The sequence below is a fragment of the Semicossyphus pulcher genome, unplaced genomic scaffold (assembly GCF_022749685.1).
Source record: "Semicossyphus pulcher isolate SPU_LCO1_2020_fin unplaced genomic scaffold, fSemPul1.0.p SCAF_17, whole genome shotgun sequence".
NCBI classification, from domain to species: Eukaryota; Metazoa; Chordata; class Actinopteri; order Labriformes; family Labridae; genus Semicossyphus; species Semicossyphus pulcher.
Window position 1 is genome coordinate 14,572,451 of NW_027211681.1, and position 67,275 is coordinate 14,639,725.

At 40.0% G+C, this 67,275-nt stretch overlaps 9 protein-coding genes across 11 annotated transcripts; 5 read left to right on the plus strand and 4 right to left on the minus strand.

Moving 5' to 3' along the window:
• The first annotated feature begins 225 nt into the window (after positions 1-225).
• Positions 226-6,663, plus strand: LOC138594427 (leucine-rich repeat LGI family member 2-like). The gene is made up of 8 exons (XM_069665501.1): positions 226-401; positions 602-673; positions 852-923; positions 1,265-1,336; positions 1,487-1,558; positions 2,102-2,271; positions 2,911-3,075; positions 5,048-6,663. Exons 1-8 carry the CDS (start codon positions 226-228, stop codon positions 5,881-5,883), a joined length of 1,635 nt encoding a protein of 544 aa, XP_069521602.1. The 3' UTR covers positions 5,884-6,663.
• An 809-nt stretch (positions 6,664-7,472) lies between these two features.
• Positions 7,473-13,701, plus strand: LOC138595000 (coiled-coil domain-containing protein 149-like). Of its 2 annotated transcripts, XM_069666313.1 has the most exons (13): positions 7,473-7,647; positions 8,456-8,617; positions 8,734-8,772; positions 9,268-9,375; positions 9,511-9,627; positions 10,081-10,253; positions 10,483-10,555; positions 10,669-10,753; positions 10,884-11,031; positions 11,132-11,208; positions 11,308-11,343; positions 11,532-11,597; positions 11,685-13,701. In XM_069666313.1, exons 1-13 carry the CDS (start codon positions 7,597-7,599, stop codon positions 12,248-12,250), a joined length of 1,701 nt encoding a protein of 566 aa, XP_069522414.1. In that variant the 5' UTR covers positions 7,473-7,596; the 3' UTR covers positions 12,251-13,701. The 2 variants fall into 2 exon arrangements, with proteins under 2 accessions (XP_069522414.1, XP_069522415.1); XM_069666314.1 differs by lacking the exon at positions 11,308-11,343.
• LOC138595001 (extracellular superoxide dismutase [Cu-Zn]-like) lies at positions 13,527-15,632 on the minus strand. Its single transcript, XM_069666315.1, has 2 exons — positions 15,528-15,632; positions 13,527-14,918 (listed from the first exon to the last, which is right to left on the minus strand). Exons 1-2 carry the CDS (start codon positions 15,539-15,541, stop codon positions 14,300-14,302), a joined length of 633 nt encoding a protein of 210 aa, XP_069522416.1. The 5' UTR covers positions 15,542-15,632; the 3' UTR covers positions 13,527-14,299.
• Positions 15,633-16,513: 881 nt separating this feature from the next.
• On the plus strand, positions 16,514-23,810 carry LOC138594999 (ATP-dependent RNA helicase DHX15). Its single transcript, XM_069666312.1, has 14 exons — positions 16,514-16,653; positions 18,289-18,631; positions 18,792-18,985; positions 19,101-19,260; positions 19,482-19,700; positions 19,790-19,957; positions 20,093-20,179; positions 20,269-20,418; positions 20,577-20,685; positions 20,773-20,964; positions 22,274-22,396; positions 22,795-22,985; positions 23,083-23,252; positions 23,366-23,810. Exons 1-14 carry the CDS (start codon positions 16,589-16,591, stop codon positions 23,481-23,483), a joined length of 2,289 nt encoding a protein of 762 aa, XP_069522413.1. The 5' UTR covers positions 16,514-16,588; the 3' UTR covers positions 23,484-23,810.
• A 943-nt stretch (positions 23,811-24,753) lies between these two features.
• Positions 24,754-27,822, minus strand: LOC138595209 (solute carrier family 22 member 7-like). The gene is made up of 9 exons (XM_069666563.1): positions 27,442-27,822; positions 27,248-27,351; positions 27,012-27,166; positions 26,764-26,932; positions 25,948-26,071; positions 25,677-25,786; positions 25,316-25,530; positions 25,078-25,186; positions 24,754-24,964 (listed from the first exon to the last, which is right to left on the minus strand). Exons 1-9 carry the CDS (start codon positions 27,820-27,822, stop codon positions 24,754-24,756), a joined length of 1,578 nt encoding a protein of 525 aa, XP_069522664.1.
• Positions 27,823-30,350: 2,528 nt separating this feature from the next.
• On the minus strand, positions 30,351-35,303 carry LOC138595156 (solute carrier family 22 member 7-like). The gene is made up of 10 exons (XM_069666500.1): positions 34,923-35,303; positions 34,724-34,827; positions 34,227-34,381; positions 33,953-34,121; positions 33,743-33,866; positions 32,787-32,896; positions 31,109-31,323; positions 30,829-30,937; positions 30,476-30,682; positions 30,351-30,393 (listed from the first exon to the last, which is right to left on the minus strand). The coding sequence occupies exons 1-10, from the start codon at positions 35,301-35,303 to the stop codon at positions 30,351-30,353; spliced, it is 1,617 nt and encodes a 538-aa protein (XP_069522601.1).
• Positions 35,304-38,041: 2,738 nt separating this feature from the next.
• On the minus strand, positions 38,042-43,543 carry LOC138595162 (solute carrier family 22 member 7-like). Its single transcript, XM_069666507.1, has 9 exons — positions 43,163-43,543; positions 42,972-43,075; positions 40,891-41,045; positions 40,637-40,805; positions 40,418-40,541; positions 40,184-40,293; positions 38,540-38,754; positions 38,355-38,463; positions 38,042-38,252 (listed from the first exon to the last, which is right to left on the minus strand). The coding sequence occupies exons 1-9, from the start codon at positions 43,541-43,543 to the stop codon at positions 38,042-38,044; spliced, it is 1,578 nt and encodes a 525-aa protein (XP_069522608.1).
• Positions 43,544-48,680: 5,137 nt separating this feature from the next.
• Positions 48,681-56,170, plus strand: synpo2b (synaptopodin 2b). The gene is made up of 3 exons (XM_069666101.1): positions 48,681-49,356; positions 50,191-52,211; positions 55,688-56,170. Exons 1-3 carry the CDS (start codon positions 48,681-48,683, stop codon positions 56,168-56,170), a joined length of 3,180 nt encoding a protein of 1,059 aa, XP_069522202.1.
• A 2,070-nt stretch (positions 56,171-58,240) lies between these two features.
• Positions 58,241-62,778, plus strand: myoz2b (myozenin 2b). Of its 2 annotated transcripts, XM_069666169.1 has the most exons (6): positions 58,241-58,360; positions 59,344-59,453; positions 60,571-60,737; positions 61,134-61,227; positions 61,898-62,060; positions 62,137-62,778. In XM_069666169.1, the coding sequence occupies exons 2-6, from the start codon at positions 59,372-59,374 to the stop codon at positions 62,360-62,362; spliced, it is 732 nt and encodes a 243-aa protein (XP_069522270.1). In that variant the 5' UTR covers positions 58,241-58,360; positions 59,344-59,371; the 3' UTR covers positions 62,363-62,778. The 2 variants fall into 2 exon arrangements, with proteins under 2 accessions (XP_069522270.1, XP_069522271.1); XM_069666170.1 differs by lacking the exon at positions 59,344-59,453.
• Positions 62,779-67,275: the final 4,497 nt, after the last annotated feature.

Below are 67,275 nucleotides of genomic sequence, written 5' to 3' on the forward strand. Positions count from 1 at the left end.
TAACATGTTAGGAGTTTTTATTCTCTACAAGTTCCCATTGTGGCGAGTAAGCGTTTTTGTTTTTTTTCCTCCGCTGTCCGAAAGCGAAGCAGCCTTCCGGGACGCAGCTGCAGCCGTATCAGCCTGTGTCAGGGCTTTCCACTGTACTGCTGCATTTTGATGTCGCCCAGGCGGGTAAACGTCAACACCGGTGTCGTTTACTGTTATTAATGTGCGAGAAGCAACATGACGCCTACTAGACAGTGGCTCCTGACCGGTTTGGTTCTTCTGTTTATTTACGGAGCAGCTGAATGTAGAAGGAATTTCAAATGTCCTTCAGGATGCTCGTGCTCCAAGGAGACGATCATCTGCGTCGGAACCGCTCAGATCCCGCGGACTATACCGAGCGAGATCAACTCACTGTGAGTAATTAATCGCATGTTTTCAACCAAAGTGGATTTCCTCTTTAATAACGAACAGAGCAGTAAATGTTGCCTTCAAGGAGACACTGTCTGTCCCGAGTTTCCTTCCCTGCAGAGTTGGCACTTGGTGTGTCTGGCACAGAGTGTAAATATGTCCCAGCCTGAGTCTGACTTTGATTTGATTGTGTTTCTTCACACAGGAGCATGGTGAATGGATCTATTTCTGAAGTCACAGAGGGGATGTTTTCACTCATGCCCTCTCTGCAGCTGCTGTAAGAGCAGTTTGTTTAACTGGTCATCAACAATTGACATGCAGGGCTTAGATGCACAGACAGTAAAACACAAACAAGCCACAAAGTACATGGATTATCAGTAATGCAGACGTTTTCTATCTGTTATGATGATTGTAACTGACATGATCATTCTGTATTTACTCCGTCATCTTTTCAGACTTCTGAATGCAAATTCTTTGACTACAATCAAAGACGATGCCTTCTCTGGACTCCCACATCTGGAATATTTGTGAGTAGTATTTGACAAAGTTACATCTTTCTTAATGTAACATGTGAATGATGTAAGTTTGAGTTTTTTTGTAATTTTCTTAATTATTGTTCCTAAGTATATTCACATGTAGATCCATAACGACTTGAATACACTGCATAATATTTTTGATGGACCGTACTACGCCGTAAATTACAACTACAAATTCTCCTTCGCCATCGATGGGCAAGCAGTAATGTTGATGAATACAATATACTGACATATGTGTGAACAAGTTATCTACATAAAAAAAAAATTCCGACATGATTTAATACGTAACAATATATATATCACATTAATCCTTTTACTCGTATTTTGTGCAGATTCATTGAAGGGAACAAGATTGAAACCATCACCAAAAATTCCTTTCGTGGTCTGCGAGATCTGACTCATCTGTAAGTCTGTTATTATTCTCTCTTTCCATTAACGCAGCCTCTGTAGCTACTTATCAGCTCTATTACAGAGACAGACTGATGAAATAAATTAAAAGACTAAATAATTACAGTAATATAAATCTCTCCGTCCTCCCTGTGTCTGTTGTTTAGATCACTTGCCAATAACAAGATGAGGTTTCTGCCGAGAGATCTGTTCTTTCACTTGGATTCGTTACTGGAACTGTGAGTAAGCAGTTGTTGTGTCAGCAGTGTGTGTGTGTGTGTGTGTGCGTGTGTGTGTGTGTGTGTGTGTGTGTGTGTGTGTGTGTGCAGTCCTCTTCCTTACTGCCTTCTAAAGTGAAGCTGACTCAGGCTGTGTTTTGCGTTTGGCTGCATTAAACCTCATACGAATTAAATAGAGAGCATGGAATTGAAGTTTATGTCCCTCTGCTCTTTTGTAGTGCTTCTCATTCCAAGGTTGACTTTTATTTGTAGCATAATTTGTTCTTTTTATAATAATTTTAGATGCTCTGTATTAAGAAAATGTCCTTATAATAACGCAAATGTTCTGGTCTATGAACTTTCATGTTGTTGGGCCATCCAAAAAACATCCTCTTTGTATTCAAACTTGTTGGTTTCACCCATGACAGGTGCAAATGTTGTTATCCTGCAGCACTCACCCTCTTCCTCTTATCAATACCCCAAAATAATCCATACTTGTTTTCTGTAGTAATTGTCTCCAAGTAGATTTTGCAGGTATTGATGATTCCCTCTGTCTTACATCAGGGATCTGCGAGGAAACTCTTTCCAGTGCAACTGTGAGAACAAGTGGCTGATGATGTGGCTGAAAAACACAAACGCCACAGTATCCGATGTCTTCTGTGCGGGCCCCAGTGACATGAAGGGCAAGCGGCTCAACGACCTTCCTATTCCCCCGGGCGAGTGTATCTCCACAGGTATAATGACAAGTACACTATCACAGGCAAAAATGAACAGGCACAGACACAGCGACATACTGTGAAGAAAGACAAGAAAGAAAGAGGCAGGGAAGACAGAAAATAGTGAATCAATAAAACAGTTAAATTATTCAGCAGGACACAACAATGATCTATTCTGCACTCAAAAACAAACAAGAGGACTCCGGGCCTGCTAACATGTACGCCTCTGACTCACACACACATGCAGACACTTTTACAATCAGCAAAACCAGGACTGATAGAAGACATTTGTAGGCAAACCCGGCAACTCCCTTGACAAAAAGTTGACATTTTCACAACAGTTTGTCAAATCACTTTAATACATGTGCTTATTAAATTACTATTGGCACATTATCTTTAAAAACAAGGACACAGAAGGTTGACATAAAACAATCGTGGCATTACACTAACATACTATGAGCAAGAATACTGTAAAACTAAAACAAATAAAGAAAAAGAAAAACATCATTAATATCAAACATTTCTAAACCAGGAATATGTCACCCTGCACTGTGTCATCCAGAAGCTCCTCACTGCATGACAAATGTAATTTAAGCAGCCAGGTTCTTTGACTTTGTCAGCAGAGCAGCAGTTTCTGTGTTTGTCTGCATTTCACAGACTTTGTGCGTCATCAGTCGATTCCCATTCAGTCCATGTCAGCGGACATCTTCTCCTTCAAAGAGGACATCTACGTGGCGATGGCCGCCCCCAACTCCAACAGCTGTGTGGTCATGGAGTGGGACCACATCGAGATGAACTTCAGGAAATTTGACAATATAACAGGTTTGACTACACTAACTACACTACAAGAGTCTGTTTTAAAAGGGATACGTCTGGTGATATACTGTATACTATAATGGTTTACTACTCTTTAAAGACAAAACAAAACCAACATTTGCATCAAAAGCAAAGCCTGATACAGATTATTCCTCTTTGTCACAGACATAAAAAACACGTTACTTCAATAATGAACATGGTGACTGTAGTTTTTTTCATAACATTACCCCACAGACATGGTCCTAGTGCTGAAAACTCTCTTAAAAATGATAATCTTCAATATTTTCATTTAAATAATGTTAATGTTAAGTGTTAGGTCACTCCCTATCACCGATAGAGGTAACACAATGGTGATTGAGCCTGTGGCCCACTGATGACAGCCTTTGCATTTGCAGTATATAGTATTATTACAGACTGGGTGTCTCTGGCGACATTTGCGGAAAAAATCACAAGTGGCGCTCAGTTAGTGACGCGTTTTCCATCACCCAGCAGTGGTTGGTCTGCCAGAGAGGGTAGACGGAGCTAAGCAGCTGCTTTTCCGCTCTCTGCAAGTGTTGCGAGTAAACACTAATCTACTATGGCTGAACAAACAAAGAAAAGATCGATGACTACAGATACAACTTGAAATCCTGAAATCCAAAGAAAAAGAAACAAATTGGACGCTCAGATGAAGCAAACAGTCTAAAAAGGAAAGCGAACGTCAGCGAGGAAAATCAAGAGTTACAACCTGAGCCAACCAAACATGCGACACTGGCTGGATATGTGCTCCCACAATGACCATTTATTGCCATAGTCGGTGCCAAAGAGAATGAAACTGAGATCTTTGAGATTATAATAATAATAATAATAATAATAATACGTATTATTATTGATTATTTTCTATAGCGCTATAAAAAGTACTCAAAGACACTGTTACATGTTAAAACAAAATAGCAAAGACAGTAAAAGCAATGTACAGTATAAGAACGATCAAGGTGCAGAAAATACAGTTAAAATGTGGACATAAAAGAAAAACAGTTACAACAGTAAGATGATGATCGGTCACAGGTTAAAAGCAGATTTGAAGAGGTGGGTTTTGAGTCGAGTTTTGAAAGAGGGGAGTGAGGGAGAGTGTCTGAGGTGATGGGGGAGAGAGTTCCAGAGGCAGGATGCAACAATAGAGAAGGCTCTGTCCCACCAAAGTCTGTTGCTTGGATCGGGTGAGAGGGGTGAGAGGGGTGAGAGGGGTGAGGAGGTTGGCGTTGGGGGATCTGAGGCTGCAGGTGGAAGTGTATTGGTGAAGGAGGTCAGTGAGTTGGGGGGGGGCTGGGTTGTGGAGGGCCTTGTAAGTGATGAGGAGGATTTTAAATTGGATTCTTTGTTGGATGGGGAGCCACTGGAGGTTCTGAAGGACTGGGGTGATATGATCTCTGGTGCGGGAGTGGGTGAGAAGACGGGCGGCAGAGTTTTGAATTGTAGTTTGTTGAGGATTTTGGTGCCGTAGTCCAGTCGTGAGGTGATGAATGCGTGACTGAGTGTTTCGGCTGCTGAGAACGACAGGGAGGGGCAAAGACAGGCAATGTTTTTGAGATGGAGATTTTACATTTAAAGCACCAAATATTTATTATTTCATAACAGAAAATAGTTCCCAAAAAATTCACTTTTGTCTCCTGCTTGAGACATGTTTAAAAACTACAGTGCCCAGCTCTAATTGAAACTTATTGGCATTTAATGAGAAGAATATTTGTTGATGGGCTTTTTATTATCATTTAGATCTTCAGTAGTATCATGTGCCCGGGACTGAGAGCCACATACAGTAACATTGAGTACTGACAGACAGATTGCTGGTTTTTGTCTTTTTGAATTTGGATTTGTTGTTTTGGATAACTGTTGACCTCATCTTTTAAAGTTAATTTAAGAGAGCGGCTGTTTTGGAGCCATGGTCAGTCTAAATGTAATTTGTGTTGTGTTACCTCTGTCATCCTCTCTTTCCTCACAGGGAAGTCTGTTGTTGGCTGCAGGTCGGTTCTGATCGACAACTACGTCTTGATAATTGTCACCCAGCTCTTCGGCGGCTCCCATATTTACAAGTTTGACGATCAGCAAAACAAGTTCACAAAGTTTCAAACCATTGAGGTGTTTAACATCTCAAAGCCGAATGACATTGAGGTCTTCCAGATGGACGGTGACTGGTACTTTGTGATCGTGGACAGCTCAAAGGCAGGCCTGTCGACGCTGTACAAGTGGACCGACCAACCAGACCGCAATGAAACCGGTTTCTACTCATACCAGTTCCTCCACGAGTGGTTTCGTGACACAGACGCAGAGTTTGTCGAGGTGGACGGGAAGTCTTACCTCATCTTAGCCAGTCGCTCTCAGGCACCTGTCATCTACCTGTGGAACAAGAGCACCCTGAAGTTCATTCTTCACGGTGAAATCCCAAACGTTGACGACGTAGTGGCAGTCAAAGCGTTCCGGTTGGAGGGCGACTTGTTTCTGGCCATGACTTGTTACATCGGTGACTCCAAAGTCCTCAAGTGGACCACTAAGCAGTTCACTGAGGTGCAGGCTCTGCCGTCTCGAGGAGCCATGATCCTCCAGCCTTTCACCTTCACAGACAGGCACTACCTGGCTCTCGGCAGCGATTACTCTTTCACACAGATCTACCTCTGGGACGTGGAGACCAAAACGTTTCATAAGTTCAAGGACATTTACGTGCAGTCGCCCCGGTCGTTCATAGCATTGACCAATGACAGGAGGAATTTCATTTTCTCCTCCAGCTTCAAGGGCAAATCCATGGTTTTTGAGCATATTATTGTAGATTTAAGCTTATAATGCTCAGCCCCTCTGATCAGTAATGTGTATATGCTACAATGGAATTCTAATGCTGCCTGTCTTCTTAATGCAACCAGATTTATCTTTCTTGGTTTGAGGCAAACATCTTTGGCAAGTTTCTGCAACTCATATGCATTTCTAGCAGTAAAGGTACGATTCATGAAAGACCCCCAAGAAGTTGCTGCAGAAATATGACACATTTGAAGTGTTTGGATGTTATGTTAAAATACATTTTCCTACAGAGGCTGTCTTCAAAAAGCAGAATGTATTGCTAAATCTAACGAGCTTAAGCCTAACTGCATTTATTACTAACTACTGTTTGACAGTGTGCCTGATTAGTGTCTAATAAGATTGTGATTCACTTCCAATTCCTATGCAAAATCAATAACACTGAATGTTGCTCTGAATTACAATCACGAGGTTAATTGTGTGCTGCTATATGACTTGAATGACATCTAAATGGTCTTAAGACACAAAAGTGTCCTTTTCTTTACTGATCTTTTGATATGTTTCATCTATTGTACAGATTTAATCACAGTCTGATTGGCTTTGAAGATAAATCATTGTAACAGACATAACCATGGAATGATGTGTAAATTATCTCATTGTTTAGATGGTCATAAAATGCTTACTAAATCCTGCACTAGCAATTTCTTTTTGTTGGCATTTCAGATTTCATGAAAACATGAAGCATTTCCCTTCTTCTCTTCTATCTATCCTCCTTCTTACACAACCTTCAGGCTTATTTAACAACGAGTTTGTGTCAATGCATTAAAAACATTTAACCACATGTAACGTTGTCTTCTGTGTTTCTCTCCGTCCTCTATTGTGGAAGATGCCCAGGCGGTGAAATGTGGCCGTAAAGAAAAGACAAAGTGCCTCAGACAGCATGTTTAAATGTATAGTGCTGTCAGCAGCTGGTCAGCATTTCCTTTCAACTACAACAGAAGACAAAATTATCTGGTTTATTTTAGATTCTGCTTTTATATTTTAGAGAATAAGAAGAATTTAAAGAATGTTTTTATGTTCTGTTACAGGTTTGTAATGTATTTTTAAGTCCATCCCAGAGAAGTTATTTTTCAAAAGCACATGGATAGTTTTAAGACATATATTTATTATCCATTCTGTGCTATAGAACAGCAGAACAATCACACTCAAAAAATAATGAAATCAAATTCACATCAAATTGTGAACAGTTTATTGTTCTCTTTAGCCCAATGACTGTTTTTTATGGTAAAATAGCTGCATTACAATTACTGATCTGGTTGTGTATTTTAGGTGTTTAAATTGCAGTTTAATTAATTCATTATTCGCTTGGTATAAGCATGACGGTTAGTCCAATAACCTTAAATGATAAAATGATAAAAATCCCAAAACTCTTCCTAAACCTTTAAAATCAAAATTCTTTTTATTTTTAACATCTTTTAAGAAAAAGATTATTTCTTGACATTTAGGCTTATTTATTTTTTAACAATTGATGTCTACGCACTAAGTGTCAGATTAACGAGGGTTTCCAAATGCGTCGTGACGACTCTCTGACGTCAGGCTGACGGACGGAAGTGATGCAGGTCGTGTTCCTCGATCACCTAATCCGTTTTGATGATGCAAAATGTCTGTAAATCTGACCACTGGAGCCAACTTGGTGTGTTTTTATTTGAAACTCACCTTGCGTCATTATTAGTCGTGTTTTTTCTTCCTGTCGCGTGAAGTGAGATGGATCCGTCCAGGAGGAGCGAGAGTGACTGGCAGGGGCTGCTCAACGAGGTGAGACTGAGGAGAGGGAGCAGGAAAATAAGGAGTCCCTAACCTCCACCGAGGCTGTGCACCAAACCGTCAGTTTAGCAGAAAATGTGCGTCGTTTCTAACTGTTTTAATTCTGTGTTTCGCCTCCGGTTTGTTGCCTCAGACAGATAAAGAACAAACAGGGTTAACCCGGATTAAATCTCAGATGCTTTAGTTTCTCTCAGTTTATAGGTAATGAAAATAAGGAAGTAGCTTTTTGTTGTTGTTTTCCTTGTACCTGCAGAGCCCGGAGCCATACAAAGATCATAACTTGTAAACTGCTCCACAATTTAGCTGTATTGTCTTTGCATACATTTTTACTGATGATCTGTCAAAATCAGGACATTTAGATGACAGCTCACGAGGGGTCAACGATCACCCCAACGTAGATCCTTTAGAAAAAAACAGTTCCATTCCTGTTTTCATAAGGGAAGTATTAAAAATAAATATATGGTGAAGCATGATACCAATTTTTTCTTCTACACTGTAAGCCATTTACCTACTTTAATGAGTCTCCGTGAATCAAAAGTATTTATATCATTTAAACTAGTGTAATGAAAGTGCTTTACAAGCAACTGAAAACATTTTAACACCATGTTTCGAACCTTAACAGGATAACAATAAATACCCACTTCAGAAGAGGGTCTTATTGTGGTTTTTAATTGTTTTTATCTGCTGGACTGCTTCATTATTTTCTTTGAACAGTTTGAATAATGTGAAGTTACTGGATTTCAGAGATAACAATGCCTGTTTTTGTCTCTTCTTCAAACACTTGTGTCCTTACATGCAGTTCCTGATTTGTAAGCGGAAGTTGGAGAGTAAGAAGGAGGCGCTCCTGATTCTGTCCAAAGAGCTGGACACCTGTCAGCAGGAGAGAGATCAGTTCAGACTGATGGCCAACCAGCTCCGAGAGCGGCACCAAGGACTCAAGAAGAAGTATAGAGAGCTCATTGTAAGACATTACTGGTCCTAAAGATGCATCATTGGTGTTATCACAGGCAGTCCATCGTCCATGATTAAAGTTTGCAGATGTTGCATTTAATGAAAATCTGTTTTTCTTACCGATAGGATGGAGATCCCTCTCTGCCTCCTGAGAAGAGAAATCAAGTGAGTGATTTTAACCCGCAGATGTTCTTTATTCATCACTTTCAAACAAAAATGCAAAGTATTTCAGATAATAAACACATGTGACAGTTTTACACATTGACTCAAAATGGCCTTAGTAATGCCTTTGTTTCTGGACCGGGCTGGTTTTTGTTAAGATGAGCTAAAATATTCAAGGGGAAAAAAAGTCCAGCTGTGTCTCCGTGGAGCTATTTGCGCTATGCTTTGTACACAGTGTAGTAATTCAAACCATGAGTTTGATTGATCTCCGCCTGAGAGATGAGAACAGTTGCTGCCAGTGTTCATAACCACAGAAAACATTTCACATTCACTCGGCATTACAGAGTTGTTTTCATCGTGTCAAGTTAAAAGATTGGGGAATATTTATATGAAACCCTTGTTATGTGAAACTGTGAATGTCCATCCTGCATTTAATCATTTAACAGCTGCAAGAAGCCTTTGTGATCTCGTGTGACCTCACGTTTGTGTCTCTTTTAGGTGAATTTGGCTCAGCTGCTGAGAGACTCCAGAGACAAAAACAGTCAACTCTCTGAGGAGGTGAAGGAGCTGAAGCAGCGACTGATGGAAGCTCAGGGTGACAACAAGGTACCATGTTGTGTGCACAACACCGAACAATTAGGTTATATATGCAGATAAAATAAAATACAATTTGTCCAACTGTTCTGTACTGAATTGAACAGAAAATATTGTGCAGTCAACTTTTTCTGTCTGTCCCTTCAGCTTCTACGGATGACCATCACTAAACAGCGGCTGGGAGACGAGGAGGTTGGTGCTCGACACTTTCCCGCACACGAACGAGAAGATCTGGTCAAACAGTTAGAGAGAGCTCGAGAGCAGGTGAGAACAGGAGCTTCACTGCCTGCTGCTTCATTTCTGTCATCTTCTTTTTAATGCAATTCTGGCCATTATAGTCATTTATAGTAGTTGACTGTAGTTTCCAATTTCATGTTTTAGGCAGATTTCTCTATTTTATATTAAAGTGAAAAATACTGAACCAACTTCCATATGGCCAGTATTTCTCCTGAAGTACAGGAGGCTCACTGAGGGGCTCAAGGGCACATCTTTCTATATTTGTAAGACATTTATGGCAAAATAAAACATGATAATAAGGTGCCAAACATTTAGTTACAAGATCGAAATGAAAGGCATTTAGTGTGATTGATTTTAAAAAAGTAACACAGAGCAATATCAGTGTATGGTAAATTAAACATATAAGGAAGACGAACCTGTAGCATTAGTAGGTAAAATCACAGTTTATGTCCTCACACGTTGCGCTTCATGTTGCTGCAGAACGAGGTCCTGGAGCACAGCGTGAAGTCGCTCACAGACGAGCTGCAGGACGTACGAGCCGAGCGCGACGTGTTCCAGCAGAAGGCTCATCGACTCAACGTGGAAATGAACCACATCGTGGGCAACGATGACATACGGATCGTAGACATAGATGCACTCTGCATGGAGAACAGGTTTGTTACATACGTATTTTATTAAAGCCACTGAGTGAAACTGTTGTCTGCAGAAATGTTCACAGTTAAAGGAACAATAACTTCATGTTTCTGAAACACTGTTGTCCCTCTACTTCAATAAAATATTGTGTATTTTTCACAAGATAACATATGCTTCTATATGTAAACAGATGAAAAGATGCATTAATGATGACTGAACCTTGAAATTTGATCAAAAATAACCTTTCAGGTATCTGCATGAACGCTTCGGACAACTTCAAGAAGAAATCAACTTGCTCAAAAAAAATCTGATGAAGTACAAGGTAGATACATTTCTCATCACTTTCATTATTCATCACCTTTAACATTTTACTCATAACGTTCTATTTAAATACTTTCTATAATTTTTAAATTCCATGCCCTTCACTGGTTTCAGAGCGCCCTGGAGTGTCGGAAAAACTCTAAAATCAGTGGGAAAGCGAACAGTAGTGCACTGACCGGGGTGCTGTCGGCTAAACAAGGTAAAAAAAACCCTGTTTTTACAAAGTCACAAAGTCACATGTAAATATTTACACGTTTGGCAGAGAAGAAGAAGTGGAAATAAGCACCTGGTGTCCGTACTTTAACCTGTGACTCATCATGTGTGTGCAGTGAAGGAATTGTTGCTGTCAGAAGAAAACGGCTGCAGCCTGCCGGTGACTCCTCAGTCCATCTCAGACCTCAAGTCTCTGGCCACAGCTCTGCTGGAAACCATCCACGAGAAGAACATGGTGATTCAGCACCAACGCCAAATCAACAAGTATGGCTCCATCTCACACTTCACGCTCATAACACATTTCAGTAATCTGCATGACAGACAGAGCGTGTGAAATTCACTGCCTTTGTGTATTTGACGTTAGGATTCTTGGGAATCGAGTTGCCGAGCTGGAGAGCAAACTGAAAACATTAGAAATGTCTGGATTGTGGAGCCTGCCAGGTGAACGTCTTAATAAACATGTTTCAGTGAAGCTTTGATTCTTCAGACAATAATTTACCATCTTTTCCTCTGTCCTTTTCTTCTTCTTGCCACCTGGAGGCCTGACTTATAATGTGTCTCTGGGAATATATGGAAGTATGTTCTTCTCTTAACAATTCCATCCACTTTTTTTGAACATTTTGAACTTTATCCTCTTCCATCACTTCTCCAATCTCCTCAAATTACATGTACTCATGTCTATCCAATAGAACAGCTTTATTTTATGACTTACAAATGTCTGAAATTCCACTGAAGGTTACAATTATAATGTTTTGTCCTAATAGAAGGAAAAGACAGCATCATCCTGAACACTCAGCAGGCGGAGTCAACAGAGTCTCCTGGACAGGAAGGTGAATGAGACTTTACTTTGTTTAGTGCACACCATCTACAGTTCGTTGTTTATGATTATATATGACTTAGAACCTCTATTCTTACAGGTGACGAAAAAATAGTTGTCGATGGGCAGAGCTCGACAGAAGTCCCAAACCTAGAGAGTGGACCACCAGCTGTGTCAGGAGATCCAGAGGGACTTCACGTGGAGGCACCATCAGCACCCAGCGAGGAGACATGCCAGCAGAACCCCTCAGACCAGTCAGCTGAGGAAGAGCCAGTCAGCTTTCGGATAGAAACGCCAGAGAGGGAAGAGTGTCATGAAAGTGGTCAGTCACTGATTACAACTGATTTACCAGCTTTGACGAGTCCCCAGTCAGAAGAAGAAGAAGAAGAAGAAGAAGAGGATTGTCAAAGTTCCCTTCCCGAATTGGCAGCTGTGAACTCACACCATCAGTCGGACCTCTCCCACCAAACTTTAGAGACCTTAGAGGAAGGAGAGGATAAGTCAGATGAAGGCAGTGAGAAGGTGGAAACTGTTGAAACTGGGTGTATTCTAACGGAGGGAAACAACAGCTGTGATGTTTTCATTGCTGCTGCCAGCTCTGCAGAAGAACAGGAAGACGTCCAGTCAAACCAGGAGACGGATGTTTGTCTTAGTCAGGAAATCTAAGAATAGTAGGGATAATAATGTGTGATGCATTTATATTATGATGCTAATTTATTATTATTTTATCAATAATGAGAAAAAAATCAAGAGAAAGGGACACTAGTGATGTAGCCACTACACTACAGCGTCAGAATGCTTGTTTTTGGTAACGGATCAGACATCTGTTACTCTGTAAATCCAAGAAATATAAAACAAATTGTTGTTGTGGATTTTCTAATCAATATGCAACTGAAAGACTCAAAACACACCATCAGTAACTGTTTACTGATGTTTGCTTCCACATTTAAGTCTCATGAAGCCCCACACTACACTGTACGCAGGCATCAGAGCAGAACACCCATATGTTATTGCTCAACATAAATCAAACAACCGCAACTCTTCTAGGATGTTTTTTCTGCTGAGTTTGGCATCAGCTCTAAAGCCAGAAGATTATAAGTGAGGTTGTGCAATATGGTCTGGCTCACAGTTGGTGTTAAATTGTTTGATGGGTTTGAGGTCAGAGTTTTGAGCATGTTTGTCCACTTTTCTCTCTCCAATCTAGAAAGAGCACTCCTGTGTGGGCCTGGCTTTGTTTATGGGCATGGGAAGTGGTTATTCCCAAACTGTTGCCATGGCAGCTGCACATTGTGTTATAAAAGTGGAGAAACTGTGGTTTAGGTAAGAAAAAGTAGCAAAAGAGGGCAAGGGAATGTGGCTGTGATGAGTTGGATTGTTCTACTCTAAGTAATTTCATTCATTTATTTATTTTTTGGAATTCTTGCACTAATTGACAGTGAAGGAGAGTTAATCTGCATTATGTTGCTGCCGTTACCTCTGGAGAAGGATGCTGGTTCAGGTTAAGCTCTGAGTAAGAGGCACAAAGTGTTGCTGCTGAACATTTAGATGTGATGTTGCTTTCTCACGATTTGTTTCATTGTTTGTCAGAAATTTTCTTTATCTTTCTACCTCTGTCCACACCTGTTGTTAAAGAAAACATATCATAATAATGACTACGTAAAAAAACAGATACCCAACAATGTTTAGGGTTAAGAAGCAGCTATATTACTCTGGAACATTAACTCTACTACACGCCCTTACACAAGTTTCTAATCATGACAACACAATATTAATCCAAGCTTTACAAAATGCTGCATGATAATATACTATTTATTTATTACAGATAATTACACTTTTGATCTGTACTTGAATCTATTTCCATCTTCAAAAACAACTATTTGTAGGTTAACAAGAATTAATCCGTTGACGTTGAACTCAAAGATTTAAGAATACTTTTACATATTTTTTTGTAACACAATGAAACAACAAGAAGCAGATTACCAGCACAGATGTTTTTATTTTGTTTTTGTGGTGACAAATATTATGAACTTACAAGATAGAACTTCCATAGAGCCATATGTATTGAATGTGAAAAAAAAATGTGTACAAATGTATTTATTTCTTTAAAATAAAGAATTTTCAGCTACTGGTTTGTTGTCGGTGGTAAAACTGTTTTATAAGTAAAAGGCAAACGGAGATTGACCATCTTAACCCGGATTTTACATATTGTGAAACTCTTACCTGTAAAGGAAGGAATGATGCAGATTCTTTCAGCTAAATGCTAACTTCAACATGCTGCTAGCACTAAATGCAAAGTATAGCTGACATTTTGCTAGTATTTGGTAGTAAAACAATGTATAATTTGACCCAGTGGTGGTAAAAAAAAAAATTTAAAAATCAGAAGATCACCAAATTTTGTACGATTCTTCCTCTGGGAACCCTGAATGGCTGTACCAAATTTCATTCCAATACAACCAATAGTTGTTTGGATATTTACGAGCAAAGTGATGGAACGTGTAGCCAACAACACTGCTATAGTGGTTAAAAATGTCATATCTATGTTATTATATGTTATTCTTAGTATTAAAAATCTTAGTTGGAAAAGACTAATGATAAGGCAAGTTTCTGCTACTTTAGATATGCCTCTGTTAAATGTTTGAATAATGTGGATTTGTTTATTTCTTTGTATCAAACAATGAATACAATGAATGAATATCAGTAAGTATATGCCACTGATTAATTTTTCCTCAGCCTCCTGGTGTACTGCTTATGATGCATATTCCACAGCTTGGCGGAGGAAATCCCAATAACGCAGCAGCCAAGCCTGCGGCCTGCGTTTCCATGCAGCAGGCTCCCGGCGTCTCCACCACGACCCAGGTCATCGACCTTTTCATGGATCACCACTGCTCTTCCAATCACAGACTGCTCTCTAAACAGTGTAGCCTGGGATTCTATCATTGCACTGATTTTTCCTTGCTGGGGCACAAAGTTACCAAAGTCTCCAGGGTGATTGGGGTGATGCACGTCTTTTGGGTTGTAGTGGCCACCGGTGGAGTCACAGCCCTGGCTCAGGTCTCCGTACTGATGGATGTGCACCGCTCTGGGCACTGAATCACCCTCTTTGGGGAAGCCATTGAACCGAAGAAGGACATTAAGTGGTTCCTGAGAGTATTCCTGCATGAACAGAACCTGGCCGGACACCTTGGGGAGATCGTCAGGGAGTGAGCTGCTGGGTCTCATTTTACAGGCTGCATACATGGTGCCATTGTTATCATGGACCTCTGGTACGTTTTCAGTTAGGGCTTGACGGCCTACCAGCAGAACCAACAGGGCTGCTCCCAATATGCTGGATGGTCTGAAAGAGATTAAAACCATGAGGACAGTGCTTCATATATCACGGCTCATCATGTGTTTTGCATCAAAATAGCAATTAGACAGTAAAAGACAGTATTTAGATCGTTTACTAAAATTTAAAGAGCAACCACAGTTAAATACTTGTATGTTCCCACATTCCCCATACAGAAAATAAAGTTAGGAAACACAAAAAGGCTTATTTTGCTATTTTACTTCAGGTTTAATATATTTCTATATACTAAATTATGACAATATCATAAGTAATGGATGGACAAGTATACAGATTTAGCTTCTTTGGATGCATTTAAGTAGTTTAATTTATTAATATTCTCATATTTTATGTCATCATGTGTTTGGGTTGAACTTTAAAGTGTGAAACTGCCAAAAAAGTAACTTAAGAAAAGTACATACAGTTCCTGAAAAGTTATAAGGTCATGAAATGTAATATAGCTTTAAATCGAACTCCTTATCGAAGTGAATGCACACAACACTACGGCTAAAGCACGCACTGTGTTCTTATAACACTAATCAAAGATGGTGTCGCAGTACCTTTTTTACTGCAAACAAGTTAAACCAGAGACTTCAAATTAGCTATAATAAGTCCACTTACCCGTGCAGACGCATGTCAGCAAAAATAAACTGCTGCAAGAACTATAAACACTTTGTTTTCACTCTGGGTGATGCGTTCAGTGTCGATCCTCTGAGCAGTCTGGATTGTTTCATAAAGTCTCGGAAAAGAGAGCCGGGCGGCGTAGTTCTCTGAGGGAGGAGCAGAAGGCTACCAAACCAGTGTTTATGCAGAGACGATGCCACACATCATCTGAAGCGCTTGCAGGCTTATGTTTGCCTTTTTATTTTCTCACTTTCTGCCCTGCTTATTATTAACTTAATAAGTATTAAACGTTTAAACCTGCAGTTATCGTGCTGTTGTTGTAGGCCTTACCAAGGACCATAATTTCAAACAGCTGCATCATCTAAAAAGTATGGAGAACTGATTTTGACAAGAACCTCTATCAGTCTGACATTTTGCATGTTGCTTTTGTAACGACTGAGGAAAGATGAAAGACTGCAAATGTTGCATAATGCACTACAAACACTGAAGAGGTTACAATATACTGACAATGATGGAATACATTATTTAAGTGCCATATATGCAAACAATACTTCATTAAAGTAAACGTGTGTTTTTCAATAATTGTAAGTATAATTATGCAGGATATTTTAAAATCACTATTACTGATGCATTAATTTGTAAGGACAATATATATGTCTATCCAACTATATATATACACATACAAACATACATACATAAATACACACACACACACACACACACACACACGCACGCACGCACGCACACACACACACACACACACACACACACACACACACACACACACACACATATGTATATATATATATGTATACCGGTTGGTACAATGAATATAGGCTACATGGTTAGCCTGTGGTTGTCCCCAATACTTTGCCACTCGGTAAATACCAGTCTACCCTCCACACCAGCAGGCGGCGCTGTTGTAATCTGCGCAGTCGCTGTGACACAATTTTGAAAGGAGGAAAACACAAGCACAGGAAACCCAGTGAGTCCCATATTGCCCGGTAGAATTGTGTTCGCGTTAATAGATTTAATATAAGCTACATTTTTACCTAAAGATGTCGAAAAGACATCGTCTGGACTTGGGTGATGACTACTCCTCAAGCAAGAAGAGATCTGAAGGGTAGGTGACGCTTCAAAGTTAAGTGTCCGCTATAACCAGCTATGAACAAGCTAACGGTTAGCTGATGCTAGTTATTTCTGGCTAATAGCCACCATGGATGTACAAAAAGAAACGAGAAAATATAACCTCAGCTGTTGTTGGTGTAGTCCCGCTCTAAGACACTGAACCTTAAACACACCGTAATTGTCCTCCAATAAAGGGTTACAAATGTTCTGCCTTTGACTACAGTCTCTTAGTAACCTCACATAGGACGAGTTTATGTTAGCTAACAAACGGAGCATCAACGTTAGCTGCGTTACTGTTGAGGCACGTGTGTGTGTGGCTAACGTGAACGAGTTACCAGCTAACTTTAGTTGATTTACAGGGGAATAGCCGTTGCTACTACTTAAAAGACTGCTGTTTTTATTAAAATAATATTATTCTATCAGAATTTGTCATGTAAATACCTCCACAAAGCCATTTTGTTACTATTGCGCTAACATGCGTGTCAGCCGGAACTTAAAGGGCACTGATGGCCCAGAAAATGTGCTTTATAATAGCCATGTCCCTTCACGTACCTGTTAGTTTTGTTTTGAAAGAAAGTTAACGTTATACCTTATTTCTCTTATCAAACTATCCTGGTATAATTCCTATTGTCATTTAGGTTGTGTTTTAAGTTTTCATTGATTCATAACAATATTTTTCTCTGCTTCATTGCACTATTGCCTCCTGTCTCCTTAAATAATGTATATTTATATTTATATTTATATATATATACTTTATACAATTAGTTGTAATATATATTTGTATTCATAGGCCTGTATATAGTAGTTTTAGTGTCTGTTTCCTTGTCTAACCTGTCCTTGTTTTTAAGTTTAGTTTGTCAATTTGTGTGTTTGTACATTGAGAGATAAGAAAAGCCATTCTTGGCCAATAAAATTGATTCTGATTCTTTGTAGGCTTTGATGCTGTTGAATTATATCAGAATCAAAATTTTTGCCAAATATTATGCCAAATAGGTTTACTTATACAAGGAGTTTGTTTTGTGTGCATATTAACAGTAAACATAAAACTAGAATCAAATTAAGATGCAAGAGCAAGTAATTGGCAGTACTTTTTATGTGTTTTTTTTTCTCTTGAGAATAAATAGCCTTTATAATCAATTATTGTTTGTATTTTTTTTAGACTGTTAAATGTCAATGTCCACATCTTCCTGAGTGCCTCCAAAAGCCATCCTCACTTAAGAGAACACAAGGGCTGGTTAATGCCGTGTCTGTGTAACAGGATTCACCATAATTGCCAGAATTAGACTTGTAAATAGTGTTCCCATCAGCATCCAAGTCTTAATTATATTATTGCCAAACTTATTTTCACCTAGCTGCTTAATTTCATGGAACAAACAAACATTGACGCATTCATAATATAAGAAAAATAAACCCAGATTTAGCGAATAATTTACATGTTTTAAATGTGCAGTGTTTTCTAACACTCGCACAACAAACTCTGCTATCATAAAACTGCCTTGGGATTGTCTGACGTGAAGGTTTGCAAGAAGTAAACACGGAAGTCAACACAACTCAAGTTATATTTACCCTTTGCAAATTTGACAGAAGTGTATGCTTTGTGTTCCAATGCTGCCTTTTCTCATGTTGACAGGAGAGAAAGGGACCGTGACAGAGACCGTGAGGACCGCTCCAGGGACAGGGACCGAGATAGGGACCGGGACAGGGACCGAGACCGGGAAAGAGACACAAAGCCATCTATTGCTCCGTCTAACAGCACTGCTCCCGTGCCATGCATGACGCCCATCAAGCAGATGGCCCTGCACCAGCAGATCAACCCGTTCACCAACTTGCCGCATACGCCTCGGTACTATGAGATCCTGAAGAAGAGGTTACAGCTTCCAGTGTGGGAGTACAAGGAAAGCTTCAGCGATATCATTACTCGTCATCAGAGCTTTGTCCTTGTCGGAGAGACGGGCTCTGGAAAAACAACACAGGTCTGAAATACAGCTCATCACACTCATTTAAACTGGGCAGTAAAAGCTTGTTAAAAGCTTTTTACGATATGCTGTTTCCTTAAAAATTCAGTAATTTGATGCTACATAATCGTTGAATCGTTTTATCTGAATTAATTGCCACATTTGCTTGAATCTTCAGATCCCACAGTGGTGTGTGGATATGGTGAGGGGCCAGCCTGGTCCTAAGCGGGCGGTAGCCTGCACCCAGCCCAGGAGAGTGGCGGCTATGAGTGTTGCTCAAAGAGTGGCAGACGAAATGGACGTCATGCTTGGACAGGAAGTGGGTTACTCCATCCGATTTGAAGATTGTAGCTCTGCCAAGACTATACTCAAGTAAGTGATTGAGGTCTGCTGATGCACAATTACTGCTTTTTATTGGCACTGAGCAATCAGGCTTCTTGCAATAAGAACATCTCAGTTTAATTAAGTGTATCTGTACTTCCTTTAGGTACATGACAGACGGTATGTTGCTGAGAGAGGCAATGAATGACCCGCTGCTGGAGCGATATGGTGTGATCATTCTCGATGAGGCCCACGAGAGAACTCTTGCCACAGATATCCTGATGGGGGTCCTAAAGGAGGTGGTGCGTCAAAGGCCGGATCTGAAGGTATTTTTTCATGCTTTTAATATATGTTTGGTTTTGCCAAGGACAATGGCAAGAACAGTTACTTTGCAAAAAACACACAAGTCAAAAAATGTGAGAACTTGAATGTTTAACACTCCCTATTAGATAACTTATTAATCAAGCCTCTTTCCTTGATGAACAGCACGTTCAGGCTCGAATGGTTTCCAATGTAATAAAAATCAACATTGTTCCGTTGTGTGCAGGTGATCGTCATGAGTGCCACGCTCGATGCAGGAAAGTTCCAGGTGTACTTCGACAACTGTCCCCTCCTGACTATTCCTGGACGTACACACCCTGTAGAGATTTTTTACACCCCGGAACCAGAGCGAGACTACCTTGAGGCAGCCATCCGCACTGTCATCCAGATTCACATGTGTGAGGAAGAGGAAGGAGACTGCCTTCTCTTTCTCACTGGTCAGGAGGTAAGAACTCACATTACTGGTTTAATAGAAATTGTCGTTATAGCTGCGTTCTTCTGCGCAGAAAAGTTAAAATTAAATTTGTCTTTAAGGAAATTGATGAGGCCTGCAAACGGATCAAGCGCGAAGTAGATGACCTTGGACCTGAAGTTGGAGACATCAAAATCATTCCACTGTACTCCACACTGCCGCCACAGCAGCAGCAAAGGATCTTTGAGCCGCCTCCTCCAAGAAAACCCAACGGTGCAATAGGAAGAAAGGTAAATTTAACTGGTAGATTTTAGCTGAACTCTAAAAGAAGTATCAACCAACCTTTGAAAGGTGTAACAATATATATCCATTTGCTTCTATGTATCCGGTTTTGGTAGTTATATGACGTGTTGCTTCATCCCCAGGTTGTGGTTTCGACAAACATTGCTGAGACGTCTCTGACAATTGATGGTGTGGTGTTTGTCATTGATCCTGGATTTGCCAAACAAAAGGTGGGCAGACTCGCATCACTGGATTTTTATTGGGGGGGATATTTTAGGTCAACTGTTTCACTTAAATCTGCTCTCAAATCTGTGTCCAGGTTTACAATCCCCGCATCAGAGTGGAGTCTCTGCTCGTCACAGCCATCAGTAAAGCTTCTGCCCAGCAGAGGGCGGGACGAGCCGGCAGAACACGACCAGGGAAATGTTTCCGCCTCTACACGGAGAAAGCCTACAAGACAGAGATGCAGGCAAGTGACAACAGACTGCTTGTCTTCTGAAGTCTTTGAAGTTAGAAAATAGATGAACTCAAAGCCTCAGTCAGTTGAGCATGTTCTTAGAATAAAAAATGGTTTTGTTTTCAGATACATGAGTTGCTGTTTTAACACTGTTAACACTCCCACTGCAGGACAACACGTACCCTGAGATTCTTCGGTCCAACTTGGGATCTGTTGTGCTGCAGCTGAAAAAGCTGGGTATCGACGACCTTGTGCACTTCGACTTCATGGATCCACCAGGTGAGTTGGTCTGCATCAGTTCAATTAATAAAATAAGACATTTATTGATCACTATTCTCTGACATTTACATCTCCTCTCCTTTGCAGCTCCTGAGACACTGATGAGGGCCCTCGAGCTGCTGAATTACCTGGCGGCTCTAAACGATGACGGAGACCTGACGGAGCTGGGCTCCATGATGGCGGAGTTTCCTCTGGACCCCCAGCTGGCTAAGATGGTCATTGCCAGCTGCGAGTTTAACTGCTCAAACGAGATCCTTTCCATTACTGCCATGCTGTCAGGTAATGCCCAGGACTGGGCTGACATCTCCCTTCCCTTCTGTAGGCCGAGTCTCTTGCGGTTAAACGCACCACTACTTAATGGTAGTGTTGAAAAGCTAGAATTCGGTCTAGTTAAAGTTTTTTCTTAAACTCCCATGAAATCTACATGAACAAAGTATTGGTTCAGTGTCATAGAAAAATGTTAAAGAATTTTATTCTGAGTATTTTAGTTTGAACCTGTTTATATCCAACAATTATATTTGTTCAGTTTATCATGAAACCTTAGAATTGTCCTTATACCCGGATGTACGAAAAATGCCCATTTTAAATTGTTTTTTCTGGAGAAAACGTTAAGGTGTGTACTTATGTGAGCTACAGTTGAAGTTTATCACACAGTTGTGAAACCTTTAATCATACTCTGGTTTGATTCCCAAAATATTTACTTTCCTATTCACGTGGTGTCTGAGGTTGCACTCGTAACAAAGCTTTAGTGTGGTGGAGAGGAGCTGTGAAACCGATTTATTGTTTATAACTAATATTTCAGTAACGGAGACATGATTAAAAACTGACTCCCGAAGGGAAAACAGTGTAATTAATTTATTGAAAATAATTTAATCACAGTGGTAATAACACAATCTGCAGCTCATCTTTGTCATAGCCATGCAGCCACAACGAGAACTGATGCGTCATCGACAAAAACCTTTTCCATCCACAAATTCCGTTTTGGTTTGGTTTCCTTTCGCTCTGGAAAGATTCACTACAACGTTAGAGCTCTTTCTGGTTTTAATTTAAATCCAGAATATGCACAGTATTTCTATTAATACGTGATTATTTAATCACCCGAGCAAGTGGATAGGGCAGGCACCACTTAAATGTTTTCATATTCATCAGAATGTCATCAGATTTTTCTTTTCATTGAACGCATAATGGATTTTAACAACTATCGTCATGTTTAGTTTTTATGTGTAGCCAAGAGGTATTTGATTTACGTGCTCTCTTAAAGGCCTGATCGACATGTCTCAGTATAAAAAAAGTTTCTGAATCTTGAAGAGTAAACATGCTGGTGTCCCTAACGCTCTGTAGTTGTGTGAAAACTCTTGTTTTACAGATGTGGTTAAATGACCCCCTTCTCTACGAGCTAATAACCATTACAGTTGGGAATGACCATGAGAAAAGACTGCAGCCCCCCTTTGATAGAGCTTGTGGTCCTGCCCTGTCCCTGCGCAGTGTCCAGTGCCCTAGCATCATAGGCTTTGCTCCGTTTTTTTCTGTGAATGTTTGACTCATCCCTATGGGCGGCTTTGTTGGGGCCCATACCAACCTTGTTTAGTCCCACAGTGTTTTGTCCGCCCCACGGAGGCTAAGAAGGCAGCAGACGAGTCCAAGATGCGGTTCGCTCACATCGACGGGGACCACTTGACGCTGCTCAACGTCTACCACGCCTTCAAACAAAGTAAGACTTGGAACAATTCCCTTGTTAACATGTCTTGAAATTATTTTCTATTTATATGAATATGCAAAAAGATTTTCACTGAAAAGTCCAAATTCATACATGCAGACACTGATAAGAGTATTGTAAACAACTGATTTGAAACACACTTTGCTAAACAAACTCGGTGATGTCACCTTTTTTTAATCACCCCCAAAATAGTTTTTTGCATTACATGTTCTGTGAAAAAGATGAAAGAAAACCTTATCGCAGTGCTGCTGTATCTTTGGCGGTCTGGCTGTAATTGTTAATATAAGAATTCATGATAAGTGCAACAAGATTTTTTTTTTTCTCCATTTCAAAAGTTAAAAAAAAGGAAAAACTCTAAACCAAATGTCTAAATCTTGTTTCGCTTCGTGCAGACCACGAGTCTAACCAGTGGTGCTACGACAACTTTGTTAACTACCGTTCACTGATGTCTGCTGACAACGTGCGGCAGCAGCTGTCCAGGATCATGGACCGCTTCAACCTGCCGCGCCGGAGCACAGAGTTCACCAGCAGAGATTACTACATCAACATCCGCCGAGCGCTCTGCACCGGCTTCTTCATGCAGGTGAAGTCACGCCATAGTTAATGTGTCAAAGTTTCTAATGAAAGAGATTTCTCCATGCCTTATTAAGGTCTACATTATTCATTTCTTTATCCTCCAGGTGGCTCATTTGGAGCGCACAGGTCATTACCTCACAGTCAAAGACAACCAAGTTGTCCAACTGCACCCGTCTACAGTCCTGGACCACAAGCCCGAGTGGGTGCTCTACAATGAATTTGTCCTCACCACCAAAAACTACATCCGCACTTGCACAGACATCAAACCAGAGTGGTACGTGTGCAGAGATTTAAAATAATCGTAGTGCAGATTCATAAATATATATGATTATAACAAGCTCTGATTGTACATGACCCCCTGACAGACTTCTCTTTTTCTTTGCACAGGCTGGTGAAGATTGCGCCCCAGTACTATGAAATGAGTAACTTCCCACAATGTGAAGCTAAGAGACAGCTGGAGCGAATCATTGCCAAACTAGAGAGCAAGGAGTATTCCCAGTACTGAACAACAGCCAACAAGTGTCCTGGAAAACAATTGCGTACTATAGTTTTAGATCTTTCTGTATCATTGTATGTTCATGTTTAAAATTTGGCTTTGATTTTTATATTTTGTTTCTTTTTTTTCCTTCTTTTTTTCCCATCAATGTTAATTCTGTAACTAAGTGTAATGTCAGATGAAATATCAGCGTTGAATATTAGACCTGGCTATGAAGATTTTCAAAAGGAATATCAGAAACATGTCATTTAGATGTGATTGACTTCCTTTAGGGGATTGCTGAGTAATTAAAAAATGTGCTTGCTCTGTTTCTTTAATAAAGGAGCTTTGACTTAATTTCTGTGTACATTATAATAAGTAAAATTACTTTGCTTAATATCATAATACATATAGGTTTATATTTGTTTTGTTTTTTTTAATTCTCAGCACACACTTTCGAACAGTTCAACGTAACTTTTATTTATTTCGTAACATGGAGCTCAGCTTACACTGTACAGATAAAATACTTTATTCAGGAAACAAAATACGCACCAAAGCAAGACTTTATCACAAATGTACACATTGTATAGAATTAAACTTATTACAGTTGATCCAAGCCCGGTGGGCTGAGATGAAAAGATGAACATGAAGATACTAAAGTGGAAGATATTTTACTGCCACACAAACTTTTCTAAAATCTTGCATTTTAGAAACACTGTAGAATTTTACTTAAAAAAAAATAGGGCTGTGATGGAATATATTATTATTGGTAATTTTTTGGATGCATCAATTAGTTGTTTGGTCCAGAAAATATTCAAAAAGGAAATTTTAATCATTGTTTCTTTTTTGTCCACAACCCAAAAATAAAGTTAACAATCAAGGAGTAAAGAAAAGGACAAATATTTACATTTGAGCAGCTGGAATCATAGAATCAATCTCAAACCTATTAATCGATTAAAAAATGGTGGTAAATGTAACAGCTTACAGCTAATTAATCGTTTCAGCTTAAAGGGGAACAACTGCTCTCTGAGATGCAGTCTGTAACCTGTCACAAAGGCTTGTGAGTCGTCAACAGCAAGAAGGTTAATAAGGGTCATGAGTTATACCACCTTAAGGTCTTTATATTGACTTTATTTAGCTCTACTAAATGTGAGATAGACAGTGTTTAACCTCCAGATAAAGTATTCATTCTCACAGCAACAAATCCTCAAACTAACAAGTACTAAGATGCAACAAGAAGCTATCGTTCTACTCAGAGCAAAAACCGAACTACTAAAAATAAACCTTTAAACAGAGTTCACTACCAGTTCTGTTCAATGTCCTCTATAGTCTCTGGTAAGCACCTGTTGCGTGTCTCTGACAGCGTTCTTGCCACAATTCCTCCCAGCAGAGCCAAGCAGCACAGGACGACCTGCGGCAGGTCCTTCCACACCTCGTCCAGTAAGAGGAGCAGAGGAGCCACAGCTACACCCAGTCGAGCCATGAAGGAGTTGTAGCCCATGCCGTTTTGCCTAAAAACACAATTCATAGACATTATTCGTAACCACTTTTGTACAGGTTAAAAAATGTGACAGGTTTTGTTGGATTTAAAAGACCAAAATGAAAGGGAAGCATGCATATTTACCTCACTACAGTGGGATAGAGCTCTGAACTGTAGAGCACAACAGTCGCAAACGAAGATGAAGAAAACGCTTTTCCAATGACGGCCACAACCGTCCTGACCACAGACATGTCTGAAAGCATGAGTGTTGCATTTGTCAATTTTAACAATGAAAATACTTCCTTTACTTACACTTTGCTCCACAAGAAATGAACCTCATCTAAGTTTAGTTTTAAATCTATGGGCATGAATGAATGCCTACCTTTAGGTACTGCAATGTTGATGCCAAGACTGACGGCAGCCAGCAGCAGAGATCCCACCTCAGTGCTTCGCCTGCCTATCGTATCCAGTAAGTAATAAACTGATATTTTAGCCGGGAGCTCAATTAAAGCGTATGTAAACTGAGTGAGGTAGATATTAAGCCCAAAGCCTGTGATGTTGAAGCTGATGCCATAAAAAACAGTCGCCACACAGAACCTAGAGGAAGAGTTGACATCTATTTAATCAAATTGATTTTCAGATGCAATCAGAGTTTTTTTTTATGGATCTTTTTAAATGCAAAACTGACTCAAAGGAAAAATAAAAACATAAGATGTTTTAAAGAAGTCATTGGGAGTACAGACCACAGTGCACCAGTACTCAGGGCCAGTCTCCTCATTTTAGGTGTTCGAATGAGATCGAGGTAGGAATAGGCCCGATCTCTTTTTTCAGTCACAACAATCGTGGAGAGTGTCTGAAGGAAGACAAAGCAGCGTTATTCTTAAAAGCACAAGATTAAAAATCAAAGGATTAATAGACATCAGAAATTATTAGATCACTTAAAGTCATTGTTTGAAAGATTAAACACGTAAAAGGTTTTTGTTAGCTTTCTCAATCATCTCCAAAAAAGCAAACCTCAGTTTTGAGCGTGTTAATGAAATCCTCTCTTTGGTTCATCTGGGCACATTTTTTCAGATACACCTGAGCTTGTTCCAGCTTTCCATTAGCAATGAGCCACCTGGCAGATTCTGGCATCCACCTGATGTTGATGAAAAAGACATTTTTTATTTCTGATATATTACATTGTAATGAATTTCATTTCATGTTAACATAAAATCATGTAGGCTATTAGTATGTACATAACCTCAGTGGGATACAGTATACTAAGGCAAAAGAGAGGACAACTGAAAGCTCCCAAAAGTTTAAACATGCTTAACAAATTAAACATTTCATCTCTATAACGTTGTTGGGATCAAAACCAGAGATAATCTCTTCAATATTCTGCACATTTTACTTCCTTGCCAAGGATGGTGCCTACATTACCCACAGTGCAGCTCGAAACGCAGTTCCGTTCAGAGTTTCAGGTTTGTCTTTCCATTAGCCTGTTAGCCGTATTTATGAGCTGCTAGCCTCAGGCATAGACGAGGAGCAAGTTTTACTTTGTGCTTAGCGAGGCCATTATTTCCAATGTGTACAGATATCCTGCAAAAATTCTGGTTTTGTAGGAAGGCAGAAGTTATAGTGGGGAAAAAATCTTAAACATGGCAGGAAAGATGGGATGGGAAAAGGTTACCAGGTAAAAAAACAAAAACAAAAAACCTTGTGCTAACTTTTCACTCTTGCACATTTGACCTTAAACCATCCTTAACGTTTGGGGGATGAACCCTTGAGCAAACTCTTTACACTTCCCCCCAATGTTCATCTTTAAACTAAACAATGTCAGAATCGTACCTCCAGGTGATGATGGCCAAGATTAGAGGTGAGGTGACGCTAACAGTTAGCCATCGCCAATCATTCACAAAGTAAGCAATAGCTGCAAATATTGTGTTTCCAAATGTCCAGGATAAGCTGTCGATCACTCCCACCAGCTTCCTGTGCTCAATGTCCACCCACTCCACACCTGCAAATTACAAACACCTCATCACTTTGCAATCCAATGCACATATTATATCGGGTAATAACAATTAAAAGTAACTTACTGAGGACTGCTGAGACAATGACGATGCCAGTGATGCAGAACCCAGTGAAGAACCTGAGCACTACAAACATCACGTAGGAAGTAGAAAAAGCACTTGCCACAGCAAAGAGCATCCCAGTGACATATGACACCAGCAGCATGATCCTTCGCCCGTACCTGCGGAGAGCCAGAAGTTTCAAATGATTACTTTACTGTTTGTTTGAATCACTTCTAAGGTGAGAGTAGACAAAGCTTTACCTGTCACTCAGACTCCCAAAGGACATGGCTCCAAACATCACTCCTACAAAGAAGATGGTAGTAGTCGCTTTGTTCTTGCCTCTTTTGTCACACACCAGGTCCCACTTTTACAAACAAAAAAAGAAAGAGGGCAAGGTTACTCTGACTTCCTCCTAAAGCATTCAAAGTTTTAAAATGAAGGGAAATAAATCCACCTCTGAGGTCAGAGTAGACTTGAAGGTGCTGTTGTCGTACACCCATCCATCCTTACACGGCACCACTGATGCTTCAGTGGTGTTGGAGGAGTTGTACAGGAGATGATACTGAGGCTCTGCAAACATCTGACAGGAGTTTGGGGTCCCATCCTCCTGCACCGGAATACTCACGAGAAGTCTGTCCGCCGGGGATAAATCCCTGAAAATATCTTCGTCCTCCAGAGAGCTGATGTCGCAGTGGTGAGAGGGAACAGCAGCTATGAAGTTGTTTAGCATGAAGTGGCAGGGAAGTGTGAAGCGGCCAATAAAGCTGATCACAATGATCATTATCTGAAATCTTCCAAATCCATTAATGTCGGCGAGAACGTTCTCAAACTTCATTGTGGCGTCCCGCTGTGTGCAAAGTGTCCTCTTTTGAAATGGAAAAAAAGTCCTTAAATGCTGAGCACTTGAAGAAGTAGACTGCAACCGACTCTCAGAGCAAGGCAAGACAACCTTTGGCATTTTACTGCGGCTCAATTGCAGTTGAAGTTGGTGAATATTTAACTCCATTTAACCATTACATTTATTTTTATTACTTTTTTGTTGCTTCCTCTGGTAATAAATAAAACTGAATCCTCACTATGTAATGAAATGAGGTGTAATTTTATGATATATGAATTCATATTTAACATATTTTTTTATCTCTTTATTGCATGACAACAAAAACATAGCAATTAATCATTTATAGTGTAGAGTATATGATCAGATTGACTACGTACTCAAAGAGTTTTATTGTTCAAACATTAACATTATATGGGGCTATTGATTGCCATAAAAAAAAGTAATTATGCAGACGATGACTCATCAGGTGTACAGATTGAAGGTCTTCTGAAACACCAATAAGTATAATCTTTAACATATTGTTGCTTTTACGACGGTTACAAAGTTTCAGATTCAGTCCAAAATGAGGGCCAATTCTTTGACGGCTCCAAGTTTCAATAGTTTCTGTAGTAAACCATTTACTTGGTAGAGGGAGCCACATTTCTTCAAGAAGTACGACACAGACAAACCTGTTGAGCTGTGAGGGAGCTGTTACGTTGCATTACCTGTGGAACAGAAAACACATAATATCAGACGACAGGATAATCAACTCACTAAAACCCAATCAGGGGCCTGTCAGTGAAGCAGACTACATGTATTCATTTTGATAACCACCATAAATAAAATGTGTAACATGCAGAAGTGTAAAAATAACCTTCCAGATAATGAAAATTCTGCATTGTTTTATTGACATTAAGATTTATTACTGTTGTATTTTGATGGTGCCATTATTGCAAAAAACAGGTTACACATTACAAACTATATTCCTGATCTTAAGTTGATCTCTTTTTCTATCTTAAGTTAGAAATGATTTATTGATAATACTTGTAAATGTAATTGACAAAGCACCAAAAACAATAACCAGTAAATGTTTTTCCTCAGGTGAATGTGGAATGCTGTCAACTGCGTTTTAATCGACTTTTTTTCTTGTTCAAGTTGTTAAAGTAGAAGCCACAACGCAACGTTATTCTTTCAAAGAAATGTAAATATACATTGATCATTTACTTTGAGGAACAAGTTAAAAAATTTACACATACCAGTTTAAACAAGTGTTCCAGCCTGTTTCACCCTCAGGCCTCTTTTGTTTAAAGTTGAAAGGTCATGATAGCTGTCAGTTTTCCCTAACTTAAAGCTGTATAATAAATTGACTATTTAGGATGACTGAACTCTTTACCCCAGACTCAGGACAAAGGTAAAGATTACAGACTAAATGTTTGGATAAAGGGCAAAGGACTGGTTTTGTTTGTTTGGACAGGTGGTAAGCCTTTCAGTCTCTTTTGACTTACAAAGTTGTTGGTTACCAGTATATAATGTTATCTGATTAGAGGAGGTCGCTTGCCATGGTCATCAGGTTTGAATGAGAGTTATAAGTGCAAATCATCTGTAGATCCACAGATGTAAGAACGTCCAAATAGAGACGTGTTCTAAAAGAACAGCCCTGGACCCAAAACTGAACCTTGTGGCACTCCAAATTAGATTTTTTTTTTGTTTGAAAATAATTTCTTTTTGGCCTTTTGCCTTTATTAGGTAGGACAGTAGATAGAGTCAGAAATATGGGAAGAGAGAGTGGGGAGGACATGCAGCAAGGGGCCGAGGGTCGAAATCAAATAAACAGGCCGCCACTGCGATGAGGACTGAGCTTCTATACACGGGGAGCGAACCTCAACAGCTGAGCGAAAGCGGCGCCCCCAAATGTCAGAAAGCTGACTTTATTAAGGTTGGCTAGATTAATAATTTGAACCATAACTTTTAAGCCTTTCAATCCCTACGTTTTTGTGCTTCTTCCTCCTTAAATCTCTCAATTTCAAATATTTATGTTTTTTTCCCAGCATAGCAAAGACCATTTGAGAAATGACGAAATCTTTTGAATCTTTGAATCAAGATTTATGGATTAAAAATTAAGTAGAATTTACGTTTGCCTTAAAAATATGTTACATAATGAATCTTTTCCTAATTTTGATGACAAATATATCTTAACAGTAACTAATCAATGACATAAAAACAACATGGAACAAGACCTCTCATTTTAATGGTAATGACCAATGCTATTGATATGTTGATTGACAGTCAGTGCAAGCCTCACAAAAAAGGTACAAGGTTCAGCTGTGATTGATAGGGTTAAAAATATCTTCTTTATTTAAGTAAAACACAAAAATCAATCAAGAATCAGCAAAACTGTAAATATATTTGATGATAATAATAAAAATAGTTATGCTGGTTGCTCTTCTTAGAAACACTTCCTTGTTTATTCTATTTTTTTTTCTGTATTGTAACATTTAACCACCACTGATAACCCCTGCAACTTTTGGTTGCAATGAAGAAAACATTTACAGCTGAGGTTTTTCTTCAGATGGGGAGATGGATCTTCGTCTGAAACACAAAAGACATTTTAATCTTATATCTTTACTGACACTTGAGTGTTTGGTTGCAGTGAAAATGAAGGTCCTTATACCTTGTCATTTCCACATCCTCGACGGTCTCTGGTAGACGGACGTTGCTTGTCTCAGGAAGATAAGAAGCTGACAGCCCGCCAACAAAAGCCACCAGGGTGAAAATAGTACCCGGGAAATGTCCCCACACTTCTTCAAGAACCATGATCAGAGGGGCTACAGCCACGCCGAAGCGAGCGAAGAAGGAGCAGTAACCCAATCCATTTTGCCTGTGTAACCAAAATAAAATGAATTTAAAACAAAGGAAGGACCAGCTTCAGGAATCAAATACAACTCAGTAAACCTGCTTCTTGGAAAAAGTTGCAAGCTATAATAACTGTATGTAAATGTGCAAAATATAATCTAGTTTACTGACCTCATTACAGTGGGATAAAGCTCCGCCGTGTACAAAAATAGAGTTGTAAAAGCTGCCTCTGCGCACATCTTCCCCAGAGCTCCCACAGCTGTCCTATACTGCCCTTTATCTGAAAAGAAAAAGTTGTGAAGTCACAAGTGAACCCTTCTTTGAGTTGTAGTTAAAGCTACTACATGTCAAATTTGGCATCCCCATTGATAGTTTGTATTTCCATACTCTTTACTTGAGGATATCTAAAATGAAACTGAACTCTTTAACAGCACACACATGAAGTGATCACCTTGAGGGATAAACATGTTGCAGAGTATAAGCAGTCCAGTCATATAGAGTGTACCAGCCTGAATCAAACGGCGGCCGATTTTGTTCACACTTAAAAAAATGAACAGTTTTGCTGGAATTTCACTCGCGCCGTAGATGAACTGTTGGAGGTAAATGTTCACACCAAATCCAGTTACATTCAAACTGATTCCATAATATGTACAGGTCACTCCAAACCTATGAACAAGAGCAAAAACATGTTTTTCAAAGTTAAACATTTGCCCCAGAAATTCTTGTTTTTAATGGCCTGGCAGGTGTGTGTGTTAAACCACTGTTCTTAATCAGTAAGTTACCTTACATCTCAATGTATCCACTCATGTTCTCTACTCTGAATAACAGCCCCCTCAAGAGGATACCGGGTTCCCTTCAGCAGACACAACCACTTTAAATATTCCCTTGTCCCTCTGTCCATTAAAGCCCTCAACACCACCTAGCCTGTTATGCATAGCTGTACTTGCTGTGGTTCATCATGGTTTTTATTTATTTATTATCTATTTATTTTTTACTATGTGTGAAATTTTATGATGATGTTAATCTGCCATTGTATGTATTGTATTGTCCCAGTGGCAAATTTGCCACTGGGACAATAAAAGTCTATCGTATAATATCTTACAAAGTCAACTAACAATGCACGATGAAATGGACCTAACTACGGGTTAATTGTAGTGTTTGAAAAATAATATTACACCACTACAAGTAACATCTTAATTACATTCACAAAATAATTCATGGAAAAAATGAGTTAATGTATCAAAGTATAGATACTCATCATGCTACAGAGTGACCTCTGTCAGTGGGACATACATTAATGGTTAATTATTTCTTATACACTCACCGGCCACTTTATTAGGTACACCTGAAAAATCTAATGTAATCCAGTACACCAGCTGAGCCATAAGATTAGCTTTTATGTTGCCTGTAATGTACAGGCTTCTTTCTAAGCTGTCACAGAGGTCTTAATTCAATGATATTTCAGCATCAAGGTCATAAGTGGTGGTGGGGCTGTACTGAGCTGCATAACAGTCAGAGGTGTTTCTAATACTCTGGCCCCCTCATGTATGTAAATAGGGAGGACAAAAAAATTAGGGACACATCTCAGTATAATTTAGTTCAGTACAACACCTTTAACTACAGCCTCAGCAATAAACATCACTGAATTTCAGTCAACAAAAACTAAACTTCATAAAAGCAGAATCCATGGCAGTGCTGTTGTGTTGAACTGCATTAGATTTTTCAGGTGTACCTAATGCAGTGGCCGATGAGTGTACATCACTATATAAGTAGCATTTATCGTTTATGTGGTCAAAATTAAGCTTGTATCAACTAGTATTTTTAATGTTGGGTATTTTAATCTTAAACAATTATTCTTAATTTTCATATATTGCATCACAGTTTATAATCTGAACATAAATTTATGATGTAAAACCACAATCTTCAAAGTAACAGAAAACATAAAGCCTCTGTACTCGGGACTCCTGCTCTACTAACTGAGCTAAACCAGCAGCCCGTACTTTAGGATATCTTTAAGTGCATTATTCTACACACCCAGTTAAAACTGATTGACTGAATGTTACCCTGGTTATCTCTTTGTTTCTAAATCTTAAATTGTATTTTTTTTAAGACCACAAAAATGTACATACCACACTATGCCAGTAAGAATAGCCAGCCTCCTCATCCTGGGGGTCCTGAAGAGGTCCAAATAGGAATATTTTCTTTTATCATCTTCTACAAGTATGACTGTGGACAGAACCTGAGGAGTATAAAGTAAAATAATCAAAGATTTAGCAAGTATCAATTACAGACTAGAAATCAATGTATTCTTATACTACTTAAAATGATATCTTGTGAATAGTTAGGCACAATTATTCATGTGTAATCCTAATATATGCAGCCGCACAGAGCAGTATCTGTTGGGCACGCTTGAGTGTCTGTTTCAGGGAACCCTTTAGAGCTTGTTTTCGCATCTGTTATACATGGTGGTCAACAAGGCCAAACTCTCTGCAGCGGCCCAAAAGATTTCCATTAGGATAAATGGGCTACAAATTCAGAAGAAATGCCAATTCTAAAACACTGCGCTGCTTTCCATGCTTTTGTTTTGGCTTTTGAAGCACGTTTCCGTGGTTTCAGATTATTCAAAGTGTATCTATCTGAATTTGTAGCATGTTTCTCTTGGGGAAAATCTTTTAGGCGGCAGCGTGTTTGCCCTTGTTGGCCACCAAAGTTTTTTTCCTTTCCAACACATTGTTAACATCACACCGTCTTCTTGGTTAGATTTAGGCAAAAAAAACCTCCTTGGGAAAGTTTAACAAACACATCAGGGTGTGGATTAAATCATGTTGACTTTTTGTTTCAAACGGGATTTGAGACAGTCCTATGTTGTTTGACCTGTCCATCATCCCGAGCCTCCATCTGAGGCGGACTTTATCGATCTTTCCACTACGTTACCTGACTTCTTAATTACTGTATGGCCTGAACAGTTGATCTGGGGATTGGTTCACCCTCTCAGTCCTGTAGCATCTCATGTAGACAACAAAAGTATCCTGTGCGTCAGATTGAGAGGCCAAGGGGTGAGGGAATATGTGGGTATGTGTGGTACCTCAGGCTGCAGGTCAGCCATAAATTGCTCTCTGCCATTCATCTGTGCACACTTGCTCAGGTAAAAATGAGCTTGTTGGACCTTTCCATTACTTATCAGCCATCTTGCAGATTCAGGGAGCCACCTGCGACACAGATATATGATATAAACTCAGAAATCAGACCTCTATTACTGAAGTTATTGAAAGCTCATTCATAAATGTTTCCTTACCACCAAGTGACCATTGCCAGAAATAGCGGCGTGGTTAACGTGGCGGTCAGGTACCTCCAGTCATTTACAAAATAGGCGATTACAGGCAGCAGAGCAGTACCAGCGCTCCAGTCCAGGCTAATTAAAACTCCCACTGCTGTGCGATGCTTGATGTCCACCCATTCAATACCTGAATAGAGCAGTAATAATATTTCCGAACCAATCAAACATCCTAAATACATACATAATATAATTACTTCTTCTTCTTCAAAAAACACCCTTACATAAAACTCACAAAGGACTATGGTGATGATACTTATTCCAGATAATCCTACTCCAGTACAGAACCACATGACAGCAAACATGATAAAGTTATATGAGAAAGCACTTGCAAATCCAAAGATGACGGTGGTCAGGTAGGACACCAGGAGCATTCTTTTCCTGCCAAACCTGAGAGACAAACTTGTTACAGATGAATCTGTAGAATAGGTCACGCAGGCCAAATTACAAGTACTAGATTTAGAAAGCTGCACACATAATACAGATGTGCATTTTCAGGATGGCTAATCTTATGCAAAATTGCAGGGCAACTTTTGCACTCAATTCTCGATTCTTTGGCATTAGCAAAACATACAACGGAGACAGCTCATGCTGCACAAAACAGTGACATAGATAATCATCCCTTTGCAAAAAGAAAGTTTCTCTTATATTTAAAATATATTAAATAAAGTAGATAATTTAAGCACTTACAGGTTGAAACGTGTCAGATTAAAGAGTTAAATATTTGAACACCTGTCACTGAGATAGCCGAACACTGCTGCCCCCAGCATGACCCCCACGAAGAGGATAGTGGCTGTGGCTCTGTTCACTCTTCTGCTATCACAAACCAGATCCCACTGCGAGCAAAACAAAGACAATGCACAGAACAGTCAGGAGTTAAGAGGATAGTTTCACACTGATATAATTTTAATGGAAAGAAATAAAACCTCACATCTGTGGCCAGAGTAGACTTGAAGGTGCTGTTGTCGTACACCCATCCATTCTGGCACGGCACTGTGGGTAGTTCAGTGATGTTGGAGGAGTTGAGCAGCAGGGGATACTGAGGCTCTGCAAACATCTGACAGGAGCTGTGAGTCCCATCCTCCTGGACGGGAATACTGACAATAAGCCTCTCAGCCTGGGATAAATTCTTAAAGACACCTCCGTCATCCAGAGAGCTGATGTCGCAGTGGTGGGAGGGAATCGCCGCTATGAAGTTATTCAGCAAAAAGTGAAAAGGCAAAGTCACACGAGGAATCACCATCAAGAGGATCGTCCTTAGCTGGAATTTCCCAAAGCCATCCACCTCTGCCAGCATATTCTCAAACTTCATCTTGTTAATTAATGATGCAACACTTTCAAATACGAGTAAATCTCACAGGTTAATAACATAAAACTCCAAGAACACAATGTGTCAGTTTGAAAGGGAGCCGCCAGCCTTTTGCACACCGTTAAAATGCTGTTAGTCAATGGTCAGCTCAGTGGATGTGTGAATGTGTAAAGAAATGCTCTGACTCAACAAGGCAAATCAATAGTTACTGAGTACTGAGGAGGGGATTATCGTCTAAAGGTTAAAGAAGTATGCTTGTGGAGGAAAATCCATTTAAAGATACAATCTCAAAGATTTCAGCCTAGGCGCTCTTGAGCACCTCCTACTGGTAATATTCTGTAATTATGAGAGAACACTTCCCAATTTAACCAGACGTCTATGGCTGGCTCCCTTTGTCATGGTTCAAGTCTTCATTGTAAACTGTTTGACTTCATCTGAGTGTCGAATTTGTTTCTTTTTCTTTGGATTTTCACTTGTGAAGTGCAGCTACTTAGCTCCGCCTACCCTCTCTGGCAGACCAACCACTGCTGGGTGATGGAAAACTTGTCACTAACTGGGCGCCGCTTGTGATTTTTTCCGCGAATGTCGCCACAGACACCCAGTCCATTAAAATACGATATACTGTAAATGCAAAGGCTTTCAACAGCGAGCCTTAGGCTCAATCACCATTGTGTTACCTCATTCGGTGATAGTTAGTGACTTAACAGACATTTATTCAAATGGAAAAGTTCAACATTGTTATTTTAAATCTGTGGAAACTGTCTACCACTTTGGTTCAGACATTAATAACTCAAGAACTATTTCATGGCCATTGAATGATTGGTTGAAATTGATCGTCATTTACTTGCTCATAAAACTTTCAAGTACTTTAAACATTAATGATCCATGAAGCACAAAAATTGACTTTTTAATGCCAAAGGTTTACAATTTAGTCAAATCACCCAAACAATTACTGTTCACGAAATATTCAAATCACTGTAGTGATCCTCAGATTTTTCCCGTAACGCTTCCAGCAGGTCAAACTTTTCCCTTGTCCAATACTTTGGTTATCACCAACTAGCTGCAAAACTAATGACATGACCATTAGCCTCAGCTGTGCTTTGTGCGCAGTGCTTATAGGCTAAAGCTAGCATGCTTGAATGCTAGGCAAAATAGCACAGGAGCATGTTAGCATGCTAACATTACCATTTAGCTCTAAACACCACTGTGTCTAAATACAGCATAGTCTCAAAGAGCTGCTAGTGTTGCTTAAGTATATTGTCTTTTTCTGTCAACATTTAGGGTGTAAACATGCCGGAATCACTGTGATGCTGTAGTGTCATCAAAGATGGTGGAAATTGGGTTGCACACTTGTCTGTCCTGACTTTTTCCCCATGGTTTTTAAAACCCTTCTTGTCTTTTATATGCACATGAATAAATCAATGTGTTCATCAATATGCTTTGATAAGTCACTCAGAATTAATAGATACAATAGTACAATTTATGCCATGTATTATTATGAAATTATTTTAAATTTATAGGAATATGTCAGATTACCAGATTTACTATGTCTTCACAAGCATGCAGACATAAAATGATTCATTCAAATAAAATGTCAATTGCAAGTAAATCTAACATTACACTGCTGGCTTTCTTTAACTCTTGCTTATTCTCCATATGTTGCTAAGTGCAGCTCATGGTGGATTCATTTCGGGTCTCTCTCTAAATAATACAAAAAAAGAGAACAGTCTACACCCGCTGTTTTTGTCTTGAGATAACTTCAGTTATGGTTTGGTGCTATACAAATAAAATTCAATTGATTGATGCTTTAACTTGGTTTTCTGTTTGTTTTTACAAACAATACCGTAAACCTTTGGATGTGTTGAATGCTGAAAGAAAATTACAATTATTTATTGGGATTTTAACAATGTTAGATGTTAAAATAAGCTCATCTTTAAATGATAAACCTTAATAAATTGTATAATAAATAAACTGCATCATGTCATTTTCTTTTTTTTAAATATAATTATCTTTATTTTAATTTCATGCTTTCCACCATGGGGCTTTGCTTACAATCACTTACTCACACACACACACATATATAATAATACCATGATGTATAAGATAGTATAAGATGCTGTATGCTATCTGAGGATGGAGTGAGTCTAACATGAAACCAATTTCATACACAAAACATAAGACACAAAATACGAGACACTTACAATCATATCACATTCATCTTACACGTAACACAAATACCCATCATCCCAGTCCCTTACCATCTACAAACATAACAAAACATAACACACACACACACACACACACACACACACACACACACACACACACTTTCTATGTCCTGTGATCCCCCCAGAGTTCCCCCTTCCCTTCCCAGCCATGCCACAAGTTATCTTTTATAGGGCCTCATGAATGTACTTCCATACCTCATTGAATTGCTTTATTTTTTTGTTATCCTCAGATAATGACTTTTCTATGGTCAAATAATATCATTATACATCATGTCATTTTCAAGAAATAAGATTTTTATTGCATCCCCTTCCTCGTTGATCGCACCCTGCAAAGATACAAAAAAAAACACATCAATTGTTCAGGAAGATGTAAACTGTACAGTGTGCTGAAATTATGGTTACCCACAGGCCTTTGCAGGGTTGTACTGGGTTATTGTTTAGCACGGTGGCAAATCGTTGACGGTAGCTTTAATATTAAATGACATGAAATCCTGCTTTAACCTGTTTTTGTTTTTACCTTGGCTTCTCAATGTCCTCGATGTGCTGTGGCAGCTGAGTGTTTAGTGTTTCAGGCAGGAGTGAAGTCACTAAACCGGAGCCCACTGCCACCGCACAGTAAGTGGCTGCGGGGAGGTGTTGCCACACGTCCTCTAACAGCATGATCAGAGGAGATATGGAGACGCCCAGCCGAGCCACAAAAGAGGTGTAGCCTAAAGCGTTCTGTCTGCAAAATCAAAGTGCTGAGGTGAATGTAAAGCTGCAGTACATGTGCCCACTACAGAAAAGAAGATCAAACTTGCTACATATGAGTTTGTTGTCGACTAACCGTACGACTGTAGGAAAGAGTTCAGTGGTGTAGAGGAAGACGACGGTGAATGAGGCTTCTGACATGGCTTTTCCAATGACTCCCACAACCGTACGAGCAACCCACTGACCTGAGGGAACATTTGTGATGATCTGACCAAGAGAAATTTCATGTTGACAAAAACCTGACATTAAACTAAAACCTACCTTGAGGCACAAAAATGTTGATGAAGAGAGCGAGACCAGTGCCCAGCAGCGATGTCATCTCACCGGGCCTTCTGCCAACTTTCTCCAGGAAGAAGTACAGACCAATCTTCATTGGTATTTCGATAGATGCAAATATGAATTGTGTGAGGTATGGGTTCAGTCCAAACCCAGTGATATTCAGACTTATCCCATAATATGTAAACGCAACGCCATACCTAGAAAATGGAACAAAGCATTGACACTTTATGTATTAACATTAAACTTGAAACCTGAGGGCGAATAGAGTGAGGTTTGACTTTTAAAAACGATGCTGATAGCTTCGCCTTGCCATCATAAAACATTAAAAGCTAATATAGCAGCGCAGTAGAAGAGTGTTGGCTAACATATTAAATATAATATTAAATTATGTGACATATATACAGTATGTACTTATTCTTATTAATTAGTTAGGATTTATTAGTATTACTCACACTATGTTAAATGTATTTCTAGAATACATTTCAACTAGGGATGCACAATATTATCGTCACGTTATCGGTATCTGTAGATAATGGCTTGAACATGACATATCGGCATCGGCAGATATTATGCCATATATTTTCCGCCGATAAAACAACGCTTTAATTTTGCCTAAATGCTGGATGATTCACTAAAAGAGCTTGGTGTAATGCTACGACATTAACGTGGCGCAAGTGTACACTCGCACTGCCTGCACCACGCCTCTTCTGTCAAGCGTGAAGAAAGGTGCAAGATGTTTTGCAAAGTTTCCCAAACAGACAGCAAGGTTGATTTCATTTTATGTATTTGTTCTATGCAATAAGTAAAATTTGCCATAGTTGTGGCTATTGTCAAGATTGTCTCAGGGAGAGCATCATCCAAACCTGTCTGAGTTGTATGATATTACAGTTTTAATTGAAAGAAAATGTTACATACAAATAAATATGGCATTTTGTACATGATTAAAAAGCACTGTATAATGTTATTTCTGATTTGCAGTGGGCCACTACAATAAGAGTAGACACGATATCAATTCCCCCACAGGGGAGACTTAATGTTCTCTGCATTTAGGTGGAAAAAAACATGCCTAATATTATCGTTATCGAAATCGGCAATCGGCAAAAAGGGTTGGAAAATATCAGAAAATGTGATATTGGCAAAAAATCCAATATCGTGCATCCTTAATTTCAACAATCTTAAGATATCTAGATTTCAGCTAACTAGACTGATAGCACTCAACCACAGAGCTGGAAACAGGCAATAATTAGCTTAGCTTTGTATAAACACTGGAAGAAACAGCCTATGTCAAGTTCAAAATCCATCACGCAGCTCCTCTGAGGCTTGCTCATTGACATGCTGTGTCTCGCTGGTGTTATCCTCACTCAAGCAGAAAAGTTAATGCAACTTTTCCAGGTGTTAGAAGGAGCTGAGTTTTTGTATTTTGCACTGAGCTGTGCTCGCTGTTTCTCCTCTTTTAAGTCTTTTTTTACGATGCTAGTGTTTTCACCTCTTGGCATCAGCTCCATTATTAAAGATCAATCATCACATTAGTGCTGATCGTTCCTCCTAAATCTCAGAAAGAAAGCACATTTACTTCTCAAAATGCTGAACAATTCCATTAACCAAGCTCTTGAAATATACACTCACCATACAAACCCTGCGCAAATAGAAATCTTTCTGATTTTTGGGGTCTTGAAGAGATTGACTACAGTGTACTTCTTATCGACAGTTTCAGCTTCTGCAGATTCCAGTAACGCCTGCGAGAAAGCAGGACGAAAGCAAACAAACACAAAACGCTTACTCGCAAAGACCCTGGGCTTTATTATAGTTCTTTCTATATTTTCCTATTTGATTGTGAGTTTACACATTATAGACTCATACCCTTGGTGTGACAGAGGCTATGCTCTTGGTTCTGTTGTTCATCTCGGCACATTTCATGATGTAATGATGAGCAGCATCTGCTTTCCCGTTAGCCAGGAGCCACCTCGCAGACTCTGGAAGCCACCTGCAGCCGAAAACACGGTGAGTTCAGGGTCTCACTGACTTCTGATAGCATTCAGTTGTTTATGCTGCCCAGTGTTAAATAGGAACCTTAATTACCTCCAGGCGATGATAGACACTATCAGGGGTGAGGTCACGGCCAGGATGAGCATCCTCCACTCATTCACACCGTAGGCAATTCCTGTCAGTAGCCAGTTTCCAAGTGTCCAATCCAGGCTGATTATTATAACAGAAAAGGTTCTGTGTTGAATATCGAACCATTCAATATCTGGAGAAATGTAAGCAAAGGTTGAAGGTCTTAAAAGGACAATATTTGGGTTTTTGTTAAGAGGTTATTGTTTTAGTCTACTTACTCAGAACAATAGAGATGATACTTATTCCTGCAAGTGACATCCCTGTGAAAAATCTCATGATGACAAACATCACATAGGATGTGGAGAAAGCGCTCGCGATGGCAAACGTCGTCGATGACAAATATGCAACCAACAGCAGCGGCCGTCGTCCAAACCTGGTCATGAAAAGAAAAAAGGTTAAACACAACGTTATCTTAGTGCACTTTTTATATAGAGCCAGGCCAGACTGTACTTTTTAAAATATTCATCTGACATAAAAATTCTTAAAGAGCCTATAATTCACAAGATAGTATGTATTTCTGATATTATTGTGTAGGTCCCCTTTTGCTGCCAAAACAGCCCTGACTCGTCGAGGCGTGGACTCCACCAGACCTCTGAAGGTGCTCTGCGGTATCTGCCACCAAGACGTTAGCAACAGATTCTTTAAGTTGCGAGGTGGGGCCTCCATGGATCAGACTTGCTTGTCCAGCACATCCAACAGATGCTCGATTGGATTGAGATCTGGGGAATTTAGAGGCCAAGTCAACACCTTGAACTCGTGTTCCTCAAACCATTCCTGAATCATGTTTGCAGAGTGGCAGGGCGCTTTATCCTGATGAAAGAGGCCACTGCCATTAGGGAATACTGTTTCCAAAAAGGGGTGTACTTGGTCTGCAACAATGTTTAGGTGGTACGTGTCAAAGTAACATCCACATGAATGGCAGGACCCAAGGTTTCCCAGCAGAACATTGTCCAAAGCATCACACTGCTTCCGCTGACTTGCCCTCTTCCCATAGTGCATCCTGGTGCCTTGTCTTCCCCAGGTAAATGAGGCACACGCACCTGGCCATTCACATGATAAACATGAGAAAACGTGACTCATCAAACCAGGCCACCATCTTCCATTGCTCCGTGGTCCAGTTCTGATGCTTACGTGCCCATTGTCGACGCTTTCAGCGGTGGACAGGAGTCAGTATGGGCGTCATGACTGGCCTGCAGCTACGCAGCGCCAAATACAACAAACTGCCATGCACTGTGTTCTGACACCTTTCTATCAGAACCGGCATGAACTTTTTCAGCAGTTGAGCTACAGTGGCTCTTCTGTTGGATCGGACCACACAGGTCAGCCTTTGCTCCCAACACACATCAGCCTTGGCCATGTCCCTGTTGCTGGTTCACTGGTTTTCCTTCCTTGGGGCACTTTTGGTAGGTACTGACCACTGCAGACCGCGAACACCTCACAAGAGCTGCAGTGCTCTGACCCAGCCGTCTCGCGATCACAGTTTGGCCCTTGCCCATTTTTCCTGCTTCCAAAACATCAATTTCGAGGACAAAATATTCACTTGCTGCCTAACATATCCCACCCACTGACAGGTGCCACTGTAACGAGATAATTAATGTGATCGGTGTATTTGTTCTAAAAGTATAAGTGTAGGTTTTTATACTGCTTTACATTTTCTTTTATATTTTATTGTGTATTTACTTTTATTTACTATTGTCCAGTATTTGTCTCGTCAAAATGAACCTGCTGTACTACAGTTGTAAAAAGGTGTTGTACATATCCCACTCTGTGATTTAATCTTTCCTTCAGACCATACTGCTTAAATATCTATATACTGTTACACCCATATTGTAACCTACCTTAATTTTCTCTGCTGTATCCATTATGTAAATTGTAATGTAAGTTTTTGGGAATTTACAAAAAAAGACAAAATGAAAGACAAAAAAAATAAGGAGTAATCTCTTCAAATGTATGCTGGTGTCTTTGTTACTGGTTCTTTTAACAGATGTATTAAAACAGCATTATGATGAATCAAAGAGTTTTGCCCTCATTGGTGCCCAAGACAATGATTAAAGAAGAGATTATGTAAGACGAAGAAGCTAAGAAAAAACATCGTGACATTTAGCTTCTAGGTTAGGTCAAGCTTCAAAAACCATGGGAACTTAAATTTTCAGTCCCTTCTATTTCCATCGTCTCCTAAATCACCAGAGTCACTTCATGAGTTAACGCAGAGTGCCCCTTTAATCTCACATGTACTATTGAGAGTGGGTAACATTTTGATATAAGGAAACATACTGTGATTTTTTAATCACCACCCTACCTGTCACTGAGAAAGCCAAATATAGGGGCTCCAGTCATAACACCAATGAAGAAAATGGTGGCTGTAACCTTATTCATCCCCTTCCTGCTGCACACCAGATCCCACTGCAAAGAAACCATTGAAAGCATCCAGTAAGGAAGTTTAACTCTTTGAGGCTTAAACTTGTCTGTAGAAAAGAGTATCTTTCTTACCTCTGTTGCCAGAGTAGTTTTAAATGTGCTGTTGTCATACACCCATCCGTTCTGACACTGGACAGTGAATGCATCCTCACTGCTGTTGGAGCCCGACAGATGTTGATATTGTGGCTTTGAAAACATCACACAGGAGTTCGGCGTCCCGTCGCTTTCTGCTGGAACACCAACGGACAGTTTTTGCTCCAGAGTCAAATTCTCAAACAAGCCTCCATCATCCAGAGCCGAGATGTTACAGTGGTGAGAGGGAACAGCTGCCATGAAGTTGTTCAGCAGAAAGTGCATTGGTAAAATAATTCGAGAGAATAATTGAATCAAGATTAGCCGTGTTTGGAATTTTCCAAACCCATTCATTTCTGAAAGTATGCTGTCAAATTTCATCTTGCTGTGCTCCGAGAGTCGAGGGGAGGCCGAGTGTTTCAAGGTTTCAAAGTCAAGGTCTATCACAGACACAGGACAGGACACATTCACCAGCACCGTGTAAATCATTACAATCAGACAAAGGATGAGTAACCTACACATGATCAAATATAACGTATCTAAGAGTCGGAATATCAATCAAAGGGATGTGCAAAAAAATCCATTAGTTCTTAACCATGGATCATATCTTAGCTATCATCAGCAATAGTTCTTCCAAAGTTCTGACATTTGGAAGCAAACTGTGAATTGATTGATGAAGATATAAAAGCATCTTTTGCAGCCCTAATGAACCACATATGCTTTTGTTTGTAACACAACAAAAGCGTGAAAAGAAGTGGAGCTCTTAAAGGAGAGCAAATTGAATATGCCCAAAATGTGCACATATACAAGCACTCAGCATCATAACGAACACAGGAAACTACTCTGGACTGGAATACACTACTTGGCTGGCACTCTTCCTCAAGCGATTTCTACCATGCTAAATGTGTCCTGTGTAGATGACATGAATGCTGTTGTTTTAAATCTGCAGTAATTCACAGGAACAATGAATCCTCATGCTAAACCTAAAATCTACATGCAACTAGCTGAGATCTGAAACCTGAGGATTCATGTGATATGTATTACTGTCATGACTGTCTAATGTGTGGAGGATGTCTATAAAAAGTGCCATGCTTACTGTTCAATCTGTGTGCATTAGAGTTGTATCAGGAAACATAGTGGTCGCATTTGCATGAGACTCAATCAATGACTCAGGGTAGTTAATATGTGTTCAGGTTATTATCTATGTAGCATGCTCTGCACTGCAGAAAGAGGTTTAAGTCCAACACTTATATTGTAAGACGATTATTAATCCATCTTTCTGTGAAATAAACTATTTAGAGCAGGAGCTTTTGCTTGTCACAAACTTCGCTTTTTAGCCGGTAATATAAGTAATTGATAAGGATGAGTAATATTTATATTTAAATATTTTAAATCTCACAGGAAAGAATGCTTGAATGGCATAATTGAATGTGAATGTCAGTGGACTGCAGCAGCAGTAGAGTAGGTTCTCCATCTCTGTATAAATTCTGCAAACCCCCGTTTTAAGCTCAGATTTAGATCCATGTATGGGCATCCTGTCAAAGTGAAGAGCAGTCTTACCTCCTCTATTTATTGTACAGAAGCTTTCAAATGTGTGATTTAACCCTAAATGCATAAACCATACTTCAAACCCCAATTTGATAGCCATGAGAAAATGATTATTAATGACACTTGTAACAAGTATAACTGACTTGACCATATATCATTTGTCGATGTATTTCTCACAGTAGAGAAACATTGATATTCAAAAGCACAACCTCTGCATAAACACAAAGCTTAAAGCACACCTCACATCCCTTTATAAATATCTTAAGAGTTTGCTAAGGACAAGTTCATGATATCAACGTGCTGCAGCTGCATGATGCCAACTGAGCTGTGTCTGAGGAAGGGGGGGGGGGGTTAGGAGCAGGAACACCTCTTCTTCTCTGTCTTTAAATACGGTAGCATACATGAACGAGCAAGGCTGCACAATGAGCAAAGTGGAAGGTAGCCTGAACATCCTCTTTTCCCTGGTCGTGCACAGAAACCAGGATGTGAAGGCTACAACGCTGGATATGGACTGAAGAAGCCTCTTTTTGTAAGAACTTAGTCTTTCACACGCACGTCAAGGATGACAACTGTAAGTAGTGGATGATGCTTCACAAGTTATTCCTTACTTCCTTGATTTAACCTCTTAGTAGCACTTTTCTTATGTAGTTTTATATCAGTGGAGATATCTCTTTGTTCCATCCATCCAACTGTTGTAGATTTCATTCAGTGTGAGATTCTGAAAGTAAGATGCTAAATTAAGTAGGATATCAGTAACATAGTCTTTTTATCTAACAGTAGGAAGCATCTCTCAAATTGCTGCACAAGCTTTTTAATTGTTGAGTAAATATCATTGGTTTTTAATAGTTTTGTTTTATAACATTGGTCTCTGCTTTCATTCACTTGATTCGTATTGTGTTTAAGGCTTCTGGCCTTTTTGAAATCTCTGTGTGTTTTCTTATGACTGATTGAAAAGAGAGACAGTAGAATGATGTGGTCACATGGAAACATCTGATCCGCGAGAGCTCAATCCCTGCGGGGGTCATCCCTCAGTCCAAGAGTTCACCCGTTTGTCAGGGACGCTGACTTCCTGTTTCCATGGCAAAAAATCAACACACTGAAGTTACTGCCATAGAAGGAAACAGAAACTGTAGTAGCACCAAAGTAAGGCTTAATGATGGTCGAGTAAGTGGAACCAAGTGTGAAGAGAAGCGTGGGCATGGGGCAAAGTGTCCAAGAGTCTGTACCCTTTTAGTAATCCTGCAGCTGCATGTGTCACAGGGCCTTTGTGCAGTTACAAAGCTATGCCATGTGCAGCATGTAAACATGTGTGCATGAACTGTGTGTGCAATGATGGATATTAATGCCATTGCAGTGTTTTTATTGTTGAATATTGTTTTTTGTTAAACCTGATGTTCTGTCGACCCAGACAGAGTTCAGCAATGGCTGAAATGTCCGACTGTCCTATTACAGTGGATTCTAGATCTAATATCTGACAATCAAATCTGACTGTGCAGGTGTACTGCAAAGGCTACAAACAGAGTGAGCAGGATACAGTATAACAAGAGGGAAAGACACAACAAACATGGTCAGCCAGTGCTTAAACAATTGATAATAATGTTCTTCATTGTAAATTGGTTATAAATTCAATATGTTAAACATGGAGTCCAAATTGCTTCAACAATGACTGCAATCATGGAAACAGTTTTTCTCTTATGATGCAAAATTGTATTTTTCAATCATACACACGACGGAGCTTAATAAAAAACAAAGTTAAGCTTTTATTTGATTGAAAAATAATCAACCTATCTTCTGACAGTGGGTAGATTAATATTAAACTTGCAATTCACATTCTGGCTCCAACAGGGAAAACCTGCCTTGATCTAAATGACTTATTTTCCTGAACTGTAGCACCGCCCTCAGGACAAACGCTACAAATGTGACTTTACTACTTGATCTGTGTCGTACTAGTGTTTTGTTTTTTTGAAACTAGTGCATGGCATGACTTTTGAGTGCTGTTGTTTAAATTATGTAATGTTTTGGTTTGAATTTAGCCATACATGTGGTTCCAGGTGCCCATGTACAAATCAAAGGCCTATTTGTAGTAAAATCACTGATGCTAAGGATGTTCCTGAGCCCCTTTGAGAAGTATTTTTTCTTTACCAAATCAACTCATTACAATGATTTGGTTCTGCAATGAAAGAACTGATCCACTTGTGCATTCAAATCTTTGACCCTTTTGTCTTAAAGACCAGCTCCAGTCATATAAAATGCTCTGCTTGAAATAATAAATTATGTCTGATATGCTTTTTCTACAAAATACGTTTAATTACCTTGTAAAAATCCTCCTAGGGCATCTCCTCCTTCTCCCTCATTATGAATTCACGAATATGCACTACGTTTCTCCTTTCGTAAAATACAGCCGAGAACAAAACACGCCTCGGCCATCGTTTAGTGGCAACATGTTGAAGCTTGAAATATAGTAATTAGTAGCAGTAACGTTAACAATAGTAGTCAGTCGTGAGTTTGCAAAAATTATGACGGTTACAGCTGGCTCGCACATCGACAAAGTGGTTGCCATAGGTTACACATAATGATATGTCACCGTCACCCCGTTCATTAAAAGGATTGGCTTAGGTTTGTGACGTCTGCCAACCTGAACACGTGTTGTTCAGCCTGTCCTTGGTACACTGCAGTTTAAAAGCAGACAGGCCCAGCCATGGAGACGACTGCTGGTGTTGTCCCTGATATGTCTTGTAGCACATGAGACACACCACATGGAGATGTTTACAAGGTTAAACACCTGATTTGCACTGGAACTGATGAAAAAGCAGGAGGTGAATTAACTCATACTCATTATCCTGCTGGTCTACAGTATTATGGCACCACCTTCTGGGGGATGTCAGGGATTGTTGTGTTTTAAAGTTGAAGGCTTGTGTTTGCAGTCGCAAGTCAGGCGTCCACATGTTTGGATTCCCCCTTGAAGAAGATGACTGAAACGACCTTTGTTCTGAAAAACCTGATATTGTGTCAATGCTGACATGAAAAATCAATACAATGTTGAATCTTCAATGTTTTTAAAGTTTTGACGGGATTATTTGCAGTTCATATCCATTAACTATCCTGAAAGAAGTGTAAGCAAGTTCGCTGAATTTAATGTCAGCTTTGGCTAAAGTAAAGTAAGATTGTAGGTTAATGTGTTATCTGCTTGATAATCTAAATCAGTGATTGATCTATCACTGATTTGGATACAATAATTCATTAGCAAAATAATGTTTGATTGAGAGATTAATCTGGTACCTATTTGATTGATTAACTGTAGATATATTTAAATATTAGTAACAAAACAAAGACTGGCTTTAAGTAACCGAGTAGGACACCTAGTATTTCTACTATGTATCAAACAAATAGTCCCTCAGATTAAGTTCTTAAATGGAAATGCTGACAGCCACTGCACCGCTGATATTTGTTGCTGTGATGGACGGGAACAGTGCAGGCAGAAAAACCTTGCTGTATAAACAGGAGTTTGGAAAACAGCCTCCCAATTGTTTTGCTTATGCTCCTTGATGTGAATGCTGTTTCCCCCTTCATGTTACATACCATTCCATTTAGAGCGATGGCAGCGCTGATGCAACTGCCAAAGCAAAGCTGCGCTCCCTAATGGGGATATTACAGAGTGGGCTAATGCTGAAATCTCTTCATCAGAACTGTAAACACTCAAATGAAAATCTAGTCATAATTGTTAGAAATCAAATATTTCTGCAACACAATGGAAGTGTTTACTTTGGCAGATCCTTACTTTGAGTGTTTAGACTCATGTTAAACTAGGTAGAGATTATTTTAAGAGGTATTTTATATAGATACGATGTGTTATAGTTTCCTGTCTTTTATTAATGCACCTTTAAGGGAAAGGGCTCAGCCTAAAGCTTTTTGTCTTTGTCTCATTGAAGGTATGATTGATGACATCGAACACATTGTGAGACAGCTAGACATGGAACCAGAAGCTGAGGACCCAGAAAACAACTTGGTCCCATGGTCAGGTTCAGAAGGTTCCCAGGAACACTATGCGTCTGAGTCCTTGGCAGAGTCGTACTATGAAGATGATGCCAGTGATGCAGAGTACCATTCAGACCCCCAGGCTGCGCATTACCCAAAGTCCGACCACGAATCCCAGGAACGCCTTCAACCACACGACTGGGAATCTGCAGGTGAGCCACGGTACACGCCTGAACTTAGTGGAAGCGAAGAGGATGTTTCATACCACGAAGAAGATGACATCTACCCTAGTGAATCAAGAGAGTCTCCTCACAACCAAACCTCGCCAAGACCACTGTCCCCGCACCCACAGCGTCCTGACTCAGAGCCACACAGTGGACAGAGACCACAGCCGCATTCCCACTCATCCTCCTCCTCTGTTGGCTGCACTGCCGATATGACCCTGGCCTTGACCCTGGCTGCAGAACAACCACTGGGAGCCAGTAATAGGCAGGACTCAGGGACTGGGAACAGGAGGGTTGAATCCTCAGAGGAAGGAGGGAGCAGTGAAGCACCTCCTGCTTCTGTCTTCTTTGGAATTTCAGACGAGGTTGCTGAGCAGGCAGAGAAGTGGAACTCGGAGTCTGACACAGATCTGTGCAGACCGGACAGGCACAGGGCAAGGTCCGCACGTAAGTATCTATCTTCTACCCTCACTTGGTATATTCCAGTAGACATATGAAGCTTGTAGAGCAAACAGCATTTAGTGAATGTTTTTTAATTTGATATGCATAATCTACTAATAGTAAGACTATGATTTATGTTCGCTTATGTGCAGCCACAGCCACAAATTAACTTTTGATTTTAATCTTAAATTACATTTTCTGCTTGGTATTTTTTTATAGCCGTTATATGAAGACAAGAGACTTCATTTCATCGATAAATAACTAACTATCTAACTCTCTCTGTGGGTTATTTTCATGCTGTAACATGGGGTCTATTTTAGGTGGACTTAGAGGGAGAATTCCCATGGCTTTAATAGTCAGAGCAGGATAAGAATAAAATATGACCATATGATGAGGCTGGCAGAAACAAATTTGACAGACACCAGCATGTGTCACCCTGGCCTGTTACCCGATCCCTTTTCCAATCGTAAGACTGACTGCAATGGAAAGTGAGCTGATAGCTTTCCTTGCCCCATGGACCCCCCAAAGTTAGCTGTAAGTAAATATGATGCTTTTATTAGTGTGCTTGCTTCAGCAGGGACAACTTTTACATTTTGTTTTAGTATGTCCGCTTGAGATAATAATACGGTTTCATCTAACAACTCGGATGGAATTATACAGAATAACTCAACTTTTCAACAAAATGTTAAGCAAATGTAAAAATCTGCCCCATTGTTTGTTGACTATACTGAGCAATGATCAGTAAATGTATGCTTATTGATCAACTACATATTCCTATTTTATCCCTCTGACCTCCCTCCCTTCTCTCTGTCCCTTTCCCACACTCTTTCTTTGTCTCAGGGCTCCTTCACAACGAGAGCCAGTCAGAAAGACAAGTTAAGGAGAACAAGTCCAAATGCAAGCGAATTGCTCGGCTTCTTACCAATGCACCCAACCCTCAAAACAAAGGAGCCTTGCTGTTCAATAAACGCCGCCAGAGGGTCGAGAAGTTTACACTTGTGAGTTACGGAACTGGTGATAACAGTGAAGACCAAATAGAGGAAGAAACTGAAGAAGTCAGATCAGCTGAGTATAACTTTGAGGCAACAAGTGAGTCTGAGTTAGAGGAGGAGTATTCTGTTCATCACCAGCAGCAACATTTAAGTCTGAATTGGGGAAGTCTTCGAGAAATGGAAGCACTACCAGAAACAAAGGGGAAGGGTGTTACGATGTTTGCCCAACGCCGCAAACGGATGGATCAAATGGTGTCAGAGCATGAAGAGCTGAGGAGTAAAGGATTACCTGTAGAGAGGTCAACAAAGCCTGAATATACAGAAGAACAAAATATTTACGATCCAATGGAAATGTACATGTATACTGATCCGGCCAGCTACATGGATGCAAATTTCAAGCAGCATGTAGAATACCAAGAAAATATTCAACAGATGAATCAACTATCCAATGTGTCAAAACCTTTGGTACCAAACAGAACTGCAAAGCCTTTCCTAGGATTTCAAGATGGCACAACTGCTCCAGCGATGCCCGGTGGCGTCGCTCCAGCGACAAAGAAGCAAGAACCGAGATTTAGAGTACCTGTACCTATTATTACTAACCCACAGGTTTGGTCTCCAACTGGGGACATCATAGCATCAAGAGATGAGCGGATATCTGTGCCAGCTATCAAGACTGGCATCCTACCAGAGTCAAAACGGAAAGCCGCCAACAAGCAGCCAGCAAAGCTGCCGCATGAGTCAAGTCTTCACCTTCAAAGCAAAGGGGAAAGGAAGTCCTTTATTGAGCCAGAGGAAGACTTTTTTAGTCTAGGTGCTGAAGCTTGTAACTTCATGCAACCCAGAACAGTAAAACTGAAGAATCCCCCTCCAGTTGCCCCAAAACCTGCCATCAACCCAACCTGCCCACCTTGGACGAGAAAGAGTCCTTCTTGTGAGCCGTATTTTCCACCAAGAAGTCCGGTTTCACAACCTTCTCAAAGCCCTGTGGGGCCTCATAGTCAGCATTACTTACAGCAGCAAGGTTGGGCTCAGTCTCAACAGATGGCCAACCATTGGGCACCAGATCAAACTCAGGCAACACTTCAAACACCTGCCAGTGCCTGGGGTCCGGTCAACTCCGCTTCTCAGCTTCATCTTCAGCCAACCACAAATAGCTGGAGCCAACAGCCGTCACGATCCCCTGTGAGTATGCACACCCGCAGTCCTACTTACAGCCCGCATCAACCACCTTCACCGTCGAGGAATAAGTCAGACAGTGCTCCACAATCAGTCGCCTCTTGTCCACCAAAAGCAGGGAAGTCATTTGTCCACACATCAGCTCCCACTATGAAGGGAAAAGGTGCAGAATTGTTTGCCAAAAGACAGTCCCGTATGGAGAAGTTTGTTGTTGATGAGGAAACAGTTCAAAGTAGCAAAAAAAGATCCCCCTCCCCTACCTCATCTCTCCCTAACCAATGGAGGTATTCTTCCAATGTCCGTGCTCCACCTCCTTTATCTTATAATCCCCTTCTTTCTCCTTTCTACCCTCCATCAGCAGCCAAGCAACCCCCGTCAACTAGCGCCAAAATCAAGCCTCAGACCAAAGGGAAAACTAAAGCACCCCCAAAGCACCTCAATGCCTTAGATATTATGAAGCATCAGCCTTATCAGTTGGACTCAGCACTTTTCAAGTATGATGCAGTCCCAGAGGCCCACAGCCCCATCCCCATCCCCATCCCCAGCCCAAGCCCCAGTCCCAAAGCTCCAGCATCAAAGTTTGAGGTTACCAAAAGTCTTAAACAGAGAGTTGACCCTTCTTATTCTCCTTATAATCCCTCTGAGCCTGCTGTTCAAAGCAAGGCAGAGGCCCCTGCAAAGTCTCCTGTATCAGTAAGTTCCAAAAATGCTTCTGCCTCCAAAAAAACAAGACCGGCTGAGCCTCTTGCAATTGGCAAGCACTTGGATGAAAAGCACACTGTCACAGCCCATCATATAGCCATCGAGCAAGCACCAAGTGCCCGACCCGCAAGCGCATCCTCCCAGCAGTCATCTATTGGTGACAGCATAGCTTCAGCCTTTTCTCCTGCATCTCTTATTGCTAGAGGCGTACGTCAAATGGCACCTCGGCCAAAGTTTTCTGCTAAGAAGCCAGCGCTGACAAGCACACAGTGGAAGCCAGTTGCTATGCTCCATTAGTTTTAATACTGTTTATGGTCATGCTTTGGGGAAGTTACAATCTGCAACTTGATAGCAACTAAAATGTCTTGCTAAACATGTGGAAATGTATGGATTTGCACTGTCTAAATGTAGGCCACACCCAAAATCCTTTGCAGCTGTAAGGATATATTAGCTGCCAATGTAAGGAAAGCATGAGAAACTGTGGAAGACTTAACAAAGCTAGCTTAAAATTGTGAATCAATGGAATAGAAATTTAAATAAGTAAAATGTTCCTAAACTTGATGGTGCATGCATGCTTTAAAAATGAAATGTGAGACAAAGTAATTTTGAGTGATACTCAGGAAGTGCTGTTACATGTGCAATAATGTGTGCAGAGGGCCTTGTTTAACTAAGGCCTTTGAGATGTTTTTAGTTGTTTTTCATTTGTAAGAAATAAGATGCATGACATGCATTTCTATCAGGTTGTAGCAACCATTGACCCTCCAAAAAACTAATATCTTTAATTAATATATTAATTTATAAAATTCGAATTCAAGCTCAAGATATAATGTGATAACAACAACTCACTTTTATAATGATGTATACAGAATATATTGAATCAGTGTGTTTGGGGAGAAACTGTCTCTGCACTTCTTCTTTTTTTTGGATGCATACAATTTGCAATTCCTTCAGTCTCATTCCAAACTTTCATGGCATCACAACAGCTAAAAGCGTCGACGTTAGTTGTGATCCTTATCATTAATCCTGATTACTTTTAAATGTGTTTTATGTGGATATATATTTTCTGCAATTATCATTTATGGCCAGTTATTCAACTATCAGTGAAGTCATCAGACATTCTGTATCCTCATCCTTGATAAATCATGAGTAAGTTATTATAGGGATTTATTCTGCTATTGATACACATTACCAGTAGAAACTAAATGAAAATAGAAAACAGCCGTCTTGTTTGTTTCAATGTCTCTGTCTTTTAAACATATCACTGTCTATTGCACTTCTTGTACTCTGCACAATCATGCTATTAAATTTCTCTTTCCTTCTGCTTGTGTACTTTTTATCTGTTATTATCTTCTGTTTTCTTTTCCTGCACTACGGTTTTATGACTTTTTTAAATCACCCATATTTTCACCCTTTTCTTTTCTTGCTGCCCACACTCACAGTTTACTCCTTCTAACTGTACCTTCAGCAATATAACCTTTTTCAGATTTAATACTTTATTGGCCATTTAAATAACTTTTTGACCGTAGTAAGGTCAAATGGAGCTTTGCTGAAGGTTAACAGTGTCTCTCACAAGTACGAATGTACGAATCATCTTCACTGGACTGGTTTGTCGTGTTGGTTTTCACACCTTTTTCATCGTTGCACCTTTAAATCTGAATGCAAAAAGTTTGGAACTATGATCTTGGCCCTTGAAAGTTTTTCTCTGCTGACTGTTTCTTGAAGGGAAATCCACCCTGAAGAGAAGAATTTACTTTTGGCTGTTTTAATGATTTCTTTAAAGCAAATCAGATTCACTGTAAGAGTTAAAGGTGAGTCACCGCTGTTGATAGACAGATTCTGCTAAAATTTTAAACAATCTCAATAATTCCTAATACCCATTACTTACTCACTGCGTATAACACACCCATATCGGCCCTGACAACAACCTGTCAGAGCGAGGGAACTTAAAGAATAGCTGAGAGGAACAAGTTGAACAACAGTAAAGTGACATTTGCGAGAATCTAGTTTGGGTTACAAAAGCTACTTTGAAAATTAATTCAAACTGGTCTGTATTTTTTTTTTAAAAAAGGGTCTTATTAAGAATGTATATGTGATATGAAACCATTATAAAATAAAATACAATAAGTCAAATGCAGGCAGAAAAATGCCACTCAGTGTTTTGTGCCCATGTGCGGCCTTGGTTATTCTTCCTCATGCAAAGATATACAAGGTTTATCAATGACGACCGTCTCTGTGTGAGCACTGACGACAGCTGCCCTTTTACACGTGCAGTGCACAAAGGTCAAGTGAGTGACGGTGGCCTCAGGAGGGTAGGGGCTGGTCAAAGGGGGCTGAATTACAGTAGGGAAGAAATATTAAAATAACAATAATAATAATTCACAAAAATATATTTTTTCAACCATGCAAATACAATGTAATACCAGCAAGCCACTGTATAATACATTTAATATAATTTAATTTACTATAATTAAATTACGATTTTAATTATGTTTTAATACTCTCAGCCATGAATATAGACTAAAGCTACTCTGTTTAGACTCATAAAGAAACATAAAGTTAGCATACAGTAAAACTTATTTGTTGGTTAACTGTCCCCCTAACTGTGCATTTGAGATCAGTTTGTCTTTAATTCAGCTTAAAAAAAATCTAAATGTAATGTTGCCTTACACGGTTCAATTTCTTGAAAATGTATTCTTGTAACTGATTCAAATGATTAGAAACAACCAATACTGACAGGACGGCTGTTACAATATGTTTAATCAATGTTTGTATCACACCTTCGCTGCTAAATGGTAGCATTTTTGTCGTCAAGCTAATGATGACTTCTATTGTTCATTTTCAGCATGGCCCTGCCTACTTTCAACCTGAGGTCTAACACATGAAAAACAAAGCTCTATGGGTGTTCAGGGCTTTTGCCTTATTTAAGGTGGATTTCCCTTAAAGTTTCACGATCTTTTAAATGTGTTTGATGTAGTGAGATCGGCCATGTACTTATTTTAGTTACTTGAACCAATAGCAGGTAAGTTCTTGAACTTTATTAATATATTTATTAATATATGCTTTTAACAATAGTTAATGTCTCAAAGCTTCAAGACATTTAGACAAGACATTAACCATCTATTCATTGTCTATCACTTCAAACTTTTAATAGGATTTAAAGGAAACTCATTTTTTTTGTTGGCTTCCCAATCTGAAATTCTGCAAGGTATCTTTTGAAAGAATATCTTTTTTTTAATCAGTGTGCTGGTAACTTTTCTCTATCTGAGGAAAGTTGGTTCAGAAAAAAATATCATTATAATGTGAGCACTATGTTAGTTGTTCACTAAAACTTGGCATTCAATTTCCCAAAAACCTCGAGTTAATAACTAGAACATTATTAGTTGTCCAGGCTTCCACAAAGCCAGAGGGTGGCAGCAAAGTCTGCAGCACTGTTGTCACACCAGTCAACCAATGTGTTTTTCTTTTAGGGATTTGGTAGAAGCCGCTCCCTGATCCTGCCCAGGAAACAGAATTCTCTGCAGCCACCCAGACATCTGTCATACGGGGGCGTGCCTGGAGTCCAGACGTCAATTTTACCAGCACAGAGGCAAACATCCTTTCAGGAAAAAGTCTACAAGCCGCCTTCACCATGGGAGGCAGCATCTAGAAGCCTCATTGGTTCAGTGGACGAGGCCTTTCTGTATCAGAGCCTCCCGTCATCTGTTGCCTCTAATGTCAAAGCTGCAGGGCAGCGCAGATCTCTGCCAGAGCCCCCAGATGAATGGAAGCGCAGGGTGTCTCTTGATCCTGCAGCTGTCAGTAAGGGTCATTATCATGCCGCCCCAGCTTTTCAGGCACCGTCCATGAGCAGGACACTTTCACCTGAGAAACCGGCCTTCTATGGTCCTCCCTTCAGACCTGCCCAGCCTCTGAGGCCTGCCAGCAGGGCCAGTGTTGGATACATGGGGTAAAAAGCCAGTCCAAGCACTCTCCCTTGCCCAGTGCAGTGCAGTATCACCGATCTGCATAGAGTCTGACCACTACTAAAAACATGAGCTCACATTCATCAGATAAAAAGAAATATAGTCTTATATCAGAATGTTTATGTGTGGTTTATATGAGGATTGTGCAAAGTTTATTGAACATGAGAGACTGTTGTCATGAATTGGTTCAAAGTTATCTAAATAGGTCTGAGATGACGGCACATTAAAGACAATTTAATTTGTTTGCTTTAACTGTGGTCCAAGTGGTCACTTGGTTTAAAAGGCACAACAACTTACTGTAGCTATTGTGCTTTGTTGCATTGGAAATAATACCCTGCTAAGCCTTCAGAATAATAATGTTATGTATACGTTTTTTACCGAGTGATTTAGGACAGAAATGGACCACAAAAGTATGAAATGTGAGGAGTGTTACGAGGGCTAAAACGAATGTGCAAAGTGTTTGATCAATTGACTTTTTTAACTGAGGTGGTGATGCTGGTAATTTTAAGTTTGTCATAAATATTGGGTGAGAAATACTGCAAAATTGTGCGTGTGGCTTTCAGTCATGTAGCTTTGCTTTAGCGTTTATGCTAACTTTGACTTTGTGATCACTTTTCCAGGTTTTTAGCCACAACAGATGTTACTCATGTTGTCTTTTCTCTCACTACAATTGCAAAGGTGATGGCAAGTATATTTAAGCATATTCAATCTGTTCCACTTACTGCCAACTACAAACACACTATCACTGTCAGCTCAAGGGAGGTTAACAGCATTTTTAGGAAAGCAGCTTAATTGCAATAATGATAAAAACTTAATCAAACCTACAAGTGAGACAGATATACCAATAATTTTTCTATAATTATATATTTATATTTAAGTTGTATTTAAGAAAAGACATAATGCATGTATAGCTTTATAAAGTATCCAGTCTTTGATCACACACTGCGTGGTGTTCAAGTGTAAACAGAACCACAGTTTCAATATTTCAATGTTGCCATGTATCGGGCTAATTGAGTCTTTGCTCTGTGTTTGGTGATTTTCTTGGGTAAATTGTTGTTTTTAGCACCTTTAAAACACAAGCTGAAATATTAAAGGACATGAAAAAACTTTAAGCCATTTTCAGTGTTATTTTTCGTGGTTCCAAGTCAATGTTTGACGTAGACTGACATCATGCTATGAATTAAAAATGAATTATTGTTTAGATTAATACTCTCATAATGTGTCACATACCTGTACCTATTCAAAAACAATGTCTATTGATGCTATATATATTTATTCATTTAAATGTCTCATACATAATGTTTCATAATATAATGTTGATTGAGTCTACAGCACACTAATAGTGCATGTTACTATAGTTGAGGTCCAAAACCACACCTGCAATGACGCTCACAGGTCCACAAAATAAGGTTAAACGGAGATCACCGAGATTGTCACTTTAAGATGATGTCACAAACATCTCTCATGTATCAACAGTTTATTTTTTACGAGAGATTAAATGTTCAGTATGTCTGAAGGGTGACATCTAAACTAACTAACCTTTAGCAGCCAGGGTAATGTCCTTGATGCTGCTTTATAAAAATCTTTTGGGCTGCCCACCATCCCAGCGATGAGGCCCCGCTCCCCTTTAACTCCTCCCCCCCCGCAGACCTGTATATCATTACCCAAAGTCAGTAATCACACATAATGACAGTAAAACTATCCAGTTTGAGGAGAGGAGTACACAAGGAGCAGCTGTGCCCGGCGTTAACCACCTCCCGACGTAAACCCTCAGAGGTTACGTCAACTCACAGAGACATGCCGACTTTGAAGAGTCAACACGAGGAAGGAAACATGTCTCTGGAGGGGAGTCCTTGCCTCACAAAACATCACACACAACATGTGTGTGTTGTCCATCCTCTCCCCTCTCCCCTCCCTCTCTCCCCTCCCTCTCTCTCTCTGGTAGCTATCCTTGCCCCGTGGTGTTAGAGAGTGGTTTTGAGTGTTTGACAGGTTAAATTTAGCCTATTGATGTAAGCTGCATTCCATTCACAACAGACACAGAGGCACACTCACAGTTTGGCTTTAGTGTCCGGGAGTGTGAAGATCAGGGAAGATCAAACTACCTACTGTAGGTTGACCCCTGAGCCTCCGCGTCTCCTCAAGGATACAGGTCGCACACTAGGGATACCATCACAGGTACGGACAAACATCGACAGGGTGCATTTCATGAATATTTAGTATTTTAAATGATACTGAAGGTACGTTAGAACGTTGGGGAAGGTCGCTGTATTGTGATAAATGAAATTCAGCAGCATCAAAGTACTTATATGGATGATTTTGCACTGATAGCATGAAACTGCTTTGTGTTCTGTTTATATTGCATGGAAAAATTTGTAAAATTGTCAAAAATAGCAGATAAATATACTACCGAAAATTATGTGTATTTATAGTCTAAAAATCCAGCATCATGTTCTGCAATTTACAAGAAAGAAAAACGAAAAAATATGCAATTGTAGCAACGAATGCAAATCTATTTTGAGCTCCTTATTTTGTCCACTGCTCGACATTTGTTGTCTCCAGCGACACATACAAAACAAAGGACACTAAATTCACCCTTGACCTTTACACAGGTGATTTAATTTGACACAACATTAACCCGGAGATTCCTCTAACATTTGCTCACGTACTAAGAAATGGATTCAGTGAAGAGGGCAGATTTAAGAATTACGTGTGCGGCACTGATGTCGGTACAATGGGGCTTTGGGATTATGTAATGTATTGTAATCTGTTGACTGTAACCTCTACAGAGATTACTGTAACATGACGAACACTGATATGGCAGATTTATTTAAGAGGGTTGCGATAAAAACTGGACGGAAATAGGAGATACTGTAGACTTAAAAAACTGTATACTGTGATAGTCTATTACATAACAGAAAAGAATAGGGATGTTTATTATCACATGCAGGTTACTCTGAGTTTAAATGTTTCTGGTCAGCTTCTCAATATTGTCTGGTACATTACAGAGGCAGGGCGGTTTCTATGACAACTTATGATAGATGACAGCAGCTAGTCAGTGTAAGGGCTGAATTGGTTGATGTCACATTATAGGGAATAAAACTCCTCTGTTAATGACGTGGGCAGAACAACTACATCCTGTGTCCTGTATGTGTTTCCAGTCCTCCTGCCAACCTTGCCAAAGCCACAATGTCACAATTCTGTACAATGCCAACTGGAGAGAGGAAGAAGCGTGCAGCAGCTATTTGCCGAGAGGTCCATGGTACCAATGGTATGATTTTTAGATTTGAGGCTCACTGCTGCAAGAGAACATCCATGATCTGATCTGGGTTCAGAATGTCAGGGCTACTCTCCAGCCCAATACTTGCCATAAATAATCTAATGTGATGATTTAGTACCTATGGTGGCTAATCCTTTGTCGTTGTCCTTTTCAAAAGTCTATTTGTGGAGAGGGGAGGGAAGTCGCGAGGGCCAACTGTGTAGCTGTTTGTTATGTGACAGCCCGTGACAGCTGGGGTACATACCGTCTGTAGCGGTGGATGAGGAAGCATCCTGAACATCCACAAACTAATTCTCAAGTACAATGACATCTCATTCTCCATGACCGGGCTCAGAAAATGGAAAATATGAATTTTCTGACACCTTTAATGTATTTTATGGACCTTCCCTTTAAAGTTTGCCAGCTGAGGATTATATCAGGGAACATTACTGCGTGTGTATTTATATTTAATATCCAGCTCTCTGCAGCTCTAAAACCAGCGCTGGATTAACCCACTAGGGAGGCTCAGGGGCGAAAACAAACTGTCGCTACTATTCCCCTCCCAAGCTAGTTTGTGATAACTTGATTATATGAAATCTATTAACGGATATGCAAGGTATAAACATGACTTCACCTGATGCACTAACTGTGACAGGGTGAGAAGGGTGGCGTGATCCTGTTCATTGGTCATTAAGACATCAGGGAACGGTGTTAACTCGTGGAAAACAATATTTGAAGAAGGAAATTTCAAGTTACAAGACAGCAAAGGGATAAGGTTAGGATGAGACATGAGGGCACCCAACATTTCAGTCAATATTGTGCTTTTGTTGTGCGATTGCCAAAGAAATCAGCAATTCATAAAATATCCATGATTGCCTGACTGTTGCCTTCAGAAAATCTGAGGCAGTTTCCTACTTTTGCCAACTTTAAGTGGCCCAAAAAGCATTAGTGACAAATTAGCCTTTTGTTGGTTATCCACTTTTAAAATGTATGATACATTTTGGCTTGAATGACATGTTTTAGTTAGTTTTTTTAATACTGTTCACTCACCCTTATGTAAAATGAAACAGTTATCTATTTCATCCCCACTACATCCTTAATCTTTTTTCTCACCTTCCTTGCCTGACAGGGGACGTAATGGATCTGGGGAAGAAGCTCAGCACTCCTAAAGATATAATGCTGGAGGAGCTATCGTTGCTGTCCAACAGAGGGTCCCGACTTTTCAAAATGCGCCAGAGGAGGTCTGAAAAATACACATTTGAAAGTATCCAGAATGAGGCAAACGCACTGCTCAATGTAAGTCGACTTACATGCGTAGAGCAGTCACACCTTACATTTGAATATAAGTTTATCCTGTTGCACAATGCTGACCTCCAGGAGCTCTGCCATTCGTGCAGTCTGCATGAAAATTTGTCACTATGTCTGTGTGGTGCTCTTCAAGCACTTTAATCAGGAAATATGCTCTTGAAAAAAAGTGTCGCAACACATGGATGATAACAAAGACAATGTGCCTCATGCCTCTGGCATCCTCCAGCCTAATCTTCTGAGGGGCTGCTCATGCACTTGATGAGGAGCGGCTTCCTTGTTTATCAGTGCCTGATGATGTGTGTGTGCAACGTAGCTCGATCTTAGTGCACAGAAGAAAACAGCAACTAAATATATGTGGTGTACTTTGCTTTTGTTTTTTTGCAGAATGATATTCTAACTCAGAATGCACAAACTGTACAAATTACAGTGGATGCACCAACCGACGGAAACACTGCTAATCCAGACAGCACTGCCTCAGGTAATAATGCTGCTCAGTCTGAGAGGCTGCTTATTGGTTTGTTGAGCAGCAATATTCTGACATATACTTTCAACATAAGTCCAGATTTCAAGATGTTAAAACGTGGTAATTGAAAAATGATTCCTGCACCATCTCTTCGGCTGTGACACTGTCAAACAAATCAAGCTGTTATGCGCTGTGCGGTTATGTAACGCTGTCATGATAATGACAAGTGGTATCATACAGTCACAGCAGCTGGTGTTCTCTTACAGCAACTTATTTAGGAAGCTTCAAGCCATGATTAATTATAGAACCCGAAGAGCTTTAAGTGTTTTATTTTGTTATATTTTATATACTTGAACAGCCAGTAGAGCCTTGTGCTTATTCTAAAATGCTCCAGCAGGGTGTCATTGCATGTCGACACATTATATGATGAGTGCACACTTCAACTATGTGCTATTTTAAGGCCTCAGATCGCAATGATGGACAACTCAGTGTGCCTGTAAGTGTTTTCTAAGCACAGTCTCAGTTCATAATCCTATCCGCTCTAAAGCCGACAAAAAAAAGCCAAAGAAAACAGCTCAGCATTAACTCGTAACTGCAACCAGAACTGTCAGATCCTTCTCTTCCACAATATGACCTTATGTCGATGTTTCTCCTCTGGTGTGCCTCTCTGTGTGCTCCTAAACAGACAGTACTGCAGACAAGGTAAACGCCACAGCTATGCCCAAGTCCTATCACTCACCATGGGAGCAGGCCATCCTCAGTGACCCCGACCTCGCTGAGACTATCAAACTGACGATGCCAGCACCAGACCCACGAGCAGATCTGCCCGAGTACAAATCCTTTAACAGGTACGGAAGCTAAATTTTAGGGAATATGAACAGAGCGCGACAAAGTGTTTACCATTCACTCCTGATGTCGCTACAGGGTTGCTACTCCTTACGGTGGCTTCGACAAAGCTCCCAGAGGAATCACATTCAAGCTCCCTGAGGTGGACCTGAACCCGCCCAGCTACCCCGAGCTGCAGGAGCCGGGGGTCAAGCGTCCCACCTTCAACAGAACAGCCATGGGGTGGATATCTGAAGGCACCCACATGATCCTTCCCACCATCACCCTGGAGCCCATTCAAGTCCCAGAGTCGGACGACCTGTAGATGCTCCTACTGGATGCAATCTGCAACACGTCGGCTGTAGCATGACGGCCTCGTCGATAACAACAAAAAAAGTGAAATTGTAGTGAAGTCACAATTCCTTTCAAAAATGTGGGATGTTTTCCCGATTTAATGGACAGAAAGTGTTTGATGCTTTTTTTTGTGCCTAGTTTGTTTGGTGTACATGAAAAAATAACTATATTCAAAGAAAACCATGTAAATAGCAAAGGATTGTGCTATCCATAATTCAAGAAGTCAAAGAGATACTCAAAGCAAAACTGTAAATGTTATTAATGTTCAAATGAATTGATGAAGATGTAATGTAAATAAAGAATGCAACTTATTTATTGATGGGACACCACTAGAACACGCAGAAAGTTATATTTCATTATTTATGGTATGCATTATGTCCTAATATACTGAAGCTACTTTAAAGATTTAATCTTAAAAGATTTTCATTTAAATAAAAGTCACTATCTATTGCTGAATGAGGTAACACAATGGTGACTGAGCCTATGGCCCACTGATGAAAGCCTTTGCATTTGCAGTATTACAGACTGGGTGTCACAAGTCACAAGTCACAAGCAACGCCCAGTTACTGACGCCTTTTCCTCACCCAGCAGTGGTTGTTCTGCCAGAGAGGGTAGGCGGAGCTAAGCGGATGCATTTCCGGTTTCTGTAAATGTTGTGAGTAAACAGTAATCTACTATGGCTGAACAAACAAAGAAAAGACAGATGACTACAGATACAACTTATACAGATACAACTAATACGTACAATTACGTGAAAATCCAAAGAAAAAGAAACAAACTCGACGCTCAGATGAAGGCAAACAGTCAACCATGACGATGGGAGCCAGCCGGAGACGTCTGGTTATCTCGGTAGTGCGCTCCTAAAACTGCCGATTACCGCCATAAGGTGCCGCAAAATAGAACAAAACTGATATCTTCAAGATAATCACTTACAGGATAAGATCTTACAGGAAAAAATGTTTAATTTATACATTAAGATAAATTTATCTAAGTTAATCTAAAATCCAAATGCACTGGGGACGTTTAAACTATTGAAACGTTCATTTAAGATTTTGAAATTACAATACCAGTCAGGACTCTTTTTAATGTACATGTCCTTCACAGAGGATGTATCGATAGCTCACCACAGGACAGTGCAAAACGAATATAGTTATGCATGCCTCATTTGAAAGGAATATCACTATATTATATACTAAAACAATGCTGTGTATGAGTTGAAAACACACTGGATGTCTGTGAGTGATATAAGGTGTGTTTCTGAAGAACTGAGATGAAAATATCAAGCTGTGTGATTCTCCTCCTCTACTTGATGCTGCTTCTGATGTAGTTTGAGTGCAACGCCTTCTCATACACACTTTTGAATCATGTATATTGTATGTTAAGTTCTTCACTTAATGCACAACATTTTTATGCGTCTGAATACGAGTGCACATGAAGCATGATGCGTGACTTTCAGACATCTGGAGAAAAGAGAGAGGGGGAGATAGAGAGCAATGTGGAAGGACGTATTGGTTATTGGTAAAATACTGACTCAAATAGCTGGACTGGTTGTGGTGTTAATAGGGTCAATTCTGGGTCAATCTATTCCAGTCAATTTTATATTTAAGCATATGTTTGCATACTAAGCCATACATCAGCAGAGCGCCAAGCGGCCATTTTGCTCAAAGGCAGAAGGATGGAGCTCCCCGGCACGCGAGGAGGGAGCTAAAGTGTCAGCTGTTTGGAGGTGTTTCATGCCAACAGGTTTAATGAATGCTTGCCATGTGTCAAGCTGCAGTGTTACACGGGGTGCATTGCAACACACGGCAACACATCCAACTTCATCACGCACTTCCAGAAGCATCAAGCCAATAACAATCCAGCCATAGATATCACAACACCAACTCCAATTTGTATCTGACGTTCCGAATCAGACTTTAAACAATGACCAACGTGGAAGGAATGAAAGGATTTCTGGCTACACTGGAACACAAGAAGTACATTCCCTCATCCCCACGAGGCTCAGTCGTCTCCAGACAATTGCTGATGGGTTCCAGGATTTGGTTTAGGGTTATTTTGCCTTACACATAAAAGAGTGACTCCAGTCTCCCACTCCATGAGGCATTGAGCTTCATAACTGCTAACTCATATTGAAACGGTACTCTGTTTGAGCCAATACCCAAAGCCCAGGTATTGGTATCAAGATCAATATATCATGTTTCGCAGTAGAGTCTGTATAGAGGACATTACACTGACTTCTACATGTAAATCCTGTTGTGGGTTCACAGAAAGTCTGGATCAGTCTAAAATCCTGATTATTAAAGAACTAAATAAACTAAAAATACTGCATAAACCGATGTGGGTCATAAGAGGTAGAGATTCATAGTTGCTGCTGGGAGTCTATCTCAGCCACTATTTCAGGAAGCTTGAACTACTACACACTGGAATCTGAAAAAAGAGAGAACAAAACAGATCCAAAAAAAACGACTCCAAAAATAACTTAAAGAACGGTTGAGTCTGACAGCTCATCTGAGTTTGCCGTGCAACATTCAGACGGAGGAATGTGCAGCTTTGTTTCTTTATAAATAAGACCAAAAATGCTTCATATGTCTCCAGGGAGGTTTCAGTGCAGTTGCTGGAGCCAAGACAGGCTGAGAGAAATGCTGTACAGAGTTAATCTGTATTTTTACACACATGTCCATATAGACTGCACATGTATACACATTGAACATTGAAATCAGCTGTTAGAAAATGAAAGTAATGCCCTCTCATCTTGCAGCACAGTTACTGTGCATCATTGTATATTCTCTATTATGTAATACAAGATGCTCTTGCTCAGTATTCTCAAACAGATTTCATTCTTGGAATCCAAATCAGGGAGACTTCTCAGTGTAACAACTCACAAAGAGTGAATTACACTGTTTTTCACAGCCTGGCTTGAATGCCGTAGACTCAGACATTACACAGACACCTACACACACACAGCAAATAATACTATCCAGAGAAGAGAGAGGAAAAGTAGCAACTCGTTTTATCCCGGATTTGTGACATGAACCTGAAAATCTAACTCTGACTTTTTTGGCCTTATTTGTGTAATGGATAATGAAGCTATGTACCCAAAAGACAAACAGAAAGTTTGTAATATTTTGGACGGATTCACCTAAAGGCACACAAATTATTGAGTGACATTTCTGCTGACTAAGCTTGTGGGCACCATCAGGCTCTTTCAGTCCTGTCTACACTTAAAAACCTGCTCTGCTCTGCAGGCTTTCCCCTTCCAGGCCCTCCATCTGCCCCATTTGTTGTTATGCCATGTCCGGTTTACTGCAGCAGGAGAGTCACATGGATAAAAAATGGCTGGTTTGTATTATTTTTATTGCTTTTTGCTAAAATATCACTCGCAATAAGACACATAGTACAATGAAGGCAGAAAAAGTTCACGTTATGGCAAATGTGGCATATTTACACGTTTGGTATTTCATGTTATCTGAATATAAAACTGTGTTCTGTTCTGTTGTTTGACATTTAAGTGAGAGCATTAAGAGAAAAAAAGAAAAAAAACAGGCAGGGTTTAGTCCCCACAGTGCTGCATGATTATGAAACCAGTGCAGTCATGTGATGTCTTCTCTCATCATCATCATGACAAGTTGGAAGTCTGACCTTCCGCCAGCACACAGTTTGCCATGCAGGGATTGAAGATTGCTATACAGCAGCAGTGCACTTGAGGCTACACTAGGGGCGGAGTTTGACCTCTCAAGTCTCAAAACATCACTAATCCGCGTCGGACATTCTGGCACAGGCCATCACTGGCCCCGTTTGTACAGAAAGGGGACGAATTTTCACCGAAATATCCCTATCCCGACCGGGTCTGTGTGGCAGCAAACGCAGGCTCGCGCTGCCGCCTGTGTGCGTGTCGGAGGGATTGGGACCGCTGCACTATGGCAGATAGTGCATTATATGCGTCCGGACGTATCTGCAGTCTTTTCTAGCCTGTTTTATTCGCGGGATTCGGAGAGAAGTGTTGGGATTTTGCGCGATTGACAGCTGGACCGCCCTGCGCTTGCATCGGAGGCGAGCTACCAAGTATCCGCTTCCGTTTAAGGTGAGTCGGCAGAGCACTTGTTTTCTCTCCATGCCTGAATGCAAGTTGCGGCATATTTCTGCTACTGTAGCTGACCGGGCGCTGTTCCCGTGCACAGTTCACTGTCAGGCTGCAGCATGGGGCTGTTGTGAAAGAGCGCTAGACGAAGATTTTTAAACGTAGGAAAAGCACAGGATGGTCATAAAATCCCGTTCAGAAAAGGATTTATGTCCTCTTCATGAACCTTGCTGCAAAGATGGGCGCTTATGTCAGACTGTATGGGCCTATACAGGCATCACATGGTGTCCGAGAGGTTGGTGCAGAAACACATGTGGACACTGAGACTAAATGTTGGCTTTAAATATGATTATATGTTAGAGTACATATGAAAGAGGTTATTACCAAAACATGGCGTGATTTAATGATCTAATCCTAGTTGAAAATACTCATTTACTCGCCCTATGTATTCACGTTACAAATGTAAACAAACAAGAGCGGCAGCATATTACAAAAAATAGTTCCTATCAAATGCAGCACATATCAATGTGCTTCACAGTAAAAATAGGCTTCAGCTTTGGGCTTTGATTTCTTGTTTTGGTGGTGGGGTTGAGCCTCTTGGATCAGCTTTTGATGTAATTTAGTCTGAATTAGGTTGCTGTTCATGTTGATAATGATGACTTGTTAGAATTTTCATAATAGAATATGTTTCAGAGCAAAGCTGAACTGTACAAATGTGAATTTAAGCAATATAGCACCATGTTATGTTTAATAAGAACAATGATATAATATGAAATTACATAAAATAAATCTGATTATGACTTCAA

What these genes read in the sequence shown, in the direction of transcription:
- synpo2b (XM_069666101.1), top strand. Translation starts at nt 48,681, where the DNA reads ATGGAACCAGAAGCTGAGGACCCAGAAAACAACTTGGTCCCATGGTCA. An exon ending in GCACAGGGCAAGGTCCGCAC is followed by an intron (nt 49,357 to 50,190) that starts GTAAGTATCTAT and finishes TCTTTGTCTCAG; the next exon opens with GGCTCCTTCACAACGAGAGC. An exon ending in CTGCAAAGTCTCCTGTATCA is followed by an intron (nt 52,212 to 55,687) that starts GTAAGTTCCAAA and finishes TTTTTCTTTTAG; the next exon opens with GGATTTGGTAGAAGCCGCTC.
- LOC138595209 (XM_069666563.1), bottom strand. Translation starts at nt 27,822, where the DNA reads ATGAAGTTTGAGAACGTTCTCGCCGACATTAATGGATTTGGAAGATTT. An exon ending in AGTCTACTCTGACCTCAGAG is followed by an intron (nt 27,352 to 27,441) that starts GTGGATTTATTT and finishes TGTTTGTAAAAG; the next exon opens with TGGGACCTGGTGTGTGACAA. An exon ending in CATTGTCTCAGCAGTCCTCA is followed by an intron (nt 26,933 to 27,011) that starts GTAAGTTACTTT and finishes TGTAATTTGCAG; the next exon opens with GTGTGGAGTGGGTGGACATT.
- LOC138595156 (XM_069666500.1), bottom strand. Translation starts at nt 35,303, where the DNA reads ATGAAGTTTGAGAATATGCTGGCAGAGGTGGATGGCTTTGGGAAATTC. An exon ending in AGTCTACTCTGGCCACAGAT is followed by an intron (nt 34,828 to 34,922) that starts GTGAGGTTTTAT and finishes TTTTGCTCGCAG; the next exon opens with TGGGATCTGGTTTGTGATAG. An exon ending in CAACATGTTTATCCCTCAAG is followed by an intron (nt 30,938 to 31,108) that starts GTGATCACTTCA and finishes TTTTCTTTTCAG; the next exon opens with ATAAAGGGCAGTATAGGACA.
- LOC138595162 (XM_069666507.1), bottom strand. Translation starts at nt 43,543, where the DNA reads ATGAAATTTGACAGCATACTTTCAGAAATGAATGGGTTTGGAAAATTC. An exon ending in AAACTACTCTGGCAACAGAG is followed by an intron (nt 43,076 to 43,162) that starts GTAAGAAAGATA and finishes GTTTCTTTGCAG; the next exon opens with TGGGATCTGGTGTGCAGCAG. An exon ending in ATTTGCGCAGGGTTTGTATG is followed by an intron (nt 38,755 to 40,183) that starts GTGAGTGTATAT and finishes TCCATTTTCTAG; the next exon opens with GTATGGCGTTGCGTTTACAT.
- myoz2b (XM_069666169.1), top strand. Translation starts at nt 59,372, where the DNA reads ATGTCACAATTCTGTACAATGCCAACTGGAGAGAGGAAGAAGCGTGCA. An exon ending in AGAGGTCCATGGTACCAATG is followed by an intron (nt 59,454 to 60,570) that starts GTATGATTTTTA and finishes CTTGCCTGACAG; the next exon opens with GGGACGTAATGGATCTGGGG. An exon ending in GAGTACAAATCCTTTAACAG is followed by an intron (nt 62,061 to 62,136) that starts GTACGGAAGCTA and finishes ATGTCGCTACAG; the next exon opens with GGTTGCTACTCCTTACGGTG.
- LOC138594427 (XM_069665501.1), top strand. Translation starts at nt 226, where the DNA reads ATGACGCCTACTAGACAGTGGCTCCTGACCGGTTTGGTTCTTCTGTTT. An exon ending in CCGAGCGAGATCAACTCACT is followed by an intron (nt 402 to 601) that starts GTGAGTAATTAA and finishes TTCTTCACACAG; the next exon opens with GAGCATGGTGAATGGATCTA. An exon ending in ATGCCCTCTCTGCAGCTGCT is followed by an intron (nt 674 to 851) that starts GTAAGAGCAGTT and finishes TCATCTTTTCAG; the next exon opens with ACTTCTGAATGCAAATTCTT.
- LOC138595000 (XM_069666313.1), top strand. Translation starts at nt 7,597, where the DNA reads ATGGATCCGTCCAGGAGGAGCGAGAGTGACTGGCAGGGGCTGCTCAAC. An exon ending in CACCAACGCCAAATCAACAA is followed by an intron (nt 11,032 to 11,131) that starts GTATGGCTCCAT and finishes ATTTGACGTTAG; the next exon opens with GATTCTTGGGAATCGAGTTG. An exon ending in AGAGTCTCCTGGACAGGAAG is followed by an intron (nt 11,598 to 11,684) that starts GTGAATGAGACT and finishes CTATTCTTACAG; the next exon opens with GTGACGAAAAAATAGTTGTC.
- LOC138594999 (XM_069666312.1), top strand. Translation starts at nt 16,589, where the DNA reads ATGTCGAAAAGACATCGTCTGGACTTGGGTGATGACTACTCCTCAAGC. An exon ending in GCTCTGGAAAAACAACACAG is followed by an intron (nt 18,632 to 18,791) that starts GTCTGAAATACA and finishes TTGAATCTTCAG; the next exon opens with ATCCCACAGTGGTGTGTGGA. An exon ending in CTGGATTTGCCAAACAAAAG is followed by an intron (nt 20,180 to 20,268) that starts GTGGGCAGACTC and finishes ATCTGTGTCCAG; the next exon opens with GTTTACAATCCCCGCATCAG.